The 60,948-nt window shown below is 47.1% G+C and overlaps 1 protein-coding gene across 1 annotated transcript; it reads right to left on the bottom strand.

Moving 5' to 3' along the window:
* Nucleotides 1-929: 929 nt before the first annotated feature.
* On the bottom strand, nucleotides 930-27,034 carry LFNG (LFNG O-fucosylpeptide 3-beta-N-acetylglucosaminyltransferase). The gene is made up of 8 exons (XM_069209946.1): nucleotides 26,567-27,034; nucleotides 10,997-11,045; nucleotides 9,577-9,676; nucleotides 7,351-7,504; nucleotides 6,341-6,426; nucleotides 5,663-5,828; nucleotides 3,911-3,996; nucleotides 930-3,112 (listed from the first exon to the last, which is right to left on the bottom strand). Exons 1-8 carry the CDS (start codon nucleotides 26,882-26,884, stop codon nucleotides 3,046-3,048), a joined length of 1,026 nt encoding a protein of 341 aa, XP_069066047.1. The 5' UTR covers nucleotides 26,885-27,034; the 3' UTR covers nucleotides 930-3,045.
* Nucleotides 27,035-60,948: the final 33,914 nt, after the last annotated feature.

Raw genomic sequence — 60,948 nt, 5'->3', positions numbered from 1 at the left:
CGAGGCCCTAGTGGCACACTGCGCCACCGGAGCGCCTTTTTTTTAACACTCCGGTGGAGCAGTGGCCAGCCTATATTTACAAGGTCACGCATGGCCACCCTGCATGGCTTTTTATGGCCTTGTAAACATAGACTCCTTTCACGCAGAACACTGAGTGAAAGGGGTGTTCCATGGGTATTGCTTGGGGTGTTCCAACGCAACACCCATGGAACCTGAAGGAATCTGACGCAAGTCTGGTAATGCGTCAGATTACTACGCCACCCCAGAGATGGCATAGGAGTGATGCAATGGGGAGAAATGTCTTAATTTCTCCCCGTTTTTCCCTCTTTCTATATTTGTTATGCAGCACATATAGGAAGAGGAAAACACCTCCCACAACACATGCACCCTTGAACCACTGCGCAAGGGTGCCTGTGTTGGATCAAGGCAGCGATTTCTGCATAAGTGCAGGGGAGACAGGACAGAAATGCACTGTATCTTGTAGATACAGCACTTTTCTGCCTTTTCCCGGTGGCGCAGGGCGGCCCAGCAAGGCACTAGCTGCGCTGCCTTGAGCCACAGGCCTTGCAATTGAGACCCTAAGGCCTATATTTATACTTTTTTAGCGCTGCATTTGCGCCGCTTTTTAACACAAAAGCAGCGCAAACTTACAAAATACAATTGTATTTTGTACGTTTGAGCCACTTTTGCGTCAAAAAGTACACAAATGCGGCGCTAAAAAAGTATAAATATGGGCCTAAGTATTTTTGAGATGGCAGGTCTTCAGATTCTTCTTTGGGAGAGAAAACCATCAAAATGGCACTCTAGATTCAGAGTTCTAGTACCGTGTACAGCCACACGTTGCAGTGTTTCAGAAATCACCCACGGCAGCACAAAAGGAGGCATTCAATACCACATTTTTCAAAGAAAAAGAGACCGGTGACATGACATTTATCAGCAAATAAGCTGCTTTATTGAAAGCAAAGAATGATAGGTACCACAGTTTCACCATGGTATCAGGTTTCATTCCCTGAGACGTGGTTATTTTAATTTTTTTAATCTATTTTTAAGACAATTTCAATTAAGAAAATAGATGAAATTCCAGATACTGGAATGCATAAATTAATGTAAGTAATGGTTACATACATTATTAATTTCTTACGATTATCAGAAGCATTTCTGATCCACAGAAAGTAATATTTTAAAAATCTTCACAGTAAAAAAATACTGTTGCATACAATATATACATACAGACCCATTATGGGCCATATTGTTTCATTATAGACATGGAAATGCTTCACTCTATTCTTGTCAAACTCAGGCTAATTGTGAAAAACTGACAACAAAGCAAAGGCTTTTCGTACCCGGGCAGTCATGTCAATCTGAAATAAAGTTGGGGTTCAGGGGGTGACCTATCTGACATGAGGATAGCCCTTGTAAAAAACATTTTAAGAGAGAGACATCACCCACAAAGTATGGCTCCTGCAGAAACTCAGGGGAATCAGATCAGAGAAATTACCCTTAAGTATGACAGGTCAAATAAAACAGTCAGTAAGAGTGGTAGGCGTGTAATTTAAGTGTGAATATCTCACCATGACCTTGTCATATGCCTGTGTGTAAGCCTTTCTGTCTCACCCCAGGTTGACAGCCAAAACAACTAGCAAGAATCTCTGCATGTCCTCAAATCAAGTTTGGTCTTTGGGCACCCAGCGGGTATCCTGTGCCACCTATTCCATAGTGGGTTTCCACCTCCAACACAGCAGTCACTAGATAGTATTAAACATAACCTTAGCGGCATATGTTCAACATGATACCCCAGCCATCTTTCAGCATGAACTCTGAACTTTACGTGGAATGGAATGGATTGCCTTGCCGTAGAGTAGCACCATATCCCCAAAAGCAAAGCATGACAGACTGTAGAGAAAAGCTTCATCTTGTTGTCTTTTTACAGAACCCAGCCACAACACTGCCAGAACATGCACACATTTGCGCAAATACTTCTGACACCAGTTTTGGCAATCTTAATACCCTCATCCCCAGATCTCAGGGTGAGAGTTTTGCTCAGAGTTTGAACACTGAAGGGAGACCTTGTACTATGTTCATTCACATGTTTTCTCTTGGAATGTTTAAGCTTTTACAGTTTACAATAAATACTGCATAGTTTTAAGTATAACTGAAAAAATCAGTCCATAGGATAGGGAGAAAACACAGATGAACATAGTTTAATTGTGTCCTATACCCTATTACGTTCCCACTCCATCACCCCCCACCTCCCACCCCTACGGAAAGGTCTCCCTTCAGTGCAGTAGTGTTCACATTTCCAAAAGTCCAGCTTGAAACATTATTTTTTAAAACACAAAAACCTTTCAAAGTGCTTTGCGGACACCCTCCCCCTGATACAGTAATAACTGGATCAAGAGAGTGGCGCCCAGAAGCTACCCAGAACCAGTACCCCAAAAATATACAGCATTGAAGTATGGGAGAACACCTCCCAAGCACATTTCTTCATTTGCTAAAGTATCCGGAGCCAGAATAGAAGCTGCAAGCTGGGTGACCATGGGGTGGGGCGGTCTCCATAGGGAAGACCCAGGAGTCTGGATGGTGGGAGCGAAGGTGCAGCACGGTAGATAACCTGGAGCAAAAACAATATGTACATATTTGCCCATATGGGACAGGAGCTGGCCAAGGGTGGGGAAAAAAATAGTCAATGTACAAATTCTATAAGAATTGCAGACATTGCAAAGCAACGAAGCTCCGAGGGCCACAACGCCAAATACTCGTGCTGGGCCAGCCCAAAGTGCTGAAGGTGGCAGTACTTGGGGTCTCTCCTCCAAAGTCCTTTCTTACGACGGTCACTTTACGTTTCCTGACACGAAAGAACACGCAGCGGCAGGCGAGTCGTGCGAAAGTCATCAAGGGCCGCACAGCAGCCTATTATACAGAACACTGTGCATCATCACAGCAATAATCAATAGCTTCACAGCATGGACAAGAACACGTACAGGTCCCATAAGCCCTTTGGATACCAGGGAAACTTGGGACGAGGTTGAAGAGGACACTTGTCTTCTAGTATACAATGTTTGTTGGGCACCACGGTGTGTCTGGGTGCAGCAAGCAATGGATGGAGCGGAACCTGAAACACGAAGCAAAGGAAACTAAGTCATCAACCATGCTGTAAGCAGAAGACAACAGGCAAATGAAATACTGTCAAGAGGCACAGTATAAAGCGCAAGCACTTAAACTTGTATAAAACTCCCAGCCACCCACATAGATGACCCTGGAAATATCGTAACAAAGTGGTTTCTAAAACAGGCTTTTAAATGTAGGAATCCATCGGTCACTAGAGAGCGTGACTGCGGATCTTTATATAATAGTTTTTTTTAGTATGGTTCAGTTTTGCACCATAAACAGGCTAAGGGAGAAGCACCTTTACTCGATTTCTCCTCCTGAAGAAGTTGGCCACTTCCCTCAGCACAGCCAGTGTTTCGGACAAACGTGGCACGCACCCCTATTCCACTGCACATGTATTTTACGTTGCTACTTACTATGAGAATGGCAGTCCTTGAGAAAAAGGTTTATCTTGTACAACTAAGCCTATTTCCCTTTGCTAGATTACTCTCCATATAACTACTTTTTTAATGGAACCCACAAGCTCTGAAGTGCTGAATTTACAACTCCTTGTCAGGGGCCCAGTCCTAAACGGTGCCCAGTGGTTAAGTTGCCGCCTGTGGAACCAGGGGGCCTGGGTTTTGTTCCCCCCACCAGAACTAAATTGCTTGAAACTAGACGGAGCACTTTATCTCACTGTGCTAGAGTAAAACTATTAAGAGAAAAATCAGGGTGCAACGATTACGACCCACTATCTAGGGACAGTTTCGAAATCATTGGCACCCATAATAGCACCATTAAAAGCAAAGACGTGAAAGCTCACCTCGATGGGTCATCCTCGATGGAGAAAGCGCCTTTCATGTTGATGGCATTCCTCTTATTTTCAAACATTCCATAGCTCAAGGTAACCTGGAAGACAGCAAGATGACATACCACTTAACACATTGCTCAACATCTGCCTTATGGACACAAGTTACCAGGACTTTAGCATCTGTTTATTACTGATACATTAAGAACAACAGGTTTGTTTTTGTTTGAAATGAGTCAACATCTTACACTGGAGGCTCCTCCCCCTTCTTTGGCCTAGGACACAACTGGGGAACAATACCACCTGCACATTGGTGATGGACATGCAGACCACTCCACGAGGGTCACTGAAAAGCATATTTTCAGTACTGGTGGTCACTTCGCAGGTCCATGCTAGGCTGGACTACTGTAAGGCCCTTTAGGCTGGAGCCCAATTAGGGATCCAAAAGAAACTATAGAGTCAAGAATGCGGTAGTGTGCCTATTAAAGAACGTGAAAAAACACCAATCAGTCTCAAATTGAACGCCACTGGCTGCCCACCAACAAAAGTATTGTGTTTAAATCGCTCTGCATTGCACATACAACTCTCCATCGATCTGGCCCTAGTCCCTTTGAAAAATAGGACTGCATGGTATGTTCCTGGGCGTAACCTTAGATCTTTCACCCCTAAAACGATGACCAACCCGATAATTTTTAAATCTTCCAGGGGAGGGGGGGGAGGGGGTTCCATCCACACTTCCTTCTCTGGAATTCGCTACCATTCCTCATAAGAAGTCAGCCTAATCTGCTTTTATTTAGGAAACTTCTTAAAACGTGGCTATTTCTGCTTCCCTAGGCAGTGTTTCTATTTTTTTTACACGCATTTCTTAACGATTTGTCTTTCGGCCATTTCAAGTTCTGGTTTTCTTATACTTAGACACTTGAGGTAGCGCCAAAACGCCTTTGGGCATTTGTCTGTGCTTTACAAGTAAATAAACTCAAACTGAAACTGCAGTGGACCGTTATGGCCGTTATGATGAAGGGCGTCTCTCGGCGTGCTCGCGTTGGGCCTGGCCGGATCTGACGTGAGACGCGCCTCACCTGAATCACCCTGGCCTGCACGGGGCGGGGCTCTCCAGTGGCACAGGTACACTCGTGTCTACTGCGCAGTTATTTATGGTGAGGCAGAGAATTCACAAAACATTGCATAACGGTTTCAAATGCCAGTAATAATAAAAGGCCCTGCTTTGCAGTATTATATTCGCTTCATCGAACGGTTAGATCAAGTCTGTCTCTATATCAGTTGGTCTTCTAAGACACAGTTCTATTGAGAGAGCATGTTCTTCATAGCTAAGGCAGTCCTCAAATGATAATCTGTGGTATTCTAAGTGGATGCCAAGGAAGAAACCAGTTCCATCCTTGTTCATACTCGTACCAAAGCCTACCCCAGAGTAACTAAGAAGGACCAGAGCAGGCTTGGAGGCAGGGTATGTGGTGAGCCAGGCACTTCCCCTGCTTAGCTAAGAATTGGTCTAAACTAAACATTCTCGTACCACAAAGGCGGGTGGGCACAGCTCCACTACTGCTGCAGCAAAATACATGCACCGGTCTCCCTTATGGCAAGAAGTAACATCACTCTTCAAGCATAAAGAATGCAATCTCTGAAATATGCCTAGCCTCTCCCCTGATGTTGCACGTACGTAGTGACTTTGAATGCCAGATTGCTGCCTATTTCCATAGTTACCCATGTGACTTGAGTTGCACTCTTATTATCAGTGTAAAAACGTACCTGCTTGTGAATTTCAGACTGGGGCACTTGGTGCAGGTTCTCCAAGTGGGAGTGGAACAGGTTACTGCGGATCAGCTTCACTCCCAGTACAGACTCTATGATGTAACCAATGGTGCAGTCGTCAGGCAAGCGGATCTTTTCAGCAGTGCTCATGAAATGGCCGCCACTGTAAAGGAAGAGATACAGGTTCACACTGGTTTTGCATCTCTCCGTGAGCAACACATCCATGCACATTGTGGTTAAACCTCTGGGTAATAGAATACTTTGGCCGGGCAGTGGGGTCATCAGCATTGTAAATACCAAGCCTTAAGAAGGTGCATAGCTAAACACGGCTCTTCTACATTGCACCTGTGGCTGAAGATTTACACCACCCTTTATTTTTTCTACCCACTGTCAAACTACCGAATAAATGCGAGGACTACGTTTCATCTGGCTTGTGGACAACAACAAGAGCTAAACTGTCATCTGGACAAGCAGAATGCATTATGGACAAGAGGAGGGGTGTCCAGGGCAGACAAATGCCAGACTTTCGGTAACTATTTGCAAGACAAGTACACAAAATCTAACTAGAACTCAATGACAGTCAATAGTTCAGAAAATCAGCCCCAGACCTAGGCTGGACATGCTGGAATCTAGACCTAAACAAAGTGGTAGACATTGAAATAGCACTTTGCTTACCTGGCCCAGGGGCTCATCTTCAAGGCCAGCCCGCGACTTATGCAAAACCCTGCTCCTCCGGTGGCAAACCAGAAATTAACAGGACGCTGGAAGACAAATCAAGAAATAAATTAGATTCAGTAAACTGAACCACCTTGACAAAAGGTAGCTCTTAATAGAAAGCTCGTTCAGACTGCCTACTACGCTTTTTTTCAATACAGGATGTTTACCACGCTCGTCAGTACTGTCAAGGTTTACTTTGCTCTAATCATGCCTTGCCCACTTGAGCCCCCGAAACATCCCATGGAAAGTGGTACCATGAATCAGAAACTCTTTGTGGTGGAATCTAGAGTTTCTTCTGCCTCTGTAGGCCATTATTTAAAGAATTTTCCACTGAATTAGTTATATCTCTATCAATTGTTTTGGGATGTTCGGCACTACTTCTCTCCCCAATAATGCCAAATATAAAATACAATATGTAAGCAGATGTACATTTTTTCATGCAGGACATGTCTCAAATAGAATACAGGTCCCGCAGTGTAACTCTACAAATCTATCAATGTCTCTAGCCTCTTCCTGTACCGACCCCAGGTGAATATGCTTTGAAAACATGCAGGTTTTTTTCAGCATCCTTACTTGAGGAGCTATGCATGGCCTTACAAGAATATGTGATACTTTGACAAGCACCTTGGATAGTTCATTTAACCTTATGGACCCGTTTTAAATTTCAGAGGAGGCGTTACTAAGTCACAACGGTGATGGATATTGACCACACCAAAATCTAAATCAGGCCAGTAGGAAACTATGGGATTATATATCGGCAGACGGGATATAGGTCACAGCTGTGACGGAGTAACATCTCCACCTAAATGTAAATCAGGCCCTACATTTTTAATAATGGTGTTATACTTATGTGATAATTAAATGTACCATTTTTGCTGGTTCCCAAGCATCATCCTACTTCTCCAGTGAAAACTAAGGTGTCCTCTGTGGGCACTCACAAAGCAGGGCACCCACCGCTGCACACTTACTGTTTTACTCTCACTGATGCGCTCAGTGGCCTGGATGGGTCGGTCAAGACTGGGTTTCCCAATGTAAACATCCTGGGTGTGTGGATAAGCAGACAGCAGCTTTGTAAGCGTTTTGACGTTCACGTAGTTATCGTCATCAACATGACAAAACCACCTAAGAGAGACAAAGGCAAACGGTGAGCATAGTAACAACTAGAGAAAATTGATGAAGTACTAGATACCACAAAACTCCCAAAAACTACTTTCCAAGTCAAATAGGCATTTTTCCGAAGCATCACATGATCTTATTCATCTTAACACCTTATACTTAAAGAATAGGACATAAGAAATTAGTTTTATGTTTTTTTATATCTCGTGTCCTTTTTTGTAAAAGTCAGAGATGCCCATGCTCATTAGGACACCATTTCATTTGCAGCTTGCCAATATTACTCATAATGTGAACGCGACCTTCTACCACCAGCTCATTGAAAGTTCATAAGAAGTCTGAGGAGATTCCAGAACTGCTTGTTACAAGGTCTGGGCGGAACACCACAGCACACAAATCCCCAGCCACTGACATGTCCTTCGGAAATGGTAACAGTGCAGTAACTGAAGGCAGCATAGTCACTGGCCTGTATATATCAACCAGGTGCCCAAGCAGCAAGAGGAAAGCCTACCAGTGGCCATGCTGGGCGAGGTGCTGTGCTGTTGGGTTGGATCAAAAGATAAACTGCCGGGCAGTACAGAGCTTGGAGGGAAGAACGTCCTAGCATTCCTGGGGGGTGTCGGAGACACCAGATCACAGAAATACATACATGGTGCTGTGAGTGGTGAGCAGTGGTCAAGGCTTTGCCTCTGGTTGTTGTGAACTGGGCGTCTGAGTGGTGCTTTGTCCATGGGCATGGCAGTATAAAGCCATGCCATTTAGCAAAATGCCCATGCACTACCAGGGTTCAGAATGATACATGGGAAGATACTACGTCCTCCTCATACTGGGGGTGAGGGGGCGGGGGTTCAATGCATGACACGGATTGCCATGGGAAGCAAAGGAAAGTCAGGGTACAAAGTCTATGGGAGAGAAGCAGAAAAGCCGGAATCCATGCGTGCAGTCATGTGCAGCCTGGTAAAGTAATGCCTTTCCCAAGTTACTTTGCTCTGGTGCCACTTTCCTTCGCATCTGCGTCATACTTGGTGAAGTCTGAATGGCATCCCTCAATCAACAACCATTCCAGCTCGTCAAATGCAGACTCCTACCCGCCATCGCGGACAGATTCCGATTGAATATTTATTTGGCTAGCGTCCGCGGCTGTTTAATTGGCCCCTGTATCTTAATATCTAACCACAGCCATGACCCGCCATGACTGGATGACACATTCAGTGGCTCCGAGGCTGAGATCCCACACCAGGTGGAAGCCGGGCAGGGTTTTCTCGCACCACTGAAGCAAAGGATTAGCATGTTAATAGAAGCCTCATCCCTGCAGATGCAGCCCCAGCCCCGTCTGCCCTCAGCATCGGAGACCCTTGGGAATCGACTGCTCCACTCGATTTCCGAGCAAGCTGCCAGTAAAACATCTGTGGGTGTGATCTCCATCAACGGAGGGCTAAGGGGCTGAAAATGTGCGGCTGTGGGCCGCAAGCAGGCCTGTTCACAGTGCCCCAGCCGGGTCCAGACTGACACATTGTATTATGAACAAAAAGCTCAACTGAAGGAACTTTTTTTTTACCGTATTGTTCATTTTCTGAACCGTAAAACGCAGAGCTCACCTGCTTTTAAAGTAGTTAAAATACTGACTTGTAACTAATTACTTTCTTGTAAAGTGACTTGGGATTGCTTTTTAACACTGCTCATAAATTTGAATCACACTTTTTTATTCAGCACCTTGTTATGGAGGTTGGCCTGTGTTTTGTTTTCCACAGATAAGGCACTGTGAGTAAACGACACGGAAGTAAGAAGCTTTTCGCTGACAAGCAGTCCACAAACAGTAAAATTGTACCCATGGGGAAGATTTTTCTAGCAAAGAAACTGATATTCTCGCGTTGTCTCGGTTCTGCAGTCAAAAACTTAAAATACTGTGCCACAGCTTATTTTGTGTGCCCAAATGTCAAGTTGAGGTACAAGTCTTAGCTTCAACTTTTCGTGCCACAACATATATTTGCAATGACCTAAACAGCTATCCTCCAACACAGTACACTGGCACCCGATGCATGCGGAAAGAGTCAAACACTAGATATGAAGATTGCGCTTACTTCCTGCCAGACTCGATGAATTTGTCGTATTCCACGGCCATCTTGCATGACAGGGCCTGGCGGCTGTGAGCAGACGAGCAGTTTGTGTTGATGACGTTTGCTGTCAAAATTAAACAAAGAGGTTAGACAATGGCTCGTAAATCACCAAAATAAGATCCTCCTATCTGAAGGAAAAAAACAGACTGATAAAAACTTGAACTCATTTGCAATTCTTCAACACGGTAAAAGGATTATTAGTGCTACGTGCAAAAAAAGAGGAATGAACTCCCCTACTCTAAACAAAAGTCATTTTTTCAACGACTACCTTCAATTGGGCTATCTTTCCTGCCCCCTGCTAGTGACGCCATAAGGCAGCTACCTCATCTTGCCTTATGGACGGACAAATAATGTAGGCAGAAGAAGTCAGGTTCCCCACAGCGGCCTAAAGTCGAAGCTAATGCTCCGTGTCTTAATACCCTGACCAAACCTCAAATAGACACGTGCTGCTGGATTTCGAGACCATACTCCTGGGGGTGGTGTGGGCATTTGGGGGATTCCTTCAACACTGGAAAGGGGAAGTCGTGCCAACAAAATCTGAAACTATTATGCCCCCAGACCAGCCTTCGTGCCATCCGACTGGGAAGCCCTCTTGCGATTAGCACGAAGTTTTGTGATAAATGTGGCATTTAAGCAGTTTAATTATCAAAGCAGCCGATGCCAAGGAAAGGGAATGCAGCTGTTTCTGGGATAGAGTTACGGTACACGACGGATTAAAAACAGGCGCGAGAGCACCTCCAATGCGGAGAGTGGCTGCAAACCCCATAAAGGGTTAATTACTAGGCAGCTTCCTTCCCGAGTGGTTTCTGGCTGGGTGTTGCCAGAACCCCGCCTCTATTCACAGTGGACTTTCCCAGCTGCGGCCACCTGTTACTTGGCTGCACCAACTCAAAGGGGGGATTGATTCAGGGTCTGAATGGGAATCATTTACATGGAGGAGAATAGCGGGACGTGACCGCAGGGAGGGCCGCTGTAACAGTACAAGCATGCCCCCCAGATTTCAAAGAGGGCCGCCATTAATCGCTGCTAGCTGCACTGGACTTTAAGGACTGCGGCTCCCCTTTTCTGGGAGAGGCCACCTCGTCCACAATTTAATGGAACATGGGTGTCGAGGATGCTCCTGAACCCGGACCACAGCTTTCCACCTTGGCAGTATACCTGCCCCAGGTCACTCTACTGTGTGAAAGCAGATATCCCCGGCTCTACTCCTGTTCCCAGTACAAGACTAATGTCCTTTGGGCCCCTGCGGCAGGGCTGCTTCAGAGCGCCTTGGCAGGGACATGCCCTGCTAGACACTGTGAAAGTGTCTCGCACCCTAGGCAGCCTTGGAGAGGTTTCTCGCAAGCTAACGTGATGAAGTCACACTACACCGCAGCCCACTTACCAGTCTGCTTCTTCAGCTCCTCGTCATCCCCATCAGTGAAGATGAAAGTCTGAAAGATAAAAAGGAAGCTTTAGGATGGGTGAACAGCTGAGCATAAATAGGCTTTTTCAGCGGACACTCAGGACTAAATGCAGTAAAACGGATGAATCAACTGAACACGCCAACCCTTTTTATGCTTTTTAGACTTGCTGTTTAACCTCTCTGTGCACACCTATAAACCACTGAATTCACTCCCACGCCATCGCCGTCCGAATCACATCACCCTGCATTCAGTGCCTCAGTACACCAAGCCATTGTATGGCCAGCCACACCAGAGGTGTCCAAGGTAGGTCCAACCAAATTTTCAGGTAAGATACTGTTAGTTAACGCAGCTTACACCCATAGCTTGAGCACTTATTATTATACATTTGGCATGGGTCTGACCCTGTTGTACTCATGTTGGACACAAATCCATCACCTAAAATACACACTGGTCGCATTTCCCTGCGCAATTGTTCGAGTTCAGTTTCAAATGGCCTAGTTTTGGGAGTGGGCGCCTCCAACGAGGCCTTAATGAAGCCCGCCAACTCCAACGGTGTAGTCACATAAAAGTATCATAATTTTAGCAGGTAAATTCTGTTGAAAAACACACTGATAACCGCACAGTGCAGGCGGCCGCATTGCCCCGGCGGGGTTAACTGGACACACGACTAACAGGTCTGCGCGCCCGGGCAGAGGCAAGGCAGGCGATGACAATGAGCTGTACTCACCCCGGCTGGGCCGGGTTATTCACACCGCGTTATTGCACATTAAAGGCTCGGGCTTGGGTTTCACGCCTTCAGATGGCGAGGCCGGGCTGCCCGTGGGCCCCGCGCCTGGCGGGCCGTCTCCTATCACACTGAACGTGTTTATTGAGCCGAAGGTCAGGCGGCAGCTGCCGCTTATCTCTGGCACGGGATCTACCTCAGACAACCTGCCAGGCCCGCGCAGGGCTGCGAGCGCCACCTGCTGGCCCAAGAGAGGAAGGGGCGAGGTAGGAGCGGACTCGGGGCCGTCAAAGCAAGGCCCCGGAACAGGCCGGCCCAGCCGTACACAAAAGGCGGGTGAACTCGGCACAGCCACGTGCCTGACAGGATGGTCGGGTTAGGCCAGCCACGTGTTGGACTTACTCCGACTTCACTAAAGCAGATGGCATCAGTGGAAACAGCAGCTGAGGTGTTTTTTCCTAAGATGTTTTTGTTAGTACAGTACTTCTGCCGTTTTTAAGGCAAGTATTATGCTACTATTACCACGTTTTAAATGGCACTTAATTTACCGACCACGGAAGGATGAAAGACTAAGGGGGTCATTCTGACCCCGGCGGGCACCGCCATTTGGCCGCACCGCGGTCAAAAGACCACTGGTGCCATTCCGACCTTCCCGCTGGGCCGGTGAGCGCTAACATTGTTAGCGCCCGCCGGCCCAGCGGGAAGGGGGCCTGCAACACTGAAGCCGGCTCCGAATGGAGCCGGCGGTGTTGCAGGTGTGAGACGGGTGCAGTTGCACCCGTCGCGCTTTTCATTGTCTGCTAGGCAGACAGTGAAAAGCAGGCTGGGGCCCTGTTAGGGGGCCCCTGCAATGCCCATGCCAGTGGCATGGGCAGTGCAGGGGCCCCCAGATGCCCGTTACCGCCAGCCCCTTCCTGGCAGTGTAAACCGCCAGAAACAGGCTGGCGGTAAGGGGGTCAGAGCCATGGAGGATTTGCCCAGCCGGGGGAAATCCGGCGGGAAACTGCCGGACCCGGTTTTCTGACCGCTTCTTTACCGCCGCGGTCAGAATGGGCAGGGAAGCACTGCCAGCCTGTTGGCGGTGCTTCCGTCATTTTAGCCCTGGCGGTCTCGGACCGCCAGGGTTAGAATGACCCCCTAAGTTTGCTTATCTGGGTTCCAACGTGTGACCTACAGGTCACTCAAGGGTATGAGATCAGCTTGAAATTGCTCAACCATCTTGCTTACTTGGATGATGTGATGTAGATTATTATAGATGAACTTGGCGATATATCCCTATTTCCCCTGAAAAATATGAAGAATATTCAAATTCAACCGTGGACCTCAAGATTAGAGTCTATAGGTTGCTATGACCAATAGAATCAACCCTTTCCCCCCTTTATCTGAATGGACACACGCACAATAATCCTACTTAAATGTCCAAAACACGTATGTTGCAACAGATAAGCAAAAAAATAGTAGACTGACTACAAGCGGAATTCCTACCAAAGTACTTTGGGAACTGAGGCATAAGCCAGCAGGTGCTGTTTGGGGCATGGTCTGGCGGAGGCAGAATGTCCGACAGTGAAATGAGATTTCTACAGGCCATGCGATGCTGAGGGGCTTGGGCACGGCCAGGGTCGGTCACGCTGCACTTCCTGACAGGCCCTGCCACCTCTGCCAAGGAGCAAAATAACTGGTGAGGCTCCAAGGAAGGACCCCACCCTCTCGTCGTGCGCCAACCGCAGAGCTCTTTACCTGGCCCACCTGCCTATGGCAGCACCCTCTTATTTACTCAGCTAATTCCAGGCAGATGTCGGCTGTCTTTGTGGTCATGTCTGTTTGCTGTGGGTTTTGTGTGCGTTGGTGAAGGAGGGAGAAGGTGGCCTAAATTAAAAAAAAAAAATTAAAAATCTCGGCCAAAAAGCTGCAAATAAAGCAAGACAAAGGGGCGAGGGGGCTGCTCCTGCTAGGGACAAAAACTACAGAATACAAAAAGAAATGTCTTAGGAAGATAAATTACAGCCGCACTCGAGGCTGCTGCCTTACAAAAGGCGGCTTTTTGTTATGGCTCTTTATCCGAGGGGATGCTGTGCAACGAGTTTTTTTTACCTCCAACAAAAGGTTACGTTCTTCCGGCTGACTTTCCTCAAAGGAGAGTTAAGCTGAATGCGCCGTCTCTCATTAGCATACAGCTGGCCTGGTTAACTCCGAGACGCTGGGGCATACAGAGGAGGCTGGATAAGGGCGCTCGTGTCCCAGGCTTGAAAGGCCTTTCTTCCCAGTTCTCAGCCCTGAACGCCTGAGCACAAAAAAATAATAACAACACTAACTAAAAAAACTACGGAAAAACTGCCCCGGGGTAGATAAAACAAAAATAAATGTCCAAATATAAGCGTTCAACCCAGAGGCTAATATGAGCGCCACTCAACAGGCCTCTAGCACAATATACCAACACTCGTCGTCCCCTTAAGAGCGTCAAATTATCGATCGTTTCTATTGGTTAAGTTGCTGACCAGACACGAGTTCCAAAACCTAGCTTCTCAGCTTTACTTCGATGTGTGATACTGTGCCTTGAGACCCTCACGGGTGAGTAGCCGCGCTTTACCAATACTGATTGATTGATACTTGGAAAATGACTTGCTTTCCAGTACACTTGGTTATCTGTCAAACCTGTCAGAGCTTAGAAACAGACGATACATGGTTCTTGCCTGGTTCTGACGGGCCTACTGTTAACAGGAAAGCGCGTCTTGGGAAGAGAGCAGCGGATAGGACGACAGGACAATGGCTAATTTGCACTTAAGTCGGAGCAGCATCTGCCTTTTGGCCCATGCTCTAAAATAGTAAGCGTCTAATCCATGTCGTCTGTTTTCCGGATATAAATAGATCAAAGCGCCTTGTTTATTATGGTCCTGCAGTGACATTCTTCTGGTACAGATTGTCCCATCCGCGTCGCCACCGCCCGGACTGAGGAGACAATAGGACGGTTTCTGGGCTGGAGAAGCGCCCTGCTCACACTCGCAGGAAGGGCCGCCTCACCCCTTGGAAGGAGGCTCAGGAAGGCCGCAGCCTGCCCGCCTGCCTCCTTGCTGGGCAGGAAGGGCCCGGCCTGCACACGGCCACCCTACTGGAGCTATCTTAGCTCTGCAGGCCCTCTTCGCGCCCCCTTCCCCCCTCCCTGCAGGAACCCAGGCAGGAAATTCAATTCAAGCCAAACAATGACGGCCCCACTCCCGCACCTCACGTTTGTATGCGTCTGCGTTTCTTCCACGTGGGGTCTCTTTCCCGCGCTTGGATGGTGGCCCGTGAATACTGTAGGGTCAGCAAAGCTCCACCGTGGCTCGGGGAGGGTTGAGGGTATCAGGGGGGAGGGGGATAGTTCTTTCCATGCATAATTACACATAACCAATAACATGCGTTTATGTAAGGCAACTAATAGCAGCATTACACTGCAACACGAAGAGTGGTTGCGCTGACAAAACTCACATTACAAAGAGTTTGGAAGTCTCGTACATCAGACGTGAAGCGTGTTCAGTGACTGGTGATGGAAAAGGAGGCCTCATAAATGAGTGCCGGTGCCCACAACCTGCAACACCTGGCACCCAGTCAGCACTGGGACGGGGGCAGAAGTGCCACCAGAGACAGATGTCATCCAGTCTCCTGCATGAGGCTCACAATACCCAAGCTTAACACGCCTATAGCTTATGCATGCCAGTCTTCAATCGTCCACATCGTTGGTCCTAAAGCACCAGCCACAGGTAGAAAGTGGGGAATCTGCAGTATGTGCAGTATACTCAAAATGTCCTCTGGCTGGGGAAAGTTCAATACATTTAAAGATATGCACCACGCTTTGCCACATAAATTCTTGCAGAGATGATCACCAAATTCCATTTGAGGAGTTCACGCCCTCCCACCTTAGTTGCCACACCTGAAGGGAAGTGGTGCCAGTGTGCAGCCCTGGTGCTGTGGAAGAAGTGACAAGAGGGACAGTGAGGCTGGTCATACCACCACGCAGGACAAGAGGCGAATCGTGATTGTGTCTCGTGCCACTGGCCAGTGAGATAGCTGCTGGAATAATGTCCACAGACAGCCGAGAAGGCACTGCAGAAACCCTGGCTACAAACTTTAAGGTTATTGATCTCGCCACCCAGCGAAGAAAACTTTTTTTAGCACCAATACCTCCATGTCTCGGGGACAAGGTGTCTAATCTAATTCTGCAAGATTTACAGTGACTTAGGCATCACATGGTGCAGGATGAAAGTAGATCAGGATTACTTCCAGTGTGGTGGAGATGTGCTGTGAAGACAAGGAACCTTTTTTCTAAACATCAACTCCCATATCACTGCCTGTAAGAGATCTTGTGGGATCAGGCAAGGCGGTCTGTTATACTGTCTCCTTCTGTAGGCCTCAGAAGATGAGACACTTAAAAATGACATAAAGGGGGTTACTGCGGCAGGCAGGGGAAATGGGCAAGTCTTATGATGTCCAGCAAAACACTACATATGTAGCTTCTGCTCCTCACCACAAGACAGGTCACAACTTTAGAGAGGCCTCTGGAGGCTCATTTTTGGCCACCAGCCAGTAGCTGTAGATGGGCTGTTTGGGCTTTGAAGGACTACCACCTTCTTCTTGCTCACCACTCAAAAAAATCACACAGCGACAGGTGGGTATTCAATGTGGGTTCCCACCACCAAAGAGCTAAATGACATTATTAGACCCTCTTTTGGTGCTTCTCGCCAACCCTCCACAGGTACCTCAAAGGAATGCCAAGTGGACTACTGGATGGCAAATTAAATTAATAAATGAAGAAAAGTAGGATGCCAGATCCTTCGCAAATGGCGAGTAGCAGTGTAAGAGCCAGATCGCGAGGCTCCCCTCCAAGGCCCTGGATGGTAGAAGCTGGGACACCTGTTACATGACACCGGCTCAAGTTTATCTTCATTATTGCTCTGTATTTAGGGCCAGCTTGTGGCTTTACTCGCGCTTCTCTTCGAGAAAAATGAAATATCAGGCCCAGTGAAGACCTCCCACCCCACAGTGAGTCAAGAGGGACAGGAAGCGTGTGCACAGTGCCACTACGGTTTTAAGAGGAAATGGCGCCTCCGCACCGCAAAATCAGCTGATAACTTGCTTGCAACAGAGGTGGAGGATGTGCTTTTTAAAATTTTTAGATCTTAAGTTTTACTTCTTGGAAGGCAGCACCTAGAAACCAAGTTTTGCCACAACTGGAGTCACTAATGAATCACCTTTATATCATGTAAACATAGTTAATCTGTATGCTGTGGTGTAACTGCTCAAAACCCCTGCTGGGTCCGATGTGTTGCTTGCTGAAAAGGCTGTAACAACAGAGTGTGAGGAAACAAGGTTTAAATCTGATTATCTAATGGCAGCGTGGTAAACTGCAAGTGCGGAAATAATATACTTTTGTCATTTGGGGTATAAGGGCCACTGAAATTGTGCGATATTGCAGCCACAATTGGATTTGCCACATAATCCATTATCTGCCGCCTAATCAGCATATTTTAACAAAAAAATTAATTGTAGCTCAAACTTCATTAAGAGTTACTAAAAACGAGGTCACGTGTGTTGATTCGCAGGGGAAGGCTCTTTGCAAAGTTTGACTAGTCATCTTTTCATTGCTTATAGTTTGGTGCTTCTAACGAGGGGAAACCATTGCCTGGATAGTATTGACGTGTAAAAATGACAAAATAATGAGTTAATACAATAACAAAATGTGCGGTACAATTTAGTAAACCCTGCGGCATACTTTGGAACTTCCCTGCCGCATAATTTAAGTGGGCCTGGCAATAGTATATGATAAGCGGTCTCAAAGAACCAACAGTATTTAAGCAGAGTCAACAGATGGATAATGCAAAATTAAGTAAGAGAGCAGGGTGGCCTTTTCAATGACTAAAGCCCCTAGATCTGCAGAATGTCCCCACTAGGACACAAGATGTCCTAAATAACAGAAGAGCTGTATGAAATCTGGCATCAGTAAGGTTCCTGCACAGCTGTCCACGAGTACTTCCTTCAAGGCAGTGTTTTTTACACTTTAATGCCACGCACCAAATACAAATCATTGGGGCCACCCTCAGAACTGTTCACAATTATTCTAGTAAAATGGCAATGTTTAAATACGTCTAGACTTATTTAAACATTGCAGTTAAGATATGTTACCTTTTTAAAAATGCAATAAATTGTTTTCTGCTAAAAAAAAAACATTTATCTGTGTTATGCTTCATATGGCCATAGTCTGACCCCCCTCACGCCCCCTTCAAGGCCCGCCCGATAGTTTGAAGACCCCTCCTCAAAGGTATGTTTTGGTGCACTTGTATTTAAAAGAAAAATACCAATGAGCCAATTGGAAGGATGCCTGTCTTACACAGCTGCCCAAAGAGGCTGTGCAGTTAGTTTAAACGTACTGAGCCGTTTGCAGTCGAGCCAGTTTGGGTGGCACGTTTGGTTCTTTGAATCATGAAGCAGGGGGAGTCTTGGGCAATGATTTGTTCAGGTGTGTGCGTACGCTGCGGGAGATGTCGCCGGGGGCAGGAATGCAAGAGTTCAAGCTCCCAATTCGCTCTCGCCCCACATGCCATTTGAAGCCCGTCTAACCTGTCCACTCGCCCAGCCGGAAATTCAAACTAGAGGTGAAAGCTCGAGGAAACTGGTCGGTTGAGTTTCTGCTGGCTCTCGCGATGCTGACCTCTGACATGAAAAGAAGGGGCGGTGGTCCTCGAGAGCCGCACGAAGGCCCCTCTGTGGCTACTACCACCTGTTACAGTTCATGTAATTAATAATGTAATGCGTGCTCTGCAAGAAAAAAAACACACCGCCAAAGTGGATTATCTGAAATGCAGAGTAACAATGCCACAGAGGCAACCTCGCAGCCCTCTGGGAGTACCAGTGTCATCGTTACTCTTTTGGGTTCACTGAAGACCTGCGTCGTGGTGCGTCATAGCCATTCACTCGTTATGTGCTGGGGATTTTGTTAATATATTTGTTTTCTTTTTTTCTTTTTAATGCATTTATTTTAGTGTTGCATTTATATTTTCCCTCTCGCTTTACTGTCTTTATTTATGAAGCAATGTTCTCTGACCTCGCCTTTAACAACACTAGGCCTAGTGTGAAAGTCTTGCTCCGCTGTTGTGGTGCAAGGGGGGTTAAGTCAGCTGGTCGTGTTCCGCCCAATAGCCCTTTACGTGAGGGACAGTAGCCTCCGACCAGGAAGCTGCTTTGACTGTCCAGTAGATGGCACCGTTGCAGCATGGAGGCGTGCCAATGCGCTGAAGGACGCTACTGCTCTTTATTAGATAACGGACCGTTGTGTCCACGGGTCAATATAAACAGGTCCAGGTGAAGCACGGATTTATGTCACCCAAAAGTGGGGAGGCCGAAAGCGTTTTACTGAAAAGGTGCGGGGTTGTGCCTTCCATTAAGCCCCCCCCCCCCCCCCCCCAAAAAAAAATGTCTTTCATCTGAGATTCCTTGCCTCAGAGCAAACACACCCGGCCCTTGCACACGCATCTTGTGTAAACTCACTGCCAGCTGACCCAGGGCTCCCCAAACCTGCTCCGCCGCACACGACAGGGGGGAGGGGGCATGCGGGCCGGTACAGGTGCTTCCCGTTCACCCGAGACACGGCCAGGAGTGCTCCCAACCAGTTCTGCCCAGTCTGCCACCTGTGTTTGTAGTGTAAACTCGCCGACCGGAGCTCGGGCTCTGTTGACTGTACACAGAGCAGCACGTCAGGGGCATGTTCGCAGAAGGCACACCCACAGGGAGACGCCGGCCTGGCTTGGAAGGGAACTGGAGGGTGGCCTTGCTTCCCAAAGCACCCACAGTTATCCTTGAAATGCTGAGCTAAAGTCACATATTAATTCGTGTAAAAAACAACTGCGTCGTGAGGTATCATCAAAGCAGAGTTTATGGTGAACATATGTCACATGGCTACATATTGCCAGGGTACACTGAAGCCCTGGGACCCCCTTTTCAACTTTTAAAGATTTAGAATTAACGGGTCTTTTTTCAACACCGGTGCAGGAAGCAACGCACAGACAGCTGCAGCAGGGGCATTATCCCACTGAGCTATGTTGCTGGCTAACTGGGTCACCTCTTGGCGTACATACACAGAATCTTCTTCAAAACACGATACAGAAATGGCTCTTTATAGTTTCTATAAGGACAATTTAGTGCTACCTACGGCGTCGCGTAATCTCCCTTTCATGGCTGCATACAGTTCTCCGACGATGCTGCAAAACCCCCTGCCCCTCTGCTGGGAGTAAATACCAGCCATAATCCCCCCACACCATCACTGCAAAGCGCTCTGAACCCAGAGGAATTCGGCGCTATATAAGACGATCAAAAATAAATATATTTAGGGTGCGATGCGCCGACAACTATTTTTGGCCCGGGTGCACTGCACTTGCTGCACGATCGGCCAGGGACGTAGCTACGTCGCCATAGGGAGATATCCCCCAGGGTAGAGAGCATTACTGCAATAGACATTTAATCTGTTCACCTCTGCCACAGCCACCCTGCTAGAGATGTCACTAAAGGGCCACCGTAGAGGAGTGAGGCTATAATTAGCTGCACTAGAAACAATGGCCCGGCGGACACGGGAAGTGTGCATGGAGGACGGGCCCCTCTGAACAATGGCTATTCTTCACCACTGCCCACCAGCAGGCCTTTGTCTGCGGCTGGTATCACCGAGGGGTGTTATCCCAAGCCGTGCGCTGTAGAAACAATTTACACATCCCGTCTGGTTGCCAAACACCACTCAATGAGCACCGAGGGCGGCGACCCGTTTTCTAGGTGGTGTAGGCGGAAGAGACTGCACAGTAAACTCCGGTATATTTACTATCCACATACGCTGCAGGTTTACTGTAAATGGCACCGCGCCCTCCAGCTTTGGCACAAACTCGCGTTTTGGAAGATTTTCTGTTGACAAAACAATACCGAGCAAAAATAATGGAAACTTGCACGGCCCAGTCCAAGGCGCGGATAGAGGCCTATCCCCAAAACAAAATGACCCTAAACCAAGGGCCTGCAAATGATGCTTAGGGTTAGGGAGGCGTGTAACAGTTCTCACACCACCAGCAAGCTTTAGGTGCCATAGAGGGTTTCTTTATCCAACCGTACAAGAGTTAACAATACAGGTATGGCTTAGAGTCGCTGTGGCAACAGATACACTCCATCCTGAAACACTACAAGTGTACAGGACCACCCACCCCAACAAAAGCCTCAAACCGAGAGAGGGTCCTGCCAGGACACAAAAGGGGAGTGTGACTTGCACCCCTTTAAAGGGGTGTGTGATAATGCGAGTCTGAGGATGTAGTGATGGGACTGTACCTTCAGGCTCCAAGCAGCACGAACATGGGTTCTCACAGCCGATGCTGGAAGGATAATAAAATACTTTCACTCTTATTAGTGGACAAGGTCATCGGTGGCACTAGTCATAGCACCTCTAAAGGATCCACAATGCTGCTGCAGGGCACAGATCAGTACTATTCGGGCTTCTTCTACAGCCCGCTGTGATCCTCACATCTCTGTGGAGCGCGCAGTGGTGGTAGTGTTCGAGACGTGTGGGCACATCCAGGCTCTGGCTTGAAAAAACCCTTACTCCATTGTACCCAGCAGCTGTGATGTGAAGCTGTGACCAGGGACATCCATGGCTGGATGTCTAGCTGGGCTTCCACAATGCTGCTGCATGGCCAGGATGTGGACTGTCCGACTGGATTACATATTAGCCATGACCTTGGACAGCTTCTGCAGCACTGTTACTGAATATGAATCAGTATGAAGGGTTTTGGGTTATAGGATTCGGAGGGAGATCAAACACCATCTCTTTGTTTTTGTTTTTTTGATTGTAGATTGCCTGTTAAAATGTAACCTCAGCCAACAGGTGGGCTAAGCACAGGCTGGGCACATTTAAAGTGAAAGGTAGATTTCACATTCTGAGAAACAACTTCTGGGTATGGATAGGAAGGCAGTCTTCATCTAGCCCTGCAAACTACCACACCACCTGAAGCTCAGACAAGGCTTACAGCAGGGTGTGCATAGGTCAGAGGCATGGCTGCACCTCTCTTGTGGGTGATGGAAGCAGGGTCTCAATGGGACCGAACATGTCAGGATACCACTTCATGAAAAGGACTGATCAACACTGAAAAACAACAGAGTATAATGGGGCTAGTGTCCTGGGAACCCATCTAAAGGCCTTTACCTAAAACCTCCACATACCACGACCCAGGGCTTGAAGTGGGATGTGAACTCTGTGTATGGGGGGGGGGGGGGGGTGCACAAACTAAAATGTGCATAGAGTGCCACCCAACCCGTACAAATTTTCATAGGATAACATCTGAAATTGGCATATATGACCATTGCTCTTTATGCTTTGCAGAGGTCAAGGATTGGACCACCACACATTTTTTTGAAGTTTTATAGAGCACAAACTCAACCGGAAGGTATTGAGGCGCTTTTTCCATGACCACCAGTTAACTTACACAAGAAAGCATGTTTATGTTTTTTAAGGCACCGGAATATTGTGATGTGCCCTGAATTCAAGATATGCACTAAATACGAGTAATATGCTGCCTGAATTAACACAGTGACATCATCCTGGAAAAAGCAAACACTCATAGGGAATGCAAGATTGAGTAAAGCATGGAAATGGAAGCAGGGGTTGCCTTAACGTTTTTACATTCTTTTTTCAGAAATCAATGAGTGTTTTTGCCTGAAAAGGTAAAAACAGGAATACAGGACCCGAGAGGGACCCATTTTAATGCCCGTTTTGAATTGCTATAGGGTCCGAGTCCTGTTGCATTCGTTAGTTTGCGTGTCCTTAGAAGCAACTACAACGCCTAGTCGCCCAGAAGAATGCCTGGTCGCCGTGAAGCCCACAGAGGCTGTCAAGGCACCCTCTCGTCCGAAGACAAACCCCGCAGCTCGGCCGGACAGGTCAGTATGGAAAGCGTCCATTCCCACAGCCTCCTTGGACAGGCCCCCTGGGTTAGATCCACAGGGAGTTCCGTCAACATCAGCTTTCTCTGAAACGGCTGTCCCTCAAGTGGCGGCACTTGGGGTGTCACTGAAAAGGCTGTCAAAGGAGCCGAGGAGCAGAGGCCCGCTCCAGGCCGAGCCCCTGTCTTCATAGCCCTCATCTCCTGGCAACCTGACCTGGACGCAGCGGCATGGGCTCCCTTGTTCCCACGGAAAGCCCCCCACACAAGGGCTGAGAAGCCTTTCTCTGGGCCTGGAGAAAGGGGGCTTTGTTAGCGTGCGCTTGGGGACAGCGTGGGAGCACCGGCTCGGCCTCTGGGAACTCAAACATCCCAGGCGGACAAGGGCAAGACAAAAAGCACCTCGAAGAAAGCACCAGCGCCTTCCCAGGGATGTCACTTTAGATGCGCAGAACATCCATTCTGTCCCCTGTCCTAGGGCCCTTCTCTCGTAGTCTGGGCGGAAGGTACTCGTAAAAGGGGCCAAGCCACAGGCCGGAGGAGGGCTCCCTTAATTTGTGGTCAGTGAGCAGGCTGAGGGGAGGGGGGAGGTCTCAAGTTGGGTATTGAGGGGGATCAATCACCGGTAAATTCATACAACGGGTCCCGGTGGCATCTTGATGGACATACCAGGGCAGCATGGTACTCGTGTTGTCCCACATGAATGCAACCTTTCAGAAGACGTTCTGTGTATGGCATCTCGAAGATGCGGACTGTGGCTGACACTCACCCATCTCATGGCCCACAGACGCCCAATCAGTTTGACACCTTCAGTTGCACCTGAAAAAAAACAAATGGGGCTGCAAGGCACAGAGTAAGCGACTCTCTCATTGTAACAGGATGCCCAGCCAGGATGTGCCATACGGGTACCCTGCTCCCCGCCTGACAGAGGAGACAATGTGTTTACTGGAACCATCTCAACCTGCTAGTATGTGCAATAAACTAGCGTCTGTCAGGCCCCCACCGTGCAGGTACGTCTGACACGAGAGACTTAAATCTTGTTAGAGCCTGAACTATTGGGTAACTGTTAGCGAGTACCCAGCTTTTCCAGTCAAGGCTCTATCTTTTGATAAGCCATTTAACTATTAATCACTAGACCAAATGCACGTATGAAACAGTAACCTCACCTGGAACCTCTGTGGCTAGAAACCAGTTCCGCGAAGGCATGCTGGTCACAAGCCCAGTGGCCACCTGGCCGCAGTTCTGGCAAGTTCCATTGAGGTAAGACACAATCACGTTAACGCGAAGGGCTGGATTTAGAGCGCCAAGAAGCCCTCTACGTTTTCCCCAAATTTACTAGAAAAGTATCATCTTGTTCAATGTGATGGAGCCATGTCTTGGTTACCTATGGCTGATTGACGTGGCGTACTGTCTGCACAGCTCTCCCATGACGGAAGCCTAGCGACCCCCCAATCATTGTAGCGCCTGCTGGTCCAGATAAACAATTGATTAGCATGTCTGGTAAGCCAAGGAAGGAGGCGAAATCAGCACATCATTTTCTCTGGGGCACCACCCTGAGAACAGGCCCCCACCCCTTCGAGCAGCCCATTATGCTAAGGAGCCCTGGCCTTGTTCCCTGGCTGACAGGCCGGGCGCAGCGACACAAATCGCATTTCATGCTGCACCGCACCCGCAAACTGCGGAGAAAGGGGGGAGGGAATAAACAGGCATCTGTCTGCCAAACACTGGGTCTCATTAATGCGCCGTGAGTTACCCCTTCGCTGGGACCAAGTCCGGTGCATTCACCCATGATGGGGGAGGATGGATGGAGGAGTGCGCGGCATGATCCGCATCTTAAGCATTCAACACGGGCTCCTGTGCAAACCAGTCTGTCCTCACTTTTTACACTAAATGCTCCAGTTTCAGTTGTTGTCACCACTTGTGGCACACAGTGCCTTAAAGTCTAAGTAACACAGCCTCTCCATTAGCTGCACTATAACGATGTTTTCCAGTGACGATGATACCCGCAGAACTAGAACAAGCAGAGTTCTAAGCCAGTTTGTTTCTCCACCGCACTGTGTGATCCTGGGCACATGGCTATCCCGGGAGCATCGCTGGCATAAAGCGAGGCCACCTCTTATTTATCAGGAAGACTGGAACCCAAAATCTATGTGGCATGAAAACAACCAGCACTAGGAGGCACGAACTTGTTTAACAATTACTATATCATGTATTGTCCCTTCAGCCCACACAAGTGTTGAGGAGACATACTACTGTACTGGCCCAGCTAAACCTGTAAATTCGTATTTTTCAGATTCATGCCGTCTCTTGGGACATTGGCTGGCATGCAGCAGGGCTTGGATGATCACTATAATTAGCCTTTGGTGAGATAGCGCTGTACTCAAGGCGCTTCGCTTGGCAGACTCCATTGTCCCTAGAGCCCAGTGCACTTTCTGGTGGGCCTTGTAGTGGGGGTGAGGGGCGGTATCGACCTACGGGATGTGAGGAACCCAATAGGAGTTTCCTTGAAGGGGAAAGAATGCCTTTAATCCTGTCACCGAATCCGAGCTGCGGTTCCAGTGGGGGATACCTCGGCGACCCCCTCCTACCCACAGAGACTGGACCACTGTGGAAAGAGATGGGCCAACTTGTGTTTCACGTTAGCCGGCCCCCACCCCTTCAATCACAACAGCGGGGCCCATCGCTCGGGTAGCGCTTTGAAGTGCGGAAAACGCTAGCCACGGGCAGGGGCTGTGTGTAAAAGATTATATTACAAGAGCGCAGCTATTCAGATGATTCAACAAAACACACACTCTGTGGAGGAAATGAGGACTCGCAGCCGGCCCCTGAGGCGAGTGGAGGTTTCTGAGGTGGCGTCTTGTGGTGAGAGGGTTGGAAGTGAAGACCCCAGACAAGCACTGGGAGCCGACTCTCCCACAGTTATCTACCGACACGGGGTCGTGGACAGACACCCCCACCCACACTCACCATGCACCGTTGCCCCGAAGAAGGACTTTTCCCCTTATTTAAAACAATAGTTATATCACGCGCTAGAATTGTGAAATTAGCACACAATTGGTTAATTGATGGGGGGCTGGCAATGGTGACAGTCGTGCAAGCGTACCATGCACTGCCACCTCCATGCTGGTATGTTTTTCGTTATCCCAGCATTGCTCACTCCTAGCTAACGGGATCCTGAGTTCGCTTTGCATAGCGCCCAGACGCCCATGCCAGAGGGTGCTGCAAAGGAGCCAGACATCACACGTCATTTGACTGAGAGGTTAACTGCACACTACACACAAACGGGAGTCTAGCCTGTTCACCTCCAAACACGACAAGCTGCACAGCAACGGGGAGGGCGAAACTGTCAAGTAACTTCTACATTTCATATTGGTGCGCTGCACGCGACCGACAGCTGCATATTTGGGAACACTATGACCTCTGCCCCCTGTCACCAGCATCTTGTGCCCGTACATTATATCTCCTGACCTGATTCATGCCCACCTTTCGCTGCCCATTACCACCCGCTTCAGAGCCAGGTTTCACATGCTCCGTTACATTACACTCCTCATGTCCACTTTTAACACTCACACGCCTCCCCACCACTACAAGCGGGGCTCACCACGGCACCTAGCGCCCCCATTATCCATCACGTCATTGAGACTGCACGTGCCCACTACGTTTAGGACGTATTAGTGGGACGTGCGAACATTTTGTGGGAAAACAGTAAAATGCAATTACTGGTAATCAATACACTTGCAAACAGTGGGAGCGGAACATGAAAAGGCGGTGCAAAATGACAGATTTCATGGAATAGAAGACCCTTGGTAATCACGGCAGGTGCGATCCGCGTTACAACATACTTGATCCCGCTGCCCACCCCATGCACCTGCTCGCAGGGACCCCCTCACCTGCTCGTTGCTGCGGGACACCCAGGTCTCCATGAGCAGGTCCAGCCGGGAGCGGTGGAACTTGCTGGTGGTCTTCACGGCGATGAACACGTCCTGCGGTCCGATCTCCTCCAGGACGGGTCGGGGGCTCTCGGGGGCCGCTGGCTCCACGTCCCGCCTGACGCGCCGCAGGGTGCTGATGTACGCCGAGAAGGTCTGCGGGGCTGCCTGCGGGGGCGAGGGGCTCCGCCGCCGGTGCTCCACCACAAGGACGACCAGGGCGCCGAGGAGCATGGAGCCCAGGAGGGCGAGCAGCAGCCCGCGGCCGCAGGAGGCCATGGCTCTAAGGCTGGCAGATCCTGAAAGGGGACGGCAGCTGAGATCCTCCAGCCACAGCCGTTGCTGTCTCCTCTTGTCCCGACCTTTCCCCTTAATGTCCACTCTGACCCTGGACCCAACTGTCACCTTCCTTTCACAGCGCTCAGCGACAATGCCTCACTCGGCTGGCACCGGGCATTATAAAACCTCCCCTGCAGGAAACCACGCCTACCACACCGAAACCACGCCCACCGTACCGGTATATGCTAAATAACTAGCACGAGGGCTGTAGAAACGCGCTCTAATAGGCGGAGCTTGGTGTTGAGCTGGCTCGTCGGCCTTTTGTGGGCGTTTTCTGGTGGCTATTCACTGCTTGCTGGGGCGTGGTTACAACGAAAGAGGAGCATTTGTGGGAGGAGTTGGAGCGCGCGGCTCTGGGCGGGGCTCCGGTGTGCTACAGGCTTTCAGTTTACTTGTCGCACGTGCCGCGCTGCTCTGCGGGGGGCAGAGAGGAGGATTCCTGGCGAGCCCCGGCCGTGCCCTGCGGGCGACTTCTGACAGCCCGGGAGAAGAGCGCGGGAACCGCACACAAGGCATGGCAGGGTGGTGGCGCTTCACCAGGACCGCAGGGCAGGCTGTGTACGTGCACTGTAGCAAGACCAAAGTGCAACCCATGGGCTCATACTTCAGGGGTGCACAGCTGCGTGATGTATGGATGGTACTGGTGACGCATGGACCTTTAGAGGCAGACGTCTCTCATTTACTACCTACTGGCGCCCCGGCACTGCTTCTTTGAAAATTGGATAGCTGTTTGCAGAGGCTACCAGTTGTGCAGCAGGTGCAGGGGCACCGTAGCATAGAGGCCTTGGTGACCCATGAAGTTTGTTTCTAGTTGTATTTATTAGCCGTTCAGCAGTACAGGGTTGGGAGGGGGCGCGGTGGGGTGTGGGCGTTGGGGTAGTACGAGGTGCATTTGCTATGCTTACACCCAGGCAATGTCACCCTTGGTATGTCACTGCCTGTTGGGGCATATTGCTGCCAGTGGGGTGTGTAGTCCATTTGCTGTGAAAAGTGTGGCCTGTGGATGTATTTTGCAGGGGTGCTGTACTGCAGGATATGTGTTGCAGTGGCGGCTCCTCCATAAGAGCGGAGGAGCGTCGTCTCCCGCCCCCAACCGAGCAGCAGCTGCAAACCTTTTAGCTAAAAACGATAATAATCTATATTTATTATCGTTTTTAGAAAAAGGGGCAGGGCAACTTACTCCCCCTTCACTGAGCATGTAGACGGCCGGCCAAACACACATGCCCAGTAGGGTGTCTCCAGTTCCTGGGCTGCTCTTAGGGTTTGGGGGACCCTAAAGGGTTGTAGGACCATCCGTGCCATGCCCCTGCTGCAGAGCTAAACTGACAGCTGCGTAAAGATACAGCACTATCGGCAGTCTACACAGCACAGCAGCCGCAGACGGCATTCACATAACGCAATAATGCTGCAGGGAGTGTGTCTAGTATGGTATAGCTTACCAATGAATGTAAGAAGGAAGTGTATTATGGTGGCGCTAGTGTAGATAAACTACCACACACAGTTCTGTACATAGCTCGGCATTGATGCAGAGAGTAATGTGTGCACATAGCTCTGTCATACTGTCATGCTGTGTATGATGGTGATGCAGTAGAGTAAGTCTGCATGACTGTGCCAGTATCCATGGCCACTGGAAGTATGCAACATGAGAGGGCCAAATTATGCAGCCGGGTTTAGTAAAATATGCATCAAGAAAAGGCAAACAATGCAGAATAGTGCAGCATATTTTGTAATAGTATTACTTCATTGATTTCAACATGTTAAATTTGGTCACACTGTCTGGACAGTGTTTGCACTTCACTAGTACCATTTTAATACCCAAATATAGCAATAATCACCCAAAAAGGTGACCAGTGCAGATTTGCAGAGGGCCTTTCACTGCATGGCAACATGTGTTGCATTTTTAGTAACTTTTAAACCATTTGAGGTATTAACATTTTTGTAATTAAAATCTGCAAATGATTCAGGAGATAATGGATTAAGTGGCAAATCTGCAACTATGTGAAAATCGCAGCAGCTGCACAATCACATAATTCAAGTGGTCCTGCCTATAGCTCAGCAAGGGTGTACTGTAGGCTGGATGCACAATAGAGAAGTATTGAATCACAGACTGTGAGCACAGCTAAGCAGTGCTGCATTGAAGACTGTTTCACATCCAAAAGAAGTACTGCAGCAAAATATCCACAGTTTGGGAATGAAGCGCTGCATGCACATATGGCATGAGCGTAGCTGCACTGCATGCACATGTGCAACACAGCAGGTGTACACTGCATTACTGCACCTGCATGACGTTTATGCTCCACAAGTGGCAGTGCGCACAGTACTGCATGGATGAGTACTGCTTAGATTATTGCATCAGACCTATACTGCATGCCTTAGAACTCAGCATAGGGCCACTCATTCTTTTGGCAAATAAAATGGTACTTATTAAAATGTTTTAGATGTGTGACCTCTTTCCATGATAATTAAATCCCTGTTTTTTCTCCCTTAGCCAGTGTCGTAGCCAGGGTCATGAGTCTTTGTGCAAGGAAGAAAATGGGCTCCCTCGCTGCTTGTTGAGCTGTGAAATCCAGAAATAATCGGGATCACTGGGCATCTCAGGTCACTGGGCCTTGGTGCCACTGCCCCTGCTGCACCAATGGAAGCTATGCTCCTGCGGACTTATGCCCGTGGTTTGAACCCCCAGACGATTAGGATCAGTGAAGCTTGAAAACATTTAATAATCGTGGACTTAGTAAGAAGCAGTGAAGCTTTCTGCAGTGATCGTCTTTTTTTTTTTTAGTTGCAGCTGTGGTGCAGATACAACGGTCTCCAGAACATCTACCTTTTCAGCAGTAGAAAGAAGAAACCTACTCCTCTCTTGGTGCTTAAATAGTAATTGATTTTGTGACCAGCCAGCTCTACCATTCTGTTTTACAGGTCTCAAAAGTGCAAAAAGTTGACCTGTAGTTTCACAAATATCTCTCTCAAGCAGGCACTGAACCCACTGAGCTGCCAGTAGGTGTTGGGTGACACAGACTAGCGTCTTCTGTTTGTTCTGTAGCAGAAAGTTGCCTTTCTAGCAATTTGCAGCGCACTGAAACCGTTCAGTTTATAAAGGCATCTGAAAAAATAGTGCAGAATCTGTACGTTTTAACTGACCTCCTGTAGATGAATAGTGGATTCTCGGATATGTAACATGGCATGCGGATAAATTGCGGATACTTTATTTGTATGGGTTCACTGATATTCATGCAAAGCTGAGCTAGTGGAACCGTCACTGTTTTCCTAAATGTCCATCGTGAAGCCAGTTTTTGCACGCTGCTTGCAGCTCTTTTTTTGGCTCACTGCTGTTCTGGTAGAATAAAGTGCATTTTTTTCTGAAGCTTGGAGTGTGCTTACTTTCTTCTTTCGGTTATTTGTTAAGTAAACTGCCCAAACCTAAGAGTTGGAAATATAAAATAGGTTGCCTATATAAAGCATGAGTCCCGGGAATGTGAAATGATGCAGCCTGTACTGTAAAGGCAGCCCTGTTCTTTTAGAAATATATGGTACCGTTCAAGAATCGCTGTTTCCTACAATGCTGACCATGTTGTCCGTGAGGGTGTCACAGTACTTTGCGGGCCTCGCTGGCACTCACAGCAGACCGTGCTGTGAAGGTATGTCTGGCCCTCACAAAGTACTGTGCAGGCTCGATGGCCCCCACACAGCATACAACACTGTGGATGCATCGCTGGCCCTTACACAGCAAACAGTACTGTGCAGGTCTCACTGGCCTCCCAAAGTACTGTGCAGACCTCGATGGCCCTCACACAGCAGACAGTACTTTGCAGACCTCGTTGCCCCTCACACCGAAGGCAGTACTTTCCAAGCATGGCTGGCCCTCTAAAAGCATACCATACTGTGCAGGCCTCGCTGCTCTCACACAGCAGACAGTGCTTTGCCGGCCTGTCTGGCCCTCACACAGCAGACAGTACTTTCCAGGCCTGGCTGCCCCTCTAAAAGCATACTGTACTGTGCAGGCCTCGCTGCTCCCACAGCCGACAGTGCTGTGCAGGCCTGGCTGGCCCTCACACAACAGACAGTACTTTCCAGGCCTGCCTGGCCCTCTAAAAGCATAAAGTACTCTGCTGGCCTGGTTGGTCCTCTGAAAGCATACATACTGTGCAGGCCTTGGGGGCTTGTAAAAGCATGTACTATTGTGCAGGCGTCGCTGACCCTCACACCGCATACAGTACTGTGCAGACCTTTCTGCTCCTCACACAGCAGACAGTAGTTTGCAGGCCTGGCTGGCCCTCTAAAAGCATAAGGTACTGTGCAGGCCTTGCTGGTCTTCTAAAAGCATGCACTATTGTGCAGGCCTCGCAGCCCCCCACACAGCTGGCAGTACTGTTCAGGTGTCGCTGGCCCTGACGAAGAGGAGAGTACTATGTAGACCTCGATGCCCATCACACAGCTGAGAGTACTGTGCCGACATTTCTGACCCTCTGAAAACATACAGTACTGTGCAGGCCTCACTGATGACTCTTAGCTGACAAGGGTTTAATGTGAAATTATGGGATCTCCATGCACAATGTGATGCTGAGCTCCTGAGACTCCCATATCTCACTGAAGTTCATAGGTCTTAAGGTAAAAGGAGCCCCTGGAGTGTAGGGGCGTCTTGCACTGCAGGTGCTGCAGGAACCTGTGTTACACCCAGTGGTGGCCGGTAGTTTTAGGAGGGGGGGTGGGGCACACTCACCTAAATACTCACCCACACCTGTGCATTCACACATGCACGCAGACAGATCCATTCACAACACTCATTACCAAAATATTCAAACATACACGCATTCACCAAACATTCATTTTAAAACAAATCACACTTACTTGTAGCTTTGCCTTGGAGGTCCCAGGAGGGTTGGGACTGCAGCCTCCCCTCATTGGTTGACCATACGTCAGCTAATGAGGGAAGGCAGCAGTCCAAAGCCTTGGAGGTCCCAGGATGGTTGGTACTGCTGCCTTCCCTCACTGGCTGACCTTAGGTCGCCAGTGAGGGAAGGCAGCAGTCCCGACCTCATCATGGAGTGGGATGGGGTCAGCGAGACTGCTAATCCCACCCCACTCTGTGATAAGGTGTCACTAATTGACACTAGGTCCTGGGCAATACAGGGCTTAAAACTGAGGCACCCAAGTCCGAGGCACTGGGTGATGCTCTTCCTCATAACGAGCAGGAGGGACTCAAGTATCTTTGCTAAGCTGAGGAGGTCACACCCACAGGAACTCTGACATTCTCAGCTCAGCAAAGTTCAAATTGAATAAGGGTTTATAAAGTGTAAGGGTCTCAAGGAGCTAAGGGGGGTTTGTCCTCTGAGGTTCAGTTGAAGAGCCAGGTTTTAAGGTCTTTCCTGAATTGGGGTAGCGGTGGTGACTGCCTGAGGTGAGGGGCAGGATATTCAAGCTCTTTGCCGTGAGGTAGGCGAAGGATCTCCCACCAGCTGAGGTCTTCCATATGCGGGGTACGGTGGCTAGTGCATCTCTCCTTGTATCCCATGCGTGTGCCCCCGAGTGACTGAAATTCCCCTTTCTCTCCTTGTATCCCGTGCGTGTGCCCCCGAGTGCCGTGCGCCGTCCTCCCCTCTCAGCCCCTCCTTTTTAGTAGATTTTAGTAGGCTCTTGTTCCCTTTTCGCCGTCTTGCCGCTTTTCCCGCCGCTCCTACCGCGCTTTTCCCGCCGTTTTTTGCCGCTCTTTTTTGCCGCTCTTTTTTGCCGCTTCCAGCTCCCCTGCCCGCCCACCTCCCGCCTCCCAGCTGACCCCGCCTCCCCACCTACCCCTTAAATGGCGGCCGCTGCGAGGCCGCGCAGCGGACGCGCCGCTGGCGCGCCAAAGGTGCGCCTAAGGCAAGCCCGTCTGCGCCCGTCCGCGCCTGGCCCGCGCCTAGCGCCCGAACCCCTGGCCCCCGCGCCCCCCGCTTGACCTATGACTCCGCCACCCTCGCCAACCTCAACCCCGGCCGCGCGCCGGGCTGCTACCGCGCCACCCCGAAACGAACCCACGGACCCTTCACCTGCAGCAACTGCCGCTTCACCTGCCTACGGACCCACACCGCCACCACCAAGAACGACGCCCCCGGAAGCAACCTCGAATGCATCATGGTCAACACCCGCTCCGTCCACAGGCACGCCATCGAACTGTGGAACCTCATCAACTCAACGAACCCAGACATCGCCTTCCTCACCGAGACCTGGATGAACCCCTCCTCGGCACCCGACATCGCCATAGCCATCCCCGACGGCTACAAAATCATCCGGAGAGACCGCTTCAACCGCACCGGAGGAGGCATCGCCATCGCACACAAAAGCTCCATCAGCATCTCGACCCACACCGACAACTCACTTCCCGACGCCGAACACCTCCACTTCGCGATCCACATCGACCCCAAGACAACCCTAAGAGGCACCCTCATGTACAGACCACCAGGACCCCGCACCAAGTTCAGCGAAGACATAGCAGACTTCGTCAACCCCCACGCACTCTCATCCACCGACTACATCCTCCTAGGAGACCTCAACTTTCACCTGGAGAACCACACCGACAACAACACCACCGCCGTTCTAGACAACCTCGCCAACCTGGGACTGAAACAACTGGTCAACACCCCCACCCACTACGCCGGACACACGCTCGACCCCATCTTCTCCTCAAGCAAACACATCACCTTCAGCCACACCACCGAACTCACATGGTCGGACCACAGCTGCGTCCACTTCAGCTTCAAGAAAACCACCGTGCATCACCACACCCGGCAACCACCAAAAAGATACTGGAACCGAATCACCACAGAACAACTCGCAGCAACGCTCTCCCTGAACCAACCCACCAGCACCAGCAACCCCAACGAGGCCGCCAACAACCTCACCAACTGGATCTCCGACTGCGCCAACCTCCTGGCCCCTCTGAAGACCCAAACCAACACCAACAACCACAAGAAAAACTCCAGGTTCACCACCGAACTCAAAAACTCCAAGAAAGAATGCCGCCTCCGCGAGAAGACATGGCGCCTCAACCCGACAGAGGAAAACCTGACAGCTCTCAAGGACGCCACCCGCCAACACCACCAACGCCTCCGCACCGCACGAAAAACAGCCTACCAGAACAGACTTGACAACAATGCCCACAACAGCAAGGAACTATTTGGCATCGTCAAAGAGCTCTCCAACCCGGACGCAGAAACCAACCCCATCCCTCCCTCACAGGACCTCTGCGACTCCCTCGCGACCTTCTTCCACCGTAAGATTGCCGACATCTACAACAGCTTCACGACCACCAACATGAACCCGCCCCCGGAAGCCGCAAACGACATCTCCACCATCCTCGCCTGGAACCCTACCACCACCGAGGAAACCACCCTCGTCATGAACTCGATCCACTCGGGATCACCCTCCGACCCCTGTCCTCACCACATTTACAACAAGGCCGACAACATCATCGCACCCCACCTCCGAGACGTCATCAACGCCTCCCTCACCACTGCTACCTTCCCTGAAAGCTGGAAACACGCAGAACTCAACGCCCTCTTAAAGAAACCTACAGCAGACCCCACCGAACTCAAAAACTTCCGGCCTATCTCCCTCCTACCGTTCCCCGCCAAAGTGATTGAGAAAATCGTCAACGCTCAACTCACCGCCGCCCTGGAAACCTCCGACTCCCTCGACTCCACTCAGTTCGGATTCAGGGCCAACCACAGCACCGAAACCGCCCTCATCGCAGCCACGGACGACATCCGAGCCCTGACCGACAAGGGTGAAACCGTGGCCCTCATTCTCCTGGATCTCTCTGCAGCCTTCGACACGGTCTGCCACCGCACCCTGATAGACCGCCTCTGCAGCGCCGGCATCAGAGGCAAGGCCCTGGAATGGGTCATCTCCTTCCTCTCCGGAAGGACCCAGAGAGTCCGCCTCCCCCCCTTCAGATCCGCAGCCAAGGAGATCATCTGCGGCGTACCCCAAGGATCCTCCCTCAGCCCCACCCTATTCAACGTCTACATGACCCCCCTGGCAAACATTGCACGCAAACACGGACTCAACATCATATCCTACGCCGACGACACCCAGCTCATCTTATCCCTCACCAACAACCCCACATCAGCAAGGACCAGACTGCACGACGGCATGAAGGAAGTAGCGACCTGGATGACAGACAGCCGACTGAAACTGAACACAGATAAAACGGAGGTCCTCATCCTCGGCCCTACCCCCTCCGCATGGGACGACTCCTGGTGGCCCCCCGCCCTAGGCAGCACTCCCCAACCAACCAACCACGCACGCAACCTCGGCTTCATCCTGGACTCCTCCCTCTCGATGACCAGACAGGTCAACTCGGTGACCTCAGCGTGCTTCAACACCCTCCGCATGCTCCGCAAGATCTTCCGCTGGATCCCCATCGACACCAGGAAGACCGTCACCCACGCCCTCGTCACCAGCCGCCTGGGCTACGGGAACACTCTGTACGCCGGCATCACCACCAAGCTGCAGAGGAAACTTCAACGGATCCAGAACGCCGCAGCACGACTCATCCTGGACATACCTCGCCACCACCACATCTCCGGACACCTGAGAAAACTCCACTGGCTCCCGGTCAACAAGAGGATCACCTTCAGACTCCTCACCCACGCACACAAAGCCCTCTACAACCTCGGACCCAAACTCATCAACTCCCGCGTCTCCTTCTACACCCCTCCGCGCACTATGCGCTCCACCGGTCAGGCCTTGGCAGCCGTTCCCCGCATCCGCAAAACCACCGCCGGAGGAAAATCCTTCTCTTTTCTGGCAGCGAAGACCTGGAACTCCCTGCCCAGTCACCTTCGCGCCATACCCGAACACCTCCCCTTCAGAAGGCAGCTCAAGACCTGGCTCTTCGAGCACTGACCCCCTCCCCCCCAGCGCCTTGAGACCCTTTGGGTGAGTAGCGCGCTTTATAAATGTGATTGATTGATTGATTGATTGAGTGCTTGTTGAGCGGATCGGAGAGGTTCGGTGGGGAAGAAGAAGGTGATGTGGTGGTTGAGGTAGGCAGGCCCTAAGTCATGGAGGGCCTTTTAGACGTGTACGAGGAGCTTCAAGGTAATTCTCTTCTCGATAGGGAGCCAGTGGAGGTTTCTTAGGTGATTGGAGATATATTTGTGGAGGGGAATGTCCAGGATGAGTCTGGTGGAGGCATTTTGGATATGTTGTAACTTTGTGAGATTCTTCTGGGTAGTACCGGTATAGAGGGCATTGCCATAGTAGAGTCTGCTGGTAACCAGGGCATGGGTTTAGGTTTTGCAGCAGTCCTTTAGGATACATTTGTAGATCTTCTGGAGAAGTTGGAGTGTGTGAAAGTAGGAGGATGCGACCCAAGGTGAGCTATGAGTCCAGGATGATACTGAAGTTGCGTGCATGGTCTGTTTAGGTGTGGGGGGGTGTTTTTGAGGGTCGATGGCCACCAGGAGTCATTCCAGGCTGATGTAGATGGTCCCAGGACGAGCATCTCGGTCTTGTCAGAGTTGAGCTTCAGGCAGCTATCCTTCATCCAGGTGGTTACGGCTTCCATCCCGTTGTGCAAATTCTTCGTGGCAGTAGTGGGGTTTTCGGTCAGTGAGATGAGCATCTGGGTATCGTCCACATAGAAGATGAAATTCAGTTCGTGGTCCCTGACGATGGATGCAAGAGGGGCCATGTAGACGTTGAAGAATGTGAGCTCAGGGTAGAGCCCTGTGGAACTCTGCAGCTGATCTCTATAGGTTCTGAAAGGTAAGGCGGGAGTCCGACTCTCTGAGTTCAGCCAGACAATAAGAAGCATATCCATTGTAGTGCTTTTTGCGGATACTGGCTGCTGGAGCCTGGAGCAGAGGGTGAGGTGTGAGACCGAGTTGAAGGTGGCCAATAGGTCCAGTTGGATGAGGGCTGCTGTATGGCCGCAGTGGAGGAGCGAGCAGCTGTCATCTGTGGCGACAAGGAGGGCGGTTTCCGTGCTGTGATTGCTCCTGAAGCTTGATCGGGAGGTGTCTAGGATGATGTCCTCAATGTGCTTACCGAGCTGAGCGTTGATGGTCTTTTCCATCACCTTGGCTGGGAAAGGCAGCAGAGAGATGGGCCAGTAATTCTTGAGGTCCAGGGGGTCAGCCGTGGGTTTCTTCAAGAGCGGGCAGATCTCAGCGGGCTTCCAGTCCTCTGGGAAGGTGGCTGTCTCTATGGAACAGATAAGGGTGTGTCGGAGCTTGGGAAGTTCAGCCCAGGCAGCCAGGAGCCTGTGCATTTAGCACATGTCTAGCTCCTGGCTGCCTGACCAGAAAATGAAGAGTGTCACGTTGACCTTTGCTCAGCCTGACAGACACTCCTTTTGAGGGGCAAATGGTGAGAGGGCGTGGCCCCTTTGCCCCCATGGACGGGCCACGGCTGGTTACACCCATGTTACAGCATACAGTACAGTGTAACCGTCCCTGGCCCTCTCAAAGTATATAGTACTGTTTAGTCCTCCCACAGCGGACAGTATTGTGTCTAGCCTTTGCTGGCCCACTCACATCAGACAGCACTGTAGGCCACACTGGCCCCCACAAATTCAACAGAACTGTAGGCCTCACTAGCCCTCACTGACCCCCGGACACATCAGTCATTACTATAGGCCTCACTGACCCTCACACATTAGCCAGATATGTAGGCCTCACACACTAGACAGTACTGTAGGCCACACTAGCTCTCATTGACCCTCGCACACATCAGTAATTACTATAGGCCTCACTAACCCTCACAGATTCCAGATATGTAGGCGTCACTGACCGTCACATAATGGACAGTACTGTAGGTCTTACTGGACTTCACAAATCAGACAGCACTGTGGGCTTTGCTAAGCCTCATTGGCACTCTGACACATCAGCCTGTACTGTAGGCGTCACTGACCCTCACACATTAGCCAGATATGTAGGCCTCACTGACCCTCACACATCAAAAAGTACTATAGGCCGCACTGGCCAACTCAAATCAGACAGTACTATGGGTCATACTAAGCTTCACTGGCCCTTGCACACCAGCCAGTACTGTAGACCTCACTGGCCCTCGCACATCAACCAGTACTGTAGGCCTCACTGGCCCTTGCACATCAGCCAGTAGTGTAGCATACAAGCTAACATAACAGGAAAGTGGTACATTTCTGAAAAAAATAGAGGGAATGTATTTTCCCCTATAACTTCTTTTGAAGTAGAGGCAATTTTAGACAGGAAACTGTGAAAAGAATGCCATTTTCCACCGCCAAAAATCGGGAGCCTCCCGCCCGAATCGGGTCTGTTAGAATGCTCCCTAAAGGCCTCACTCACCAGCCAGTACTGCGCATTTCATAGCAAACAGTACAGTGTATGGCTGGCTGGTCAGCTACTGAACGTCTTTACAGCGCAGGCCTAGTGAGCAGGCTTCAAGGACTCCCGTGGAGATGCAAGGCTGTCAGAAAAGGCGGGAGAGCAGCGGCCTGAGGGGACACAGCCCCGCCCTTGCGGTTTTGCCCGAGGGCGCAGATTAACAGCTTGCATTGTCCCGTCACTGACTCTGTCCCCTACTGAGAACAATAGTGGAAAGTATTTGCTCATGTCACGGGCTGCTGCCTGTAGTGGTCCATTGGCCAAGCTCCCCTCAAGGGCGAGGCGACTAATAGCCGGGCAGATTGGCACACCGAAAATAGACAATGCAATGTCTTTTTGATGTTCGACTCTTAGAAAATAAATGTGTTGTGTGTTCTTGAGAGCAGGAACAGAGCTGGCCACAGCCTGCCTGGAAGGGGAAAGGGGATTTGTAAATGAATAGCTATCCGTGGCAGATGTTAGGCGTGCAGTGCCAGCCAGGGTGTCCCAGACATGTTTGGGCAAAGTGTCTTTCCACATGGAGACTGGGCAGGGAATCTCCTATTATTCCTCCGGCTCCACGTGGAAGGATTCCTTAGCGCCACAAATCATACGGAAAAGAGCAATTATTTACCTTATATGTAAACACGGAATCTCTGCTCTGTAAACTGCGTTGCGCTCCTGTAGAGAAATGTCTTCCCTAGCTTATTAAATAAAATGAACACTGTTGACACTTTCTAATTAAAGATATTATGACACTGCATCCACGCGCCCTACGGCACTATATAAATCATATTGACTTTACATTATAAAGCGCTTCAATACCTCATCAGGGGTCGTAAGTGCTATATAAATGCATATACAATTACAGTTATAATTACAAGACAGTAAACACTGGTTGTGGAGTTCTGTGCCAGAACATTGGCTCTCCCCTACGAAAAGTGATACAGTCCTGCCTAGGAGAAACTTGTTTGCTTACGAGAGGGACATTGCAGCTGTGCAGAGAAGTGATGTCCTTAGTCACCATAGTATTCAAACCACGAGAGTTATGGGATCAGCCATGGGCAGTCACTGCCCATCAGAGAAGGCCCACCTCTGGTTTATTACAGGATGGTATATTCACAAAAGGAGAGGATCTCATTTCTCGCACAGCCGACTGTACTAAACATGAATTCACAATGAGTGCTTGAATCTGTGGCGTTCGGTGCTTAATTTGAGCCGGTGGTTTCCGGTGCGGGACACCGGCACTTATTTTTCAGCCTCAAGCATTTACTGCAAGCAAAAGCCTCATAAGGGAGATTTCGAGGAAGAGAAAAACGAAAATGCTTCACAAAGGGAGAGACTGTAAAGCTCCAAGAGTGAGCTGAAGGGGCAGGGCGTGGCTGTAAATGGATTGAAGAGGCCGGAGATGGCTTCAGGATGACACCTCCTCAGTATCCCGCGCTCGCACGTTTAATTGCAGCAGCCGCGTGTTTCAGAGGAGAGCTTTGGGCACCTGCACGTTTTTATTTACAAATTAAGCACTGGTGGCGTCGAATCTATGTGTTAGCTATCAAAAGGAGGTATCAAAAAGATAATGGAGAAGGCGCATCATCCACAACTTATTGTGGCATGCGTCATCATTGGTGTCCTCACCAGGGGCACTACTAGACCCGTACTTTAGGTGGAGGGGCTAACACTTTGCATAATGGAGGCAGAGCCATCATCTGAGGCTGAGTCAAAATTATTTGTAGGTATCCCTTCACTGTGCTAATATAGTACGTAACATGAACTGCATTTTTCAATACAATGTATGGTGTTTATTTAATTAATTTATAAAGTGCACAAGACCAGTAAGATTAGGCTTAACATCACAAGGAATAACAGCTACAGTGGGTTTAGGATTCTTGCTCAAATTTTTTTCACAGAATGAATTACAAATGTTGCATTCTAAGACATTAATTTTGTAGACCTTGTTAGAGGTGTACTTTTGGGCTCTCGTTATGTGGCAGACAGTGGCAAATGGTGAATTCTAACACACACTGGGAAAAATATGACTCAATAGAAAATATTTTAGAAAATATTTGGGTGCCTTACCCCAACATCACTAACTTAATTTGAAGGTTCCAGGGGAACTTAATGGTACAGCGGGTACAGGAAGAAACAGTACAAAGATTATCAGCACACCATGCACAACATATATTTTTGATGATGCTTTCTCCTTTACCTTCCACCACTCCAGGAATAGGGCCATATTGGTCACTCCCATGTGCAATACAGCATTCTTTTGTGTCCACTGCTGATGATGCAGCAAGGCGGCTGTATATCAAAGTGTGTTTCAATGAAATTCATTATGATTATACCATTAACTAATTCTGAATGATCACAAAAACTCCACAACACATCATATATGCATTGTTGAGAAAAAATAAAACTAAGACATTCGTTTAACACTATAATTTACCAAATGCCCTATTGTCATCTCAGTGGTACTCATTTTGTCAGTGCCGGAAGGATGAAAGACTGAGATGCCACTGCTGAGATTTAAGCTGTGGCCTGTAGTTTACACATAGGTCCCTGCAGAATGTTCAGTCCTGGTGCATGAGTACACATACCGACACATAGAGCATGAGCCTATCCCAAGCATTATGTACTATGAGGGACAACTGGTAGTAAAATGCTTTGCTGCTGAAACATGATGTGAGCTGAAGTCACGGCTTGCGGTGCGTTAAAGGGGCAGGGTGGTGCGCTGGGGGAACAAAAACATCAAGTAAAAAAAAAAAAAAAAAATTAAAAGCTTACTTGCTCTGCCGCTCCTCTTTTCTGGTCACTGCAGGCAGGCACAGACTCACAGCCTGCCCTGTGGCCAATCCTGATGCTGCTCAGAGCAGAGTTAGGATTGGCTGGAGTGCCTAGCCAGGGTGCTCCCAGGCAGAATGGGAGCTTGTGCCTGCACTCTCCAGTCCAGAAACACAGTGCCACCTGGAGAGAGCACAGTGTGCATGTATATTTGGCCGGACCAAGATTGCCGGCCAAACATGCATTCACACTAAGGGGAGTGCACAGTGCACTCCCCTCGTCCCCGTTATCCCCATTAGCCCCACCCCTTTGACCATGATTGTTCAAGTTTTCTAGCTGCTGCTGCTCGTGGGTGTGTGTGTGTGAGGGGCAACGCTCCCCCGCCGTAGCGGAGGAGCTGCTGCTGGTGAGCTGTAGGTCACAAGATTGAATCTGGCAACGCAGTCTTCCATCCTTTGGACTTAGGTAAATTGAGAACTATTACACTTTGCAATAGTAACACATGACGTTCTAGTAACGCCAGAAGTGGCGTGAGAAGCTTTGAATAGAAATAAGCCTGCAGGAAACGTTATTTTAATCCAATGTCAGAATCCGTTTTGTTTATTTTACATTTTTGTTGCAAGATCCAAAAGCCTGCACAAATAAAAACCACTGCTAAGGGTCGAGATCAGTGATTGAGGTTGTGTGATCCCTAACTTGATACTGAAGTAGTATGACTAGTTAGTGAGGCAGTTGTGACCAGTGAATAAGACATTATCTGGGTGACTAGTGAGTGTGGGAAGGTGGCATGTCAGTAAGGGCTGGATGACAAGCAGGGGAGCTAAGGAGATCAGAGAAAAAGGCAAGATGGCCAGTGATTGAGTCATAGTGATCAGTGAACGAGGCCAGGTGACCAGTGAATGGGATAGTGTGTCAAATATGTGGTTTTATGACCATTGATTGTGACACAGTGAGCAGTTCAAGAGAAAAGATGCAGTTTAGAAACTTAATGAGCAATGGTGATCTGTCAGTGTGTGAGGCACTGTAACTGGTGAGTGAGGAATGTTTAAGAGGATGACCAGTGAGTGCCATGTTAATGAGTACAGGATGAAGAGTGGATTAGGAAAGGTGACCAGTGAGTGAGGAAGGATGGCAAGTGGGTGGAGCAGAATGATAAGTGATGAGGCAAAGTGACCAGTGAGGGAGGGAGCATGATCTGTGAGTGACGCTAAATGACCCTTGAACGTGACGATGACCAGTGCATGAGGTAAGGTGTCCACAGTCACTCAATTTAAGAAATGTTTTACCAGAAGGACCCATAAAACATCAGGGAGTCGGTAGCCTATATACAGTGTCACCACTGAGCCTTCATTTCTTGGGCAATGTTGGGACGCCTTTCACCAGTGTGCTGCATAATAGACTTGCTTTCACTACCTTTTAACAGATGCTGACTTCTCCTCAACCCCTTCAAGATACAATCTTCCATCCCCAACCACACTGATCAAATGAGGGTTTTCACGGGGCCTTTCCATGTGCCAGCTTGCACCAACTGTGGCACAGTAGCAATGCATGCCCAATTGTGGTCTTCAGTCCTGATCCCCGGCTTGCCTCCCATGCCACCTCTTCAGTAGGCAATGCGGGTGGTGTTCTCGTAACCACTTGTGAAACATTCATAGTAAAACCATGTGTGTTTAACGCAATGTGTGTGTAGAAATCTGTAAAGTAAAGGATGTGGCCTTTTTGCCAGAATTACGGACTTGGAACAGAGGAAGTATGTTAAAGTCCTGCTCAACATTCTGTGATTCTGGACAAATAACTTACTATCCCAGTGCCTACAAAATATCTGACTGTGTGTAATGTAATCTGGCGCTTGTGTAAAACACTTTAATGCCGATGGACCAAGTTACAATATATAAAAACTGCAAAAATGATTGCAATCCAGGGGGGTATCATGTTGACAACAACACATGAGTCCTGGCCTAGCTACCTCCTGAGGTTGTAGATTGGACTCTCCACTCTATCCATTGCCATTTGCAAGAGTATAGATGACCAGTTTTTCTTTCACAGAGTTGCTGCATTTCTCACGAATGCTAATAGCGATTGTTAGTTTGTGAAGCTTTTTGTATAGGGCTTTTCAGATTGTATTCTGAACTTTCACTTTCCTTTTATGCTGTTGGAAGAAAAAGAAGATTCTCAGCAACCATGAGCACTGCACTTTACATCAAGCACCTCCAACTTTCACATTTCAGACACCGTTACCTTTTGCGCTCTAAAGCAGAAAACAAACCTTAAAAGATGGAGCTGGCAAAAGTCAAACTGATTTGCTAAAGTATCTATGGACAGATCACAAACATTTTGCACTAATTAAAATGGAGCAAGTGCACCATTTACTACTAGTTTGTGGATCTTGCTCTGGCCTATTTTCTCAAATACAATGTTGTGACCAAGCCAGAAATTGAGAACAAATTGTGAATCAGCAAGTTATTTGTGTAATACCGTTTCTAAAGTGCCTGATCAATGCCTAAACTTTGTTAAAAATAAAGCAAGTTGATCTTGCACCATGTGTGTTGGCACGGTTGGATGTTTTCAATAGAAAACACATCCAAGGAAACTGGTTCTGGCAACTTGATTCGTTGAATCCTTTTTGGCAAACTTTTTTTCAAGAATGACTTCCTTTCATCAGCCTGGGGAAAACAACCTGGTGAACGCCTTTCTTGTACAAATAATCATTTATTCTGGTGTGTTTTCTGTTTATTAATATTTTTTTTAACTGTTACTGCCTTAACCCCTTCTTCACTCCCCCATTATAATTTTCTAGCTACCCCCTTCCATTAAAACCCCTTGCGCTGCTTCACTTCCTTTTTTCCTCCATCCTGCTTTTACTAAGTCCTACAACCAATTTCCTTTCTTCCCACCCCATTTTCTATTCTTATCTGAGTGTCTACATTTCCCAAGAGAACAGTACATTTTCCTGGGATAGGTATTCCAATTGTGACATTTCTCCAAAATGATGTTTTATGCGCTTGATTTTCTCCGCTGGCTTTCTCCATTTTGGAAATTCATCATAATTATGAACTCCAATAGGCGGATGATTGGGAAACACAACAGGCTGCATTAGTATAAAATGGAGTGTTATCTTTCACATTTTAATAGTGGAGAACAGTAAGCCCATCATAAAATATGTTTTGACCATGATTTTACGTCTGGTGCATAACTATCACTGCAATATGTCCTAGAACAAACTCTGTTTCCTCTCCCACCTATATATAATCAGCAAAAATGTGCAAAATACGAATTACTGTATTTCTACATCATTGTAGAGTTCATGTCATTTGGCACAGGTTTGTGCATGCTGCTATTATGTTTGACCTAGCCTCGTGTACACATACAGAAATATATGAATGGGCTTTGGGTCGCTCCTCTTCATTCATTGATCTGTTCAGTTGTCTGTCACAATTTGCTTCTGGCCACCAGAGCATACATCTAGGGTTATGGACTAACAAGGTGTGCTTCTGTGCCAAGGTTGACAGGATACTTTCTTTTGCAAATGTTTGCTCTTTCCATTTCGTATCCCTTTTTATTTTTTAGTCCTCGTTGTGTTTTTAAACAATGACTTTAGGATGAACAGATTCAAAGGCAGCAGTACTTTTTCTTTGCATTATTAAGAAAAATATGTTCATCTGATGAGCATTAGAACTATAAAGGGTTCTATGCCTGTTCCAAGTAAACCTGTCAGCTAGAAAAACACCAATCCTGTTCTATTAAAATTCTAAGTGAAAGTTCATTTTTCTATTTAAAAACTTGTTATTGTGAAGCTCCACCACTTTTAGGCAATGGAATATTTTATTTTTGTTCCGTCTATTTTTAGGGCATATGCTGACAATAACACTTTTTTTTTAAATAAACCAGTGCACCAGCTTGCTGAGGCCAGACCTATTGGCTTTGCCAGTGCCTGTTCTGATGGTCAGTCCCATTAAGTTTGAAACATATTCTTTGACCTATATCAGCAATGTACTTGGTTGATCCTTTACATACAATTGTCACATGAAATCACAACAATAAATAAAACCATCCTCAGGTTAGCCCTCTTGTTGGAATGGTTCATACATTTGGAATGTCTTTATGTGCCAGCCATTCCTAATAGCATATTTGAACCAGGAAACATCCTTTACCATGCAGTGAAAACCACACGCTGCCTTTACAGCATAGTCTCTACCACGACTGCGATGTTACCACGCATTCATTTCCCACATAAGTTGTTACAATAACGTGCCTTAGGGGTGCGTTGTTGGACTGGGATTTAATTTTTAAGTCCCACACTTTTCTTACTGTTGCATAGACTGATGTTGGAATAGTAATTTATACTGTTCCAAAGTCCAGCACCCCCAAAGGCAAGTCGCTCTAATGACTTGAGTGGTAAAATGATGTGTGGTAACGTCGCAGTCATAGCAGAGGCTGCGTTGTGAAGGACGGCGAGATAAATGCATGCGGTGTTACACCATACAACCATTTAAACTTCTCTGCTGCCTTTGGTACGGACCAACGTACATCCTTCTAAAAGTGCCTAATGTGTTAATTGGTGTAGTAAGGATGGTCCTGATAGGTTTTCTGGGAACTCACAGTTTGAGAAGGTTGGCCCGTTAGGTCTTCCTATTAATATTATCCTATGATTATTATTTTATGTGCTCTATAAGGGACTAACTGGCTTGACCAGGTGTAATTTGTATGCGGATCTTTATGATCTGCCTCAGTGCGAAAGAAATTCACAATTTAAAACCAATTCTCTGATGATAACCTCCATGGTTGACATAAACAGACCAAAATCATTTTGATCTCTGAGCTAAATACACAACACTAAACTATCCAAAGCAAGATTTCTTCCTCTTCTGGCCTTGGTAGTGACCCACACCCACTCATTCCTGGCTCCCTCAATCCTCCATGCTTGGACAGCCAGCCTAGTCCCTTCGCTTCCTTCCCAACTCACATCTTGCTCTCTGTCTAATCTTAGGTTTTCAGCCTAAGTAGATATATTTACCGGCAACCCCATCTTCTTGACATTGTGAAGGCACTGCTTTTCCTTCATGATTTCCAACAGCCTTGAGATCTTTACCATGTTGATGGTGACTTTAATGTCCCGAGGCCGAATCACAGAGTGCCCAAAGGGCACAACAGGCATGTGCGCCACTGGGGTACTTTGGTATTACAGACACGGCAGCAGATGCTTGTGAGGGCCCTCATGTAATACAGATAGCACTGGCGTACATGTAGCACCAGCTCTATAATTTGAGGTCATTCCCTCACTTGAATGGGGATGTGGCCCCAAGCAAATGAGGGAATCACTTTGCCTCTGCACCCACTCCATACTATGGATGCGGGCACAGATGCAAACACGATTTTTAGAGGTGCACTTAAAATGTGCCACAAACGTTGGCCCGCTTTCAGTGCTCAATGTAAAGGCAGCCCTCTGGAGGGGAAAAAGGAGGACCCATAGACTACCCAGACATCCCCTTGCAGGTGGGTGCAGTCACTCACTGCACCCACCCTAAAAGGGAGCTCTCACTCTCCTCGATAAAGTGCAGGCAGCATACTTAAGCTGTGCAGGCATCCCCAACATCGAAATCTTCATTGCAAGGTTAAACCTGCACTTTTAGGAACAAATGTCCATTCACTATGCTGCTGTGCCAATAAAACCACGACTGCTACTGATCTATGGATTAGATTTAGTGATGGCGTAATACCATTTCCTACAAAATACACCATGCATATGGGAATGTATTTTTTCAGCTTTGATTCAGTGCATCCCAAAAGGCATCAGTGTGCTTCACAGATAACCTGAGGAAATCAAAGCAAAGAGAAACTAAGGTGTGGAGGGGTGGAGTTAGGTAGGAGAGGTGTTGATAAGAAGGATGGGACAGTTGATTTAAGACTAGGGGCCTGATTTAGATCTCGGCATACGGGTTACTCCGTCTCAACGGTGAGGGATATCCATTCCGCCGAAATATAAATCCCATAAAATATAATGGGATTTAAATTTTGGCAGACAGGATCTCTGTCACCATTGTGATGAAGCAACTCATCCGCCGAAATCTAAAACAGGTCCTTAGACAGACAAGGTTGCTCCTGAGATCGATGGGGAAGAGGGAGCGGAATCATTAACAAGTGGAGTCTTAGAAGAGGTTTGAATGGCCACACATACATTACGGCTGAGATATCCAGTGATAATGTAAGGGTGAACATTTTTTTTATATTCCCGGTTTTCATCCTTTGCAAAGGTCCCTGTTTACCATTGCTTAATGCATACTTTTCCTCTGCATGGCAAGGCAAATTTCAATGCATTTGCCTAATGCAAGCATTGACAACATCGAAAAGGGATGGCATTGGCATCTGGCTTTGTCAATGTTTGTTTTGTTTTATCAAGGTTTAAAAAAAAACTTTATTGGAAGGGCAGTTGCCAGACACTGAAATATTATAAAAAATAGCTAAAAGCACAAATATGTATTTGGTCTCAACAAGCACACAATGCTATAACAATTCCCCAGACTGAATAGAACTACTTTACGTGGATAAAGTCCTTGTGAAAGTGTAGAATACTGTCACTCACAGTGAAGTTGGCCAATGGCTGAATAGAGTTGACACGCTGCTTTACGCTGTATGATAATGTGGGGAGGAAGACAATGTAACAATAACAAACTAATGGATGAAGAGGGCTGGTGAAATCCATTTTAAGAAAGCATATCATATTTTTCATTTTTAATAAAAATCAAAAGGTCTTGGCCGAAGCCAGACCTAGCATCTTCCATTCTAATCGAACTCAGACAAGTTGGACAAGTTGAATTTTCCTTTTCAGGTTAATCTTTTGCCCAAAGCTTTGCTGTTTTTCTATTCACTCCTACCTTTTGGTAATCTTTGTTGTGCACAGTGGTTTTGCACAATGATACTAACCTTTCTGTCCTTTATATGTCTTATGCGAAACCATTCTATTGGACGTAGTTGAACAGTTTTCTAGAGACTTTTGTGAAATTTGACAAAAAAATCCCCACCTTCTCACGCCCCTATCCACCCTCGTCTTCCATTAGCTCTAGAAAAGTCGCAAGAAACAGTTGGTTGTGTCTGAGGTTTGGGATTTCAAGCAGAATAAGTATGTTTAATGGTTCTGTATAAGAGTAAACAAAATCGCTCTCATGCTTTGTGAGTTAGCTACTGAGAAACTACTGGCTTTCTTGAAAGAGTTCTCAGATTGTTTTGTTTCGCATGAATAACTGGAAATGCAATAGAAAACTTGACCCGTAGTTTATCACTCTAACAACCCTATGGGGAGCTGATGCCTTGTTCTTGGAAACTTACTAGATGTTTAGACAATGACCCATTGCACAAGCGAGAGAGAGATGTTTTTTTTCATTATATCAGTCTCGTTACCAGCAAAGCCTTTCCAAATTCTCAGAATAAAATGGAATTTATTTAAAAAAAATCTTATTTTCCTAGATTCAGTGAAGACTAAGATATTGAATTACGCACAATTATTTCTGTAACTGCAATGTCAACTATTGTGCCACAGTGTTATGAAACTCAGTCACCAATTTTTTTAAAAAATAAGTTCTTGTCTTCATCATCATTATCATCTTCTTCGATTGTAGGTGGGCGACGCTTTTCTTCTTACACAGCAGAATTACTATCTTGTGTAATAAATGACTCATTAAAATTACTAATCTGTAAAATGCAGCCTTTTCTGGGGTGGGCTCAGTGGTTATCTTTTTAGGCAGAGAAATAGAAAAAATTCTGATTTTATTTTGTAGTAACTGGAAAAAACATGAGAATCGGATTTTCCCGTTACCAAGGGTGCGAGAACGATGTTCAGCAATATGAATCATCCCTGTCCTACTGAACATGCCTGGGTGGCCCCAAACTGAGTGATACATTATTATAACCCTCACTGTGCCTTCTGAATGGACTCGGACATGCAGAGAAAATTGGGAAAAGACAGACATTTTGTACAAAATGACCACCTAGCCATTCACGCTAAGCAATTCGTTGCATATAATTTGAATGCTCAAAGAAAATACAGTTCCATAGTGCAATTCATCACACAGACAGGAACGCTATAAAATCTAAACAACCCAAAAGGAATACAATGCAATTCCTTTTAATTGGCCTGCATATACAAATAATCACTACACTGTTAAACAAGCACTGGTATAGCCAATAGATCTGGACTTGGCAAATCGGAATGATGGTTACAATTCTTTTTTTCTTTTTTTCATAGCAAGCATTAGCCACAAAAATAAACAAGAGGAATAAGAATGAAAACAAGCTGCTCATATAGGGACATCTGAAATGCACTGGGCCGAGTCAACAACAGAGAGCAGGATCAGACAGAAACTCTTGCAAGGATAGTCAAGTATCGTAACCTTTTCATTGGGTGAGGTCAGACCACACTGTTTCTCTATCCTTGGTACTCCCCGGGACACTTTGTTCAGGTGGACTAAGGTACAGGTTATTGCATCGTCACTTGGGGTGTGCCCTCAGGCCTTTCGGTTGTACAGCCATACTTGGAAGCCAGACTCAGTTGCTGTCCTGCATTGATGTTGATCAATCCATTGGACTATGGGCCCCAGACGTGGCCCCCAAGAAAGGGCCTCATAGCTCAGGCTCAGTCCGTAAGAGGGAAGGACTAAGTTCTCAACAAACGTGTCTCTGCAGACTCTACCACTCTGAGGCCTCAGACACCAAGGCCTCAGCTCTGCATTCAAGTATCAGCAATGAGAAACACAACAAGTGGTTGGCCCAGAGCACCAGTGTGGCCACACCCAGGGTGCCCAGCTGCCTCTGTACATAATGGACCTCACAGGCTTCTTCTGGTTCAGCCAGAAGGTCGCTACAGACCCCAAACTGCTGTCCTGATAGCTCAGGTTGCGGTGCAGGGTTCGATCCCTGGGGGGCGCTGACCTCCGTAACAAAAGAGTTCTGTTTACAGTGCCTGGGTCCTGGGAATTCTAAGCCTAGACAAGGCTGCCCTTGCACGCAGCACAGAGCTTCAGTCCCACTCTGCTACGCCGGCCATCTCACCAGGACTCACCATGTGGCCTAGGCCATGAGGCAACTCTTGTCCCAACAGTCTGCACCTGCACCTCTGTGGCACCAAGCTCAATATGACAAGTTTTTCTGAGTTGCTGGATACCTCTGCTCCCCAATGCTTCCTGGTATGGCCAAATAGGCATGAATTACATTGTGAAGTGCTCGGTCATGCCAGGAATAGAGTCCGTGACTTATGGCTCCACCATGTGGTCATGCCCCCAAGAAATATATTTTTAAGGAATAATATACCCAGCTCAAAATAAGCTCTTTAATTTGTTTTGTGCTCACCTTGATGCACTGACTGTACAATATTTTTAAATATTTCATTAATTCTAGAAATTGTATCAATTTATTCTGTTTTCTTAATTTTTAACTAATGTGTAACGTTCTATAGATGAGATCCATACAATGTGTTGTTTTGTAGCACTTCATCGGAGGGCTGAATCAAAAATAATAAACTATATGATCAGGAAAGCATGAAATACTCTGTGCAATTCATGTTTCTTTGTTCCTGTGACAACACTCAACAGATTACTTTTACAGTGCCTAATAGTCACTCTTCCATAAAGAAAATAGTTTGAATTGTGATACCATAGAACTATTGAAAAGTCAAAAAAAATCCAAACAAGGTACCTCTCACTCAACTATTGCTGTACGGCACAAACAACCCAAACTTTCAAATACTGGAAGATCAAAGTCGAGGCTTTGCAGCTGTTCCGATGACTTCTTTGAATGTCATTAATTCAACAGAATCTCAAGACAATCCATACACCTATATGCCACAAATATCAAGGAAAAACACAATCTCCATGAGAGCATGAAGTTGAGCTTGAACGTAGCCCTTTTCAAGACACATACAAAGAGATTGAAGGTGACTCTAGACACCTTGAATATCTGGATTACTATCAAAACTCCTAAATCTATTGCACAGTGTGCTTTTCAAATTTCTTAAAGTCCAGGCCATCAAGATATCTGCACCACAACTTAATGGTTTGATCATTTCATATTGATTCTTTGTGCAACTAAAAAATGAAACCTTTACATTGGAATGGCCATTACTAAAGATTGTTAAAGAAGATTAAAGAAAAGTTTATTCCACCTATATCTAACAAAATTTCGGACAGTTTAAGCCATTTTAAAGATCATTTTAAGAATGTTAACTGGATTAACATTTTCAAGTTTCCCATTTCGCCAACATACTCAAGAGAAAGTTCAAAAAGGTAAAATATTTTCAAATAATTAATGGTTATTCTAAAATACATATAAATGCATATCATGTGTGACTAACTTAGATATACAGCTATACTTTATGCAGATAACCTGTTATTTTCTCAAGTAGAGTGAATATGTTACAGCCAACGAGTCACAACTGGTTGGCTGAGAGATGTTTGAGATATGTGCAATTTTATTCAGAAGGATTCACGTTTATGACTGTACCACCTCACCAAAGGTTCTAAATAACTGCATGTAGAAAGTGAGAGAATTATTCACCATAGTCCAAACCTTTCCATAGACACAGAACACTTAGCTTTTGTATACCCATTGCTGGCAGGCTGCCTCTTCCTTCTGTCCTTCTCTGGTGGGCCGGTAGGTACCTGGACCATCTGATCCATAGGTTGCAGTTAGCAACTGGTGACTCTTGATTTAGCTTTAGGGTCTGGTTGTCAGTCGAAAAGAAAGCAATGGCATGGAGAGGATAGTTCAAGGTGTTCTGTAGTCAGGTGACAAGCCTCACAAAACAATGCTACTCAAAGGGACAAGGAAAAAACACACGTGCCATCTTAGGCAGGAAAAGGGTACCTAGTCTCACAATGTCAAACATGTCATAGGGTCTGTCAGAGTGATGCTGAATCACCTTAAATGACAAATGCTGTCTCTCGTGGGTCCTCGATCCCGTTGCAAAGCACATGCATTTACTTTTGTTTTGCTAACTATACTGCAAGATCTTTGTGGTCCCTGCAGGACTCTCGTCCTTCAGACAACCTCCATGCAGAGTTGAGTCTCTGGCACCTGTTTTCTTGTCCTTCTTGGTAGTGACCAGCTTGCCTCGACACCTTCAGTGCATCTTCCTCTTCATCACAGGCTTGTCTCAGTACTGGGACTTTTTTCCAGACTCCTGGTTTGATTTTATCCTTGGTTAAAATAGCAACGCCCAGAGTGCTGCCACATGTCATGAATACCTCTGTGAGGGTGCAGCACAGATTTTCCCAGAGTCCAGGGAAATCCTACCTGGTGCATTAAAGTGGCCAATTTAGTCCAATTTAGTCCAAAACTAGGGTCAGTGGTGGAGAGCAAGTGTCAGTCAAGCTGGAATACCAGCTTATTAAACCATCACCTCAACCAGTCAGATTGGAGAGCATGAATGTGGGCTGTGGCAATGTAGGCAAAGCGCAGGTGCAGACTGGTCGATGAATGGTGGATTCCAAGGGAGACAGTTCAGACTGCCTGAGCTGGGTATCTTGGACTTTCCGACCATCCCCAGTAGAGCACAAAGAGGAAGGTCACAAAAGTCCACAGGACCTTGATTGGGTCTGACACAGGGCAGGCACCCTAAGCACAGGTCAGCTTTCACCAGGCTGGCAATATATCTGCCCGGGCATTGAAACTGGGTCAAATCAGTCATTGTGCCCGACATTACCATGGGCCAAAAGTATGTTGTACACAGAAACCAGAGAAGACAGAAGACATGATGGGGTCTCTGAGATGAGGCAGGAACTTTCCTACACTGCACCTCCTCTTGTGCTAGATTCTGTATGTCGTTGCAGAGGATGCCATTCACATTGCACACAAACTCTACATATAAGTGTAAACACACAATACCCACTTGTGAAGAGGAAAAGGACCCCAGTGATGGGCAGCCTATATTTTAATCTGATAGAGGGGTAGATTCCTCCCAAAAGTACAAGTAAAAAGACTTATGTATCGCCGTGGGATCTCAGCAGTAGCCAGCAGCCTGGTAAGGGGCAGAAGCCACCTCTACTATGGTGGTGAGTGCACTTTTCTTGCATCCCGTCTTGAAGATCTTGGTGCCCATTTGATGAGTAACACAAAAACATATTTAACACTTCCAGTGGAGTTACATATGTTTACTCCACTGGTAAAAAACAGGACAGACAGAAATTGAGTGAAAGGGCAAATGGGATACCTTGTTACACAGTGTGAGATCTTCCGTTGTTTGCCTTAATCCAGAGAAGTCGGATCACATAACTCCAGCCATTGCGAGACTCCACAGGGTCTCAGCAGAACAAGGAATAGTTTTACCAGTACTCTGTACTGTCTAGAGAGCCTTTAGGGGACAAGCTCGGTTACCTGCACAAGTAGTCCCCCTTAATTTCCGTATTCATCTTCAGATCAGAGAGCTCCTGGCTTGTTTACAAATCCAAATTCAACCTCAAAAAAGAGGGAAGCAAAGTCATTACAGTGTTGGGCCCGGGTTCTTGCAATGCCCTGTGTCCAAACCTGAGAGAAAGAATCTTCCCAGAATAGTTTAAGAAATTCCTGAAAACATATATCTTCAAGGAAGTCTAAGGGACCCAGGCAAGTGATTCTGGGAACATTTGCTCCTCGATTTATAAAGAAGAGTCCAGCTAAGTCAACAATACTCAGGCCCTGACGAAACACATGTCAGCAGAAACACACGGCTCTGAGCCCTCCTCAAGTTCATCTCAACACAGCTCTTTGGGATGTCGAGTACACTAAGTGCTCTTAAGTGGTGCTTTATAAAAGAAACAAACACATAGATAATTGAACAGGGTCACGCTTGGGTGACTCTACTGCCCCTTTCCGTAGGTACATTTTTTAGAAACTCAGACTCGAGTGTTGAACATCCTTTCAGATTCCCTTTCTCCTTTTTCTGAGAATAATTTAATTTAATGCAAATTCCAGATTTGTAATTACAAGTCACGCAGCAAGTCAAGCAGGAAAGGTCTAAGGTCAAAAGCCAGCTTTCAGACCAAAAACTCCTGGTTTGCTATTTATAGCAACTTGGTCAGTCTACAGCTGAAATAATTGTCTGTTTCCTGCAAAGATGACCTATGACCGTGAAGTGCTTATGACATTTAAGCACAACTGTCTGGTGTGATATTTGAATATATCAGAGGAAGGGCTCCCATTTTGAATCTGTGTTTCTTTCAGAAGGTCCCTGGCCTCTCTTCCTCCAGTTCTGACCAGGACATCCTGCGCTGCCTTTGCAGGGTGACATCTCGAATCCTTCCTGCACTGACAGCTTATTACAGCAATGTATTAAAAGGGCGACACAAGTGGACTCAGGTCTATCTGATACCTAACCCTTACCCCTCATTAGCAAATGCACATTTGCTCTCTTGCTAAAATGTGTGTCCTAACTTGTGCAACGTAGATCTTTACCCAATGCAAGAGTGAAATCAATAGTCCTCTGCAGGGAGCCCAGGCGGAACTCCAAAGCTCCCTTGCGAAGGTCCCCCGAATTCCCCCCATGCCTGCCCCCGATACTGGTGGTACTAAGAACTCTAACAGCGGAATAAACTGAGATCACAGGAAGAACAGTCAGATCCCCATTTAGACACTATGAATTACTGGGGGGATCCGTAATCCCGGGTTGGAGTCCCTCTGTGATGCTTCGTTTCCCCTGGAATTTTATTGAGTGAGTTTGGCTGCTGCCACCAGGCGAAATCGTCAGGTGGAATGTACCAGGCCTAAAGTAAATCCTTTGACCTTGTGAATCCAATAGGACCAGGAAATGGGAGTTACCGCCTCCTACAGATTCAACTAATAACGTGTAATGGAGACCCTAGTCTCAGCACTAATACTCAGTGATTTAGGAAGATGTAACTTATTCTTAAACTGAAAGACAAGAGTTCAAGATCCTTTCTTAACATAGAAAAACAAAGGGTCATGCAGATAGATTAGTAATACAGGTTATTGAATCTGGAAAAAACCCACATGCCTGGTTGTTGCACATGTAGGAGATTAATCACTTAAACTTGCTTTTTAAAACACTTCAAATTAGACCAGCACTATCGGCCGGATGTGTCAAAGGGTTTAACCGATTCTGTGTTCATTGGGAAACATGTTGATACATAAGAGTGCATATTCAGAACTGTTGTGTAACTTAAAATAGAATAGATTAATTAAGGGCAGTCCAATGCCCTGGTTGTTGTTGTTTTGGTGTTTTTTTATTTTTTGATGTTTTGGCCACTCATATCACCTTCAGGGCTGCAGGTTAAAATTATGGTGGGATGCGATAGCACCAAACACACCATATTTCAGGCTCCCCTCCGGCGCGGTTCTTCTCCCCTATATCCAGAAGCAGGAATGGAAGGACTTCCTTCCCGCTCAGTGGAAGGGGATTCTAACCAATCCTGGTGCTGCTCTCATGCAGTTGTCAGCATGAGAGCAGCCCCAGGATTGGTGGGAGCAGGCTAATCCACTGCTAATTTTGAGGCTGGGAGCCTGCCAGCAGTCTCCCAGCTGTTTGACAGGCCTGGAATTGCTGGGTCTACAGAGCGCATGTCGGGCTGGTCATAGCGAGCCAGCCAGCCAACCAGACATGCGCACTATAAGGGGCAGCAGTGTTCCTGCAATTGCAGGATTCCGCCTGCCCCATTCCCTCACGCTGAACACAGCACGAGCGTGAGGGCAAAATAAAATGGCATTATTATACCATTTTATTTATGTTTGCCTGCTGCTGCGCTTACAGCCGGTGGGGAGATGCTCCTCCGCTATTAAGGAGGAACCGCCGCTGCTTCAGGGCATTCAAAGGAAGGTTGTCATGAGACATTCGGGTAGCACCCTAAACTCAAAATAATAATCATCTTGGTGCAAGTGGTCCACATGAGCCAAAGATTACATTACTTCTCTCCCATGATTGTTATTTAATGAAAAACTGGAGCAGGTGGTGATCCTCCTGTGTATTCATTTAAAGTAGATGTCTTGCAGATCAGTGGTCCTTTACGCATTGTGCACGATAAATGCGTGTTCCGTGTCCCAGTTGTCGGGTGTTTCCGTCCAGATGCAGAATCTTGATAAGTGAAGGAATGCACGTGAATGCACTGTTCCACTATGTAAAAATAATGTGGTCATTCTGCCTATTACACTTAATCACAATCTTTCTCTGGAACTGTGTTTAACATTTGGAAACTCCTTCTACCAGATTTACAGATGTTAAATTTTTGGTCATAATTAAGGTAATGTTGGTAGAGTTGTGTGTTGGAGCAAACAAACATTTTCTGGCAATATTTGTAAGCATCGTCCGTGAATTGCATTTTAGTTCATCTTTAGATGAACATGCGCAAAGCCTAAAATGATACTTATTACCAGTTTTGAGTATGGGGAAGAGAACGAGCCATGACTTACGTGAGCTGAAGTCTAAGATGGGTCATGATGTCCCCCCTTCACACTAATATTAGAAAGTATATTGCTCTAGGCATATTTGGCTTATGCTGTGCTGTTGTTTTGATAAGAAAATGTAAATAAAACACTTTTAACTAGAATCACAGCACAAAATGTAAAATCTACACAACAAATACCATACCTTTAAGCGCACATTTATTCACATTTATTTTCGCTGCAGGGCCTAATTTTTTTTATCCCCTCTCTAGCTATAGCTCAGGTGTAGTCTGCAGTAAAGAACAACTTACAATAAATAACTCTGTAAAACTGTCACATAAAGGTTCACAATGTGAGGCTCTGCATTCTCAGTTATAGGGCCCTCCAGATGGACCAACCTGCCTAATACTTTACCACCTCAGTTTCTGCTTAGGTTTCAATGCTTTCATTCACTCAGTTTTTTTCTTGCTATGACTTCAAGTCCAAGTCCCAACCAGAGCCCTTATTTTGGCACTGCTTTGGCATTCTTCTGGGTCTATATCAGTAAAAGAATGTTGTTATTGTGTTATGGTGAGTTGTGGCTGCAGAGGAGTAGGTACTGGAGGTGCATTATAAGCAGAGCCACTGGAATTATGCGCAGGGGAGGGTCAAATTATGTGGCAGGGTTGAGTAAATTACCCAGCAACAAAAGCCAAATTGTGCTGCATTATGCAGCACATTTTGTGACAGTATTACTTGATTATTTAGACATTTTAAAACTTGTTAACAGTGTCTGGGCATTAGTTACATCTCATTATACCAGTTTAACACCCAAATATATCAATAAGCCGCAGAAAAGTGACCGGTCAGCCTTTCCCAAGGGCCTTCCACTCCACGACACATGTGTAGCTGAGTTTTTACTAACTTTTGAACCGTTTGAGTTAGAAACATTTATTTGTTGTTAAACTCTACAGATTATGCAGCAGATCATGGATTATGTGACAAATGCAGGAAATCTACAATTAGTTCAATATTGCCGCGGCAGCACAATCACATAATTCCAGTGGCCCTGTTTATACGTTTTTCAAATAAGGGCCCAATGGAGGGAATCCCCAATTTTAATAATACCATAGTGTGCCTTACCTGGAGTATTTTGCTGGAAGCGGCATTCACTTGAATGCTGGGAAAGTTGAGCTGATTATGTGGGTGAAGCATGCACAGCGCTGGGGAGCTCAGTGCTCTGACTTGTTGCTATGATTGGAATGTCAAGAGAATTGTGTGGTGGTAGCTGGGGCTAGAAGTTGACAGAAGCAGTTGATGCGGACTGGATCAACGTCTCTGAGGCTGATCACTTAATCGATGCCCTGCAGTTAAACTTTCCCTGGGATCCCCTCTTTGCTACACAGAATGGGGAACTCGGGATCCACACCTTAAACCAGCATGAGCGCCAATCCGTCATGGAATCTGAAATTTATGTGAACCAGACCCTGAACTAGCAGCAGTCCAGTGTGGTCCCGTTAAGTTTGGGTAATCAACCATATAGTACAGTTGACAGTGGAAAGACTATTTAACAAGGTAGGCTAGAGTGTGAACTACAGGAAGAAAGGGGTTTTCCCACAGTAATCAGACATAACCTATGAATGACAAATAATGATGCTAATGGTAATGGCAGTTCATGTTTTGGTGAAAGATCTGTATTTGTGGATCTCTCAAGGAAGAGGCATGGGATTCCCTAGACGTACAGGCGGGTTCGTAATGAGGTGAGTACATTTTTCAGAGATTAAGTTAAACCAGAGCAGTTCCCTCACAGGAAGCAATGGAGTTTTGCTGAGTGGAGATGGAGTTGCCTTTCTAATGGGTTGTCAGGTTGAATCCACCATGCAATTAAAGCTTTCTAGGAAATGGCCAAGCATTAGAGTTCAACACAACACCAACCAATGTTGGTAGAGTTGTGTGTTGGAGCAAACACACATTTTCCGGCAATATTTGTAAGCATCGTCCGTGAATTGCATTTTAGTTAATCTTTAGATGAACATGCGCAATGCCTAAAATGATACTTATTACCAGTTTTGAGTATGGGGAAGAGAACGAGCCATGACTTACGTGAGCTGAAGTCTAAGATGGGTCATGATGTCCCCCCTTCACACTAATATTAGAAAGTATATTGCTCTAGGCATATTTGGCTTATGCTGTGCTGTTGTTTTGATAAGAAAATGTAAATAAAACACTTTTAACTAGAATCACAGCACAAAATGTAAAATCTACACAACAAATACCATACCTTTAAGCGCACATTTATTCACATTTATTTTCGCTGCAGGGCCTAATTTTTTGTATCCCCTGTCTAGCTATAGCTCAGGTGTAGTCTGCAGTAAAGAACAACTTACAATAAATAACTCTGTAAAACTGTCACATAAAGGTTCACAATGTGAGGCTCTGCATTCTCAGTTATAGGGCCCTCCAGATGGACCAACCTGCCTAATACTTTACCACCTCAGTTTCTGCTTAGATTTCAATGCTTTCATTCACTCAGTTTTTTTCTTGCTATGACTTCAAGTCCAAGTCCCAACCAGAGCCCTTATTTTGGCTCTGCTTTGGCATTCTTCTGGGTCTATATCAGTAAAAGAATGTTGTTATTGTGTTATGGTGAGTTGTGGCTGCAGAGGAGTAGGTACTGGAGGTGCATTATAAGCAGAGCCACTGGAATTATGCGCAGGGGAGGGTCAAATTATGTGGCAGGGTTGAGTAAATTACCCAGCAACAAAAGCCAAATTATGCTGCATTATGCAGCACATTTGTGACAGTATTACTTGATTATTTAGACATTTTAAAACTTGTTAACAGTGTCTGGGCATTAGTTACATCTCATTAGTACCAGTTTAACACCCAAATATATCAATAAGCTGCAGAAAAGTGACCGGTCAGCCTTTCCAAAGGGCCTTCCACTCCACAACACATGTGTAGCTGCGTTTTTACTAACTTTTGAACCGTTTGAGTTAGAAACATTTATTTTTTGTTAAACTCTACAGATTATGCAGCAGATCATGGATTATGTGACAAATGCAGGAAATCTACACTTAGTTCAATATTGCCGCGGCAGCACAATCACATAATTCCAGTGGCCCTGTTTATAAGTTTTTCAAATAAGGGCCCAATGGAGGGAATCCCCAATTTTAATAATACCATAGTGTGCCTTACCTGGAGTATTTTGCTGGAAGCTGCATTCACTTGAATGCTGGGAAAGTTGAGCTGATTATGTGGGTGAAGCATGAACAGCGCTGGGGAGCTCAGTGCTCTGACTTGTTGCTATGATTGGAATGTCAAGAGAATTGTGTGGTGGTAGCTGGGGCTAGAAGTTGACAGAAGCAGTTGATGCGGACTGGATCAACGTCTCTGAGGCTGATCACTTAATCGATGCCCTGCACTTAAACTTTCCCTGGGATCCCCTCTTTGCTACACAGAATGGGGAACCCGGGATCCACACCTTAAACCAGCATGAGCGCCAATCCGTCATGGAATCTGAAATTTATGTGAACCAGACCCTGAACTAGCAGCAGTCCAGTGTGGTCCTGTTAAGTTTGGGCAATCAACCATATAGTACAGTTGACAGTGGAAAGACTATTTAACAAGGTAGGCTAGAGTGTGAACTACAGGAAGAAAGGGGTTTTCCCACAGTAATCAGACATAACCTATGAATGACAAATAATTATGCTAATGGTAATGGCAGTTCATGTTTTGGTGAAAGATCTGTATTTGTGGATCTCTCAAGGAAGAGGCATAGGATTCCCTAGACATACAGGCGGGTTCGTAATGAGGTGAGTACATTTTTCAGAGATTAAGTTAAACCAGAGCTGTTCCCTCACAGGAAGCAATGGAGTTTTGCTCAGTGGAGATGGAGTTGCCTTTCTAATGGGTTGTCAGGTTGAATCCACCATGCAATTAAAGCTTTCTAGGAAATGGCCAAGCATTAGAGTTCAACACAACATCTGACAACTGTTCTCAAAAGCAAATATTTTTGATAAAAAATATTTTTCTGCCTGCTGCCTGGTTTGGGGCCCAATGCATGTCTTGCAGAAGCCGGAACCCGAAGCAGTTGAATGTTTATTGACATACTCCATGTTCCTCTTTAAGGTGAGGATGGACCAGTTATGCTCATTTCCCATCTTACTAATGCAGGTTCAAAGAAGCGGGATGAGGACGTTACTAGACAAGGTGATAACTTGATCTCAGGTGGACTGTACTCAAATGATAATATTGCCCATCTAAAAACAGCCATTATCATTTGAATGTGATGTGTTAGCCACCCATACTAGATTCCAAAGTTTCTAGGAAATAGGAGTAATTCTAGGAATGCGGTTGCTCCAGAGCCCAGGTGTGCTAGTCGTGATACCAGGAGCTGAGATCCAGAAATTGACCACATGAGGTGCAGATGGGGGATAATGATCCCCGGACAAGGGTTAATGAAAGGACCAGACGCCCTAAGGTTGTTAAATGACTGAGAGGGCACACTCCCATCTGCAAGAGGCACCGAGACACCCCCCCAGTAAAATGAGAAGCCATCTACTT

This window comes from Pleurodeles waltl, chromosome 10, assembly GCF_031143425.1.
Source record: "Pleurodeles waltl isolate 20211129_DDA chromosome 10, aPleWal1.hap1.20221129, whole genome shotgun sequence".
NCBI lineage: Eukaryota > Metazoa > Chordata > Amphibia > Caudata > Salamandridae > Pleurodeles > Pleurodeles waltl.
This window is presented reverse-complemented; position numbering and strand designations above follow the sequence as displayed.

What these genes read in the sequence shown, in the direction of transcription:
- LFNG (XM_069209946.1), bottom strand. Translation starts at nt 26,884, where the DNA reads ATGGCCTCCTGCGGCCGCGGGCTGCTGCTCGCCCTCCTGGGCTCCATG. An exon ending in TGTCCCGCAGCAACGAGCAG is followed by an intron (nt 11,046 to 26,566) that starts GTGAGGGGGTCC and finishes TTTATCTTTCAG; the next exon opens with ACTTTCATCTTCACTGATGG. An exon ending in GCATCAGTGAGAGTAAAACA is followed by an intron (nt 6,427 to 7,350) that starts GTAAGTGTGCAG and finishes TTTGTCTTCCAG; the next exon opens with CGTCCTGTTAATTTCTGGTT.